The sequence below is a fragment of the Cnephaeus nilssonii genome (assembly GCF_951640355.1).
Source record: "Cnephaeus nilssonii genome assembly, chromosome: X".
In the NCBI taxonomy this organism is placed as follows: domain Eukaryota; kingdom Metazoa; phylum Chordata; class Mammalia; order Chiroptera; family Vespertilionidae; genus Cnephaeus; species Cnephaeus nilssonii.
The window spans coordinates 32287475-32359563 of record NC_137071.1 but is presented as its reverse complement, the minus strand read 5'-3'; the positions used below and the strand labels follow the sequence as shown (position 1 = coordinate 32359563).

The window sequence follows — 72089 nt, the reverse complement described above, 5'->3', positions numbered from 1 at the left end:
GCCTATACAGAGGAGAAAACCATACAGAAATAAGGTCATCGATATAAACATGTAGATGAGAAAATATTACTTATGGATTACAGTTGCAATATAACCGTTTATGATTTTTTTCTGGATTTCTGCTCAAGTAGTTGCGTGTTATTTCCTAGTAGCATGCTACATACTTCTGTGCATTAATGTGCACATGTGCACCAAGATGCAAATGCATTCACAAGACATAAGTTTACACAAATGATAATCAATTTCATCTTTTTGTGTATATTTTATCTCCTAAGAAACAAACATTTTAAATTTTAATATCCACCTGCTGTAGCCAGTGTTAAAACCAAAAAATTGTGGGGGCGGGCAGAATGAAGACGAAGCTTCATGCAATTTCCCTGTTTTGCCTTATGTTTGAGATGCAATTGTACTTATCTGAACCTCTCTAAAGGCTGGATTATCCTCCCTTCCAAGTTCTGCATACAAGAACTACAACCCCCACAATGCTTTGGAGAGGGGGGGGCTCTTTGTTACAATGTCAATGCGTTATACTGAGGAGCCAGCCGCATTTTTAAAACTTCCCGCCACTACCTGCTAGACAAGGTTGCTGTCAGCTCTGTAAAATAGCAAGACCTATTGCACAGGCCTAGAAAAGTGCAGTGGCAGAGATCTCAGAAAGGGGGATGGTGATTAAAAACCATTGCTTCCTGTGCCTGAGCAGCGCTCTAGCCTGGGAATTATGAAGCTATTGCAAGATTCATACCACAGTGCCGGAGCCCCAGGGGATTTCGATTTTATTCCTAGGTTATAGAAACAGGGAAAGCAGATGGATAAATAGAAATAATATTTTAAAAATCACAATGCCTTATGTTAGGACAGTGTTTTACAATTTTACCAAGCATGAAACTGCGTTCGATTTCACTTCTAAGGGACCCCTCCTCCTAAAACGAACAAACACCACGCATAAATTTTTTCCTGTCGAAGAGAGGAGCCACGAATTTTGAAGTGAGGGTTTTCAGGAGACCTGTAGCCCTTGAGTAGCTCAGATCAATCCTGCATGACTTAAGTGAACAAATCGATGCTATCCCAACATCTACAGCTGTTTATCTGACACAGTTCTCTTATCTTTCCACCTTTAGAGAGAGAACTTGGAGAGCTCCAGATCTCTCAGCCCTGAAGTTGCTAATTACAGTGGTGAATCTCTCCCTTCTCTCGGACAGTTTGAAGTCTGCGCCGCCTAATGGCACAGGATTAACATTGCATAGTCATCTGGCATGACAAGAAGTGGAGGAGGGAAGGGGAAAAATGAAAAAAGAAAACGGGAAGAACAAAGGCAAATATGGGAGAAAGCCTTGGCTTTCTTACTCCCACACAGGAAGGTTCCCTGAGAAAAACTGGAGGCTGAGGAGGACACTGGTGCCTGGAAGCATGGTTGGGAGAAGCGTTCTCCAATAGGGTAAGCGGAGGAAGGGGGGTGGGGTAGGAAGCGACAGCACAGCGCTATGGCTGTTTGTAATTCAGCATGGAGACACTTCTTAAGCAATTCTTTCCCTTAAACAAAACAAGTCAAAAGTGAACTACTAGTTGCATGCGAGACGAGCCTAAACGTTACACCGACCATTCTTTGCCCTTCCCTCCCCTTCCATTCAGTACATCACAAAATTGAACTAGAAGCCGAAATGTGTTTGTTTTTTTAAATTTCTGCCAATTAGGAAATATGTATTTCAGTAGCTAATCCACCTTATATCTTTCTTTTTAACTTACCTTTCTTTTGGGCATTGTTGCAGCTCTCTACAGGAGATTTTAACAGTCAGCAGAAAAAAGCTGAAAGCAGTCTCCGCTCGACCGCTCCGAGAGCAACTGAGTTTTCAATGAACTAATTGCAGCACGACCTGTACTCGCCTCGCCTCCTTCCCCCCTCACCCCCCCACAAAAAAAAATCACTCGTTATTGGCAACATTAAACACACCAAGACGAAACCGAACTACGTGAATGGTTAGCTGGAGTGGGAGCCAGTTGGAGTGACAGGCTGTCAGGCCAATAAGAGGAGGTGACCAGCCCAGGAGGCATGGTCCACGGACTTGCCCTGAGCCCTCCTGTGCTACCAGCTAGGACCGCTGGTGGGGTAGAGGAGCGCATGGACTTGGAAGACGCAAAGTGCTCAAGCATAAAACCAGTGGGAAAGCCGGAGCTGTCTTGATCATTTTTTCCCCTTTTATGTTGTAATGACAGGCGAAAGTCACTGCAGTTGTTTTCTCCACAGTCTCCAAAACCTCCACTTTTACTTCTTCCCGGGGCGGGGTTTGGGAGGTGCTTTTGACAACTGGTTGAGTGTAGGCTCCAGTCTTTCCATTCTACCTTTGCTGAGATGAACTGAGCGCTCATTCAGAAAGTAGAAAAGAGTGAAGTTGTTTCTCTGGTTGTAAGTACTTTCCGCCAAAGCAGAATTATGGCCCTGACTCAAGGAAAGTGCCAAAATGGCCTGTCTCCTGCCAGTGGAGAGTAGCAACAAAACTGGGAGCTGGAAGAGTAGGAGGTGCCTGAAGGCAGGGACACCTGAAAAGTACTATTATCCCACTTGGTGGGGGTCCACCAAGAATTCAACAGGATCCCGCGTGAGGTTTGTAATAACAGAGGTCTATCCAGAGGAAAGGTGCTGATGCAATGTATTTTGAATCCAAAGGGAGGTCCACATATGAAAGTGTTTAGGACTCAATTCTGGACTAGGATTAAGTGCTTAAGGCACTCACCTCTGGCGCAAAATTACGGATGCGCCCCAAACTCAGGAGATTAAAGTGAAGTGATTGAGGTAAGCCATGCAAGTGCAGGGTAGGATCCTGTCATTATTTAAATTTTGATATTTTGTCCATCATGGACTCTACATTAATTTACATCTTTAAACTAGTGTATTAAAATTTATCTTCATTATTGAGTTTTGGGGAACCCCCTTATATTTTGTGCCTAAGGAGAGGGCTTCCTTAGCCTCATCTGCCTAGTCCTAGCCATTTTAAGTGGATTTCTACTGTAAAAGAGGCTTCTATCTGCCTTTCAAAGTTATTTCCTGAGACCTAAAGGTTGTTGGAGTTGGGGAGGGAATTGGCAAATAAGGTACTTGAATATAATTATGGGTAAAACATAGAATACAAGTCCCTGAAGCTCTTTGTCACAGCGCCTTGCTTTGGTTGTTGTAACAATTAATTGGACTTAAAAGTGCTCCAACAACAGCTCAAATCCCTATTCTGGAAGGTTGTTTTTTGTTTAAAAAAGGAAATAAACCTTTTGAACATTTTTAAGAGGAGAATTCCATTGTATTCAGGTGGATTAAATAAAATTGGAATTGTGAGTTTAAAAACAAATATTCATAGCTGTTACAGAATACCAAACCATCTCTTCAAATTAAAATACAGTCTAACTGCCCAGCCGGTGTGGCTCAGTGGTTGAGCGTTGACCTATGAACCAGGAGGTCATGTTTTGATTCCCAGTCAGGGCATATGCCCAGGTTGTGGGCTTGATCCCCAGTGTGGGGAGTGCAGGAGTCAGCCAATCAATGATTCTCTCTCATCATTGATGTTTCTATCTCTCTCTCTCCCTCTCCCTTCCTCTCTTAAATCAATAAAAATATTTTAAAAAAATAAAATAAAATACAGCCTACCAAAAAAAAAAACACACAACACCATTATTTTTATTTTTATCCATTCTTCTGCAGCACCTACAGTGTGCAATTAAACAGATCAGGTAGTATAACACTATTTGAGTGCAGCTCAATTTCCCTCCTCCAACTTCATATTGCATTCTAATTCAAGCAGGTAAATAAGAAAGGCATTTGAATTCTTTCCTTTGCCCATCATTATTAGGCTCATATCTAGATACCCTAGATGCTTCTTTTTACCTTTATGGTGAAAGCATTAATGGATGAGACTAGCTATGTTTTAATCATTTTATTTTCTAAGAGCTAGAAGGTAAGCATGAATGTTGGGTTCAATATAAGGATTGCCTCATAAGGATAAAGAGAAATATGAAGAACATGAAGGGAGTGAAAAAAAAGTATCAATATTAAAACACATTTATTCAACAAATATGTATTTAGCATTATTTTGTGAGTTGGATTTTGTTTTTGTAGGCTAGTCTAAGAAAACATAAAACCCTGTGGCATGAAAACTTGCATTGCGTGGTTTCTGACTTCAATGATTTTTATGTTTGTAGGATAGAGCAAACAGATGCATACATATTTATAAATTGAGGTTGCTTGTAAGTTGTGCAATCTAAGTACAATTTGCTCTGAATTGTTGGGTAGATTGTTATATTATATCAAATGCAGAGGTAGGAAAAGTTTGTTCTTATTCCGAGAACAGAATGCCTTGCCCAAAGTGAATTGAAACAAATGATTATGAGGAGCCTTGGGAGGTAAGACAGTTTGGAGGCAAAGCAAAATGTTGCAGGTCAGTGAGCTCTAAGATTCCTCTTAAGTTTGTCAGCAATTTTCTTTTTTAGTCAGTTTTTCTTCCACGCAGTCTACCTGTTGCAACTGTGATTTATGTCTTATCAGAATGCAAAAATAGTCATGCATGCATAAGAATTTTTTTCCGTGTGAAGCATTTCTTTAATTCTTGACCTCCACCCTCCATGTTCTTCTTTTCTACCATTAACCAGGTGGTCTTTTGTACAACTCAACCTGCCCTAGGCTCTTTGCTTTTGCTATATTATTACTATCCACTGAAGTCCCATTCTCTTATATCAAATATCTACCAAACTGTTCAGGCCCCAGTCAAATATCACCTCTTTGAAAAAAAAAAAAAGCCTTCTCCAATAATTTTAGCCCTAAAAGATCCTACCTTATTGTTATACTATAGAATTTAGATTGTACCACTCATATGACACAAGAAAACTTGATATTTTCCACTACCTCCCCTACAACTCAGTCCTACTTCACATTTAATTGAATTTTTATATACTTACTTTCTCTTGTTTGAATATTTTCTCAGCACACCACACTATATACATCCTATAGAACTTACTAACTATAAAAACTACTTTTCTAAAATTTCTAAATTATTTCTTAGTAAAATTGTTTACTTTTGTACAATTGTCGAAGTGAGCCTTTTTATTGGTTCATTTTTTCCCCTAAAATTACATTGGCTTGTTTATCTTTTTAGAATATTTTTTAATGACTATGAAGGTTGATTGCCAGACACTTCTCTGCAGGACCCTCTAATTTTCACTGGGTATTAAGTATGCCTACTGCCACACTGAAAACTTATAAGGAGCATGTCTATTTTAGTAACCATTGAGAAATGACATGGGATGATTTAAAATATTATAGAGGAAAGACACCATTAACATTAACATGCTTGAGAAAGAAAATCCAAAAGAAAATATGTGTTTATTAAGAGATGCTAGATAGTTAAGATAAATGAGATCTTCAAATTTTCTGTGTAATCATAGTTTAAAAATATATTAATGATGCATCATTAAAAGTTTTTCTATATAAACTGCTTTGCATGCAATGGGATCTCAAAAATACTGATTGATTAATAATAAATATTTTCTTTTCCTTATTAAATTAGCTTTAATTTTGGCCTCATTCATTACCATTATTATCCTTATTATATTAACAAAAAATGGAAAATATAAAAAAACTACCTACTATTGTTAGGAAATAATAATGTAAGACTTCTAGCATATAATTAAAATACTGTATTTTAAATATGTAGAGTGTCCCAAAAAATGTTGTATACTCTAACAGCTGATTCTATTACATTTTGAAAATGAAATGTATTTTAATGAACACTATTTTTATAATTATTCAAACTGTGCATACCCTGTATTGTTAGTTGTTGGTTTTAGAGGGCAAAATAAATGTATCAATACTGGCTCAATACAGTGAGCCAAATACATCAATGTACTTATTTTTGAGCTTTGTTTAAGATTGATTTGAGGAATTTGCTTAGATTGATGACAGCATTTAGCTGAAAATCTGGAAAAACTATAACCCTGGGACTCAAAGCCTCCCATATTCTATCTTTATTCACAGCAGGCCTGAGACTAATAAAATATTGAATTAATGAGTGGCCCCTGATATGAAGGATCTGGAAAGTATGTTTCCAATGGCAGAAAGTAAATGGGACTGCTTTCTAGGGGGAAAAGGAATATAATACAATTTTACGTTTTTAACTGGAAAATGTTTACTTACTCTTAAAGTGATCATTGAATATAATCCTATTTTAGGCTTTCAGACCTTATAGCTTAGAGGAGACTATTAGGACTTGACAAGTACTTGTCCATGTTTTCTTCTTTCTTTTGCCAGAAGAGTTTTCAAAGATTTTCAACTTCTAGTAGGTCTCTTCATTTACTTGAAGAGTTTCAAAGTTTCTCACTTTAATTATAGATTTCTGGTTCTCTTACCTTCACTAAAATCTTTTTAACTTAATTTGTGTTTTTGTTATGGTTAATATCTATGTTTTGAATGGAATATAAGACTTCTGAAATCTTAAATTTTTTGTAATATTTTATGATCAGCCTTATCATATAGAAGAAGCATAGATATTAGTCCATAGTATATAAACTACTAAGATTTAGATTGGGACACTTCTACAAGTTATGCGCATATTATGGTATACTCATAAAACAATAGCATATTGGGTTTAAAAGTATATATATATATTTACTTTAATGCTCCAGGCTTCTTCTCTCGCCTGAGAAAGCTCATTAATGCTGGTTTCCCTTTTAGAAAGATTTATTTAAAATAATTTAAAAGTTGATAAATGCTGCATGCTTTGCATATGAGACTAGAGCTTATGTTCAAGAACAGATTTTTGGTATAGTCCAACTGCCCATCAGTGAGAGTTGATTAGAAACAATCACAGTTCACTGTGGTGACCTGTCAAATAGGTTGTGTATCACAAACCAGTAACTTCATTAATAAAAATATTCAACTTAAATAAATTGATACCATTTTAACCACAGGCTAAAGGTAAACATTGGATTTTTAACATGCCTAGTATGGAGGAATGATTCTCTTTGCATCATGCTAGGTGTTTTTTGTTTGTTTGTTTGTTTTACCATTTTTCTGTTTTTGGCTTTCATCTACTCACTTAGAGCCTTATGTATCAGAATGTTTTATAATAAGCACCCTCCAAATTGTTTTATTTTATTGTAAATTACTTGAAACATGTGGACCTTCTACTGAAGCTTTGTGTAAATTTAGAAATATCTACAGTGTGACAACAAAGTTAAAACTAGTTTTCTTCAATCATCAAACTATAGAGGTAAATGCTCTGATGAAGTCATAGAAATGAAGTGAATTTTGTTTTGCTAAATTGCCAATCTGTGCTATCATTATTACTGAATATTCCTTAAAGAGGATAAATGAATAACCAGCTGTAAAAAAGGTGCTCATTCTAAAAATGTTTCAGAGTGTATAACAAAGGAAAAGTGCAGGAAGGAAGAGAAAAAAGAAGAGCCACTGAAGAATCATTAATAAATTATCACTTAAGGGTCATTTTTAGGAGATAGTTGAGTAGGTAAATGTTATGCTCATCTCCTCCTATGACCACATCAAAATTACAACTGAATTATAGAAAAATCATTCTTGAGAGCCACCTGAGGACTAGCTGAACAAGAAGACCTATAACTATGCCCTAACCGGTTTGGCTCAGTGGATAGAGCATTGGCCTGCTGACTGAAAGGTCCCAGGTTCAATTCTGGTCAAGGGCATGTACCTTGGTTGCAGGCACATCCCCAGTAGGAGGTGTGCAGGAGGCAGCTGATTGATGTTTCTCTCTCATTGATGTTTCTAACTTTCTATTCCTTTCCCTTCCTCTCTGAAAAAATCAATAAAATATATTTTAAAAAAAGAAGACCTATAACTAAGGATATAAAGAAGAAGCCACATTGAAACTAGTAGAAGGAGCAGAGATACAGAATTGTCTGGTCCTTCACCCACGCGTGGCAGTTAAGAAACAGGAGGAATATACTGGCTGTGGAGGTCCCCCCTGAGGAGTGAGAGGTCCCAGTCACACACCTGGCTCCTCAGCCCAGAGCATAAGTCTGGAATCCCAGGTGTCATCTTATAGGGCTCTCAAAAACACTCGCTCCAAGTTCCAGTAAAGAGACATCAGCTTAAAATCACCAAGGACATACAGGGAGAAACTGCATTGTCTGGCTTCAGGGCAAGGGCTGTGGGCAGTGGGGCAGCTCTCTTCAGGAGGTGCCATTGTTTCTTTGCTGCACCCTCCTCCTGTAGGCACAGGTGGGCACTGTATCTGAGTCTCCATCAACCTAACACCTTTCACCTAGCCCTGGTGATTCTCTGAATCCTGCCACACACAACCCATACAAGACCAAACCTCTTTCAGGAGCTAATCTTCCCAAGTGGCCAGGCAGCTCCACCCCATGCTGCAGACTTTCCTAAAATTTCTCAAAGGTTCACATGTATCTATACTAATAAAAGTCTAGGTGGCCCTTGCGCCCTCGCACAATGCCCTCATGTCATCACAACATGGCCACCCCCATGTCGTCACAAGATGGCTGACACAAGATGGCCACCACAAGATGGCCATCACAAGATGGCCACCACAAGATGGCCGGCAGGGGAGGGCAGTTGGGGGTGAGATCAGGTCGGCAGGGGAGGGCAGTTGGGGGAAATCAGGCTGGCAAGGGAAGGCAGTTGGCGGTGATTGGGCCAGCAGGGGAGCAGTTAGGCGTCAATCAGGCCAGCAGGAGAGCAGTTAGGGGGAAATCAGGCTGGCAGGAAGAAGCAGTTAGGGGCAATCAGGCAGGCAGGCAAGCGAGTGGTTAGAAGCCAGTGGTCCCGGATTGTGAGAGGGATGTCCGACTGCCGGTTTAGGCCCGATCCCCAGAGGGGTCCCAGATTGGAGAGGGTGCAGGCTTGGCTGAGGGACACCCCCCCCCCCCCAGTGCACAGATTTCATGCACCGGGCCTCTAGTATTTATATAAAAGCCCAGCAACCAAATGGTAGAATGACCAGAACGACCAGTTGACCAGTCACTATGATGTGCACTGACCACCAGGGGGCAGATGCTTAATGCAGGAGCTGGCCTCTGGTGTTCAGTGTGTTTCCACAGTTGGAGTGCTGCTGGGCTGACTGGGATGAGTGGCTTCTCCCACAGAGGGAGAAGCCACTAGCAGGCCCAGGGTGAGGTCAAGTCTCTGCACCTATCTAAACCTAAGATAATCCACACTCTGGTCTGACCCCACCAGCTGATGCAGGCACTTTAAGGTGTGTTCTAGAAAGAGTGTGGGAAGCTGGCATAGGTGGATGGCAAGAGGTGACGTGACTGTGGATCCCCTGGGGAGGCTGTCCTGATGGCTGAGGATCTTGGAGCACAGCTGCTCTGAACATCCCTGATGGTGTCACCAACCTGGCATCACACATCAAGGGCATTCACTGAGCAGCTTTGGGGTGCAAAGCTCTCCACCAGATTCCTCCAGGACACAGAACATGCCTTTACCCAAGACATTACCCTGAAATATCAGCTCAGACTAATTTCTTCATTCAACAGCCACTCAGAAGGCTGGTCCACAGCCGCTCGGCTGATTGGGATGAGCAGTGCTCATAGAGCAGGTCAATCCCCATAGGCCACGCCCCCCACCAGTGCAAGAATCTGTGCACCGGGCCTCTAGTGTATATATAATTAGTCCAGTTTCATTCTTTTGCATGTGGTTTTCCAATTTTTCCAACACTATGTATTAAAGAGGCTTCCTTTTCTCCATTGTATGCTTTTGGCTCCTTTATAAAAAATTATTTGCCCATATACATGTGGTTTTATTTCTGGACTCTCATTTCTCTTATATTGGTCTGTGTGTCTGTTTTTCTGCCAACACCATGCTATTTTGATTGTTATAACTTTGTAGTATAACTTGAACTTTGTAGATGTGATGCCTCTGTCTTCGTTCATGCATTCAGTATTGCTTTGTCCATTGGGGGTCTCTTAGATTCCATGCAGATCTGATGATTTTTTTGTTCTGTTTCTTTAATGTCATTGGGATTTTGAACAACAACTCTGACAGGGGGTTAATATCCAAAATATATAAAGAACTCCTCCAACTCAACACCAAACAAATGATCCAATTAAAAAATGAACAGAGGACCTGAACAGACACTTCTCTCAAGAATGGCCAACAGATCTATGAAAAAATCCTCAACTTCACTAGCTATTAGGGAAATCCAAATCAAACTATAATAACATATCACTTTACACCTGTTAAAATGACTATCTATATATATAAAAAGCCAGAGACCAGAACGCTGTAACGACCAGAATGACCGATCGCTATGATGCTCACTGTGGCCAGCAAACTGGCCTGATCTGGGGGTGGGGCCGGCCAGCCAACCTCCCACAGCCCCTCCCCTCAGATGCTCCACCTGTGATGGCCCCCATCCCAATTGTCCCACAACCCCTACTCCCAGCCGGCCCACTCCTGATCATCCCCCCTACCCCAATAGTGGTCAGGGCTGGCAGGCCAACCTCCTGCAGCCCCTCCCCCACCCGGCCCCACCCCAGATCATCCCCCCAACCCTGATCAGGGGCAGGGCTGCCCAGCCAACTGCCTGAAGCCCCTCTCCCTGGCCAGCCCTGCCTCCATGGGCCCCCACCATCCTGATCAGCCCACAGGCCCTCCTTCCAGCCTTACCCCTAATCACACCCCTACTCCAATAGGGGGCAGGTCTTGCCAGCCAACCTCCTGCAGCTCCTCCCCCCAGCTGGCCCCATCCCCGATGGGCCCCCAACACCCTGATCAGCCCACAGCCCCCCCAGCCAGCTCTGCCCCCGATTACCCCCCCACCCCAATCAGGGGTGGGGCTGGCCGGCAAGCCTCCCATGGCCCATATCCCTGCCGCTGATCCCTGATCGGACCCCCCACCCCAATCGGGGGTGGGGCCCGCTGGCCAATAGCCCACAGCCCCTCCCCCCAGCTGGCCCAGCCCTGATCCGTCCCAATTGGGGCAGGCCAGCCAGCCAACCTCCCGCTGTCTCCTCCTCCTGACAGGCCCAGCCTTAATCTGCCCCTATTGGAGCCGGGCTGGCCGGACTCCACCCATGCACAAATTTGTGCACTGGGCCTCTAGTTATCAATAAGACAAATAATAACGAGTGTTGGAGAGGTTGTGGAGAAAAAGGAGCCCTCATTCACTGCTGGTGGGAATGTACACTGGTACAGCCACTATGGAAAAATGTTTGGAGAGGCCTCAAAAAATTAAGAATAGCGTTACCATATGACCCAGCAACCACTCTCCAGGGGATCTACCCAAAAATTTTGAAAATGTATATTGGCAAATATATATACACCTCAATGTTCATAGCCACATTATTCATGGTGGGCAAGACATGGAAACAACCAAAGTGTGCTTTGATAGATGACTGGATAAAGAATATGTGGTACACCCCTTCCAGTTGGGTGTGTCTCAGTGGTTAGACATCTACCTATGAACCAGGAGGTCAAGGTTCAATTCCCGGTCAGGGCACATGCCCAGGTTGCGGGCTCAGTCTCCAGTTGCGGGTGTGCAGGAGGCAGCCCATCAATGAGACTCTCTATTGATGTTTCTATCTCTCTACCCTTCTTTCCTTTCTGAAATCAATAAAAACATATTCAAAAAAAGATGTGGTACATATATGCAATGGAATACTACTCAGCCATAGAAAAAGAAAAAATACTGACATTTGCTACAACATGGATGGCCTTGAGAATATTATGCTAAGCAAAAAAGTCAGACAGGAAAGGTTAAGAACCATAATATATGATTTCACTCATATCCTTATATAATAAATGTATAATATTCAAATAGACCTAACGATGGACAACCAGTTGCTATGATGCACACTGACCACCCAGGGGGCAGATGCTCAATGCAGGAGCTGCCCCCTGGTGGTCAGTTCGCTCCCACAGGGGGAGCGCCTCTGTGCCAGAAGCTGGGCTCACATCTGGCAAGTGCAGCAGTGGTGGCAGAAGGAGATTTGACTTTGAGTGGTGGGCACACAATGCAATAGACAGATGTCTCATATAATTGTACACTTGAAACCTATATAATCTTATTAACCATTGTCACCCCAAAAATTTTAATTAAAAAATAAAAAAATAGAAAAAAAATGAATCAGCACTGGAGTGCAGCATCACTTTAAACTCACGCCAACACATAAGTATGCCCACTGCCTTACCTTGGCCAGCATTAATATATGACAAAATTTTAAATTTTACTTACTGGATAGGTTAAAACATCTCCTTTTGATTTGCTTGTCTTTAATTATGAGTGAAGGTGAATATCCTATCTAATAAAAGAGTAATATGCAAATTGACCATCACTCCAACACACAAGATGGCTGCCCCCATGTGGAACAAGATGGCCACCACAAGATGGCCAGCAGGGGAGGGCATTTGGGAAGGACCAGGCCTGCAGGGGAGGGCAGTTAGGGGTGACCAGGCTGACAGAGGAGGGAAGTTGGGGGGGACCAGACCTGCAGGGGAGGGCAGTTAGGGGCAAACAGGCTGGCAGGGGAGCAGTTAGGCATCAATCAGGCTGGCAGGGGAGTGGTTAGGGGTGATCAGGCTGGCAGGCAGAAGTGGTTAGGGGCAATCAGGAAGGCAGGCAGGTGAGCAGTTGGGAGCCAGCAGTCCTGGACTGAGAGAGGGATGTCCGACTGCCCGTTTAGGCCCGATCCTGGTAGGGCAGTCGGACATCCCTCGAGGGGTCCCAGATTAGAAAGGGTGCAGGCTGGGCTGAGGGACACACACCCCCATGCACAAATTTCGTGTACCGGGCCTCTAGTCTTTTTATAATGATGGCCATTTGTTTTTGTTTTGCTTTTATTTCCTGTTAGTTATTTGACTGTATTTTTTACTTTCCTACTTGATTTTCTCTTTCATCTTTTGAGTTTTTTATACTGGTATGTTTTTCCAGACAGAAGATTTAAGTTTTAAGTAATCTCATCACTTTTTCTTTATGACATCTTTTTTAAAAAAACATTTTAAAGTATTATTTTATTGATTAAAGTATTGTATATGTGTCCTTATCCCCCGATTACCCCTCACTGCTCTCCCATTAATGCCCTTAACCCCCTAGTGTCTATGTCCATTGGTTATGCTTACATGCATGCATACAAGTCTTTTGGTTGACCTTTACCCCTTACCCCTCCCCTCCCCTACCTTCCTTCTGAGGTTTGAAAATCTGATCGATGCTTCTCTGTCTCTGGATCTGTTTTTGTTCATCAGTTTATGTTGTTCATTATAATCCACAAATGAGTGAAATCATGTGATATTTATCTTTCTCAGACTGACTTATTTCACTTAGCATAATGCTCTCCAGCTCTATCATGCTGTTGCAAATGGTAGGAGTTCCCTCCTTTTTATAGCAGCATAGTATTCCATTGTATAGATGTACCACAGTTTTCTAATCCACTCATCTGCTGATGGGTACTTAGGCTGTTTGCAAATATTAGCTATGGTAAATTGTGCCACTATGAACATAAGGGTGCATATATCCTTTCTGATTGGTATTTTTAGTTTCTTGGGTTATATTCCTAGAAGTGGAATCACTGGGTCAAATGGGAGTTCCATTTTTAGTTTTTTGAGGAAACTCCATATAGTTCTCCACAGTGTTTGCACCAGTCTGCATTCTCGCCAGCAGTGTACGAGGGTTCCATTTTCTCCACATCCTCTCCAGCACTTGTCATTTGTTGATGTGTTGATGATAGCTATTCTGACAGGTGTGAGATGGTACCTCATTGTTGTTTTGATTTGCATCTCTCAGATGATTAGCGACTCTGAGCATGTTTTCATCTGTCTCATGGTCTTCCTTATGTCCTCTTTCAAAAAGTATCTATTTAGGTCCTTTCCCATTTTTTTGATTGGGTTGTTTACCTTCTTTTTGTTAAGTTGTATGAGTTCCCTGTAAATGTTGGAGATTAAACCCTTATCGGAGATAACATTGGCAAATATGTTCTCCCATGCAATGGGCTTTCTTATTGTTTTGTGGATGGTTTATTTTGCTGTGCAGAAGCTTTTTATTTTGATGTAATCCCATTTGTTTATTTTCTCTTTAGTTTGCATTGCCCTAGGAGCTGTATCGGTGAAGATATTGTTTCGACATATGCCTGAGATTTTGCTGTCTTTGGATTCCTCTAATATTTTTATGGTTTCCTGTCTTACATTTAAGTCCTTTTTCCATTTTGAAATTGTTTTTTTGTGTATGGTGTAAGTTGGTGGTCTAGTTTCATTTTTTTGCATGTATCTGTCCAATTTTCCCAACACCATTTATTGAAGAGACTGTCTTGACTCCATTGTATGCTGTTGCCTTTTTTGTCAAATAATATTTGTGCATAGTGGTTTGGGTTGATTTCTGGATTCTCTATTCTATTCCATTGGTCTATGTCTGTTCTTGTGCCAGCACCAGGCAGTTTTGAGAATAGTGGCTTTGTAATACAGCTTGATATCTGGGATTGAGATCCCTCCTACTTTGTTCTTCTTTCTCAGTATCGCTGCAGCTATTCGGGGTCTTTTTTTATTCCAGATGAATTTTTGGAGAGTTCATTCTAGGTCTGTGAAATATGCTATTGGTATTTTAATGGGGAGTGCATTGAATCTATAGATTGCTTTGGGTGGTATGGACATTTTAATTATGTTGATTCTACCAATCCATGAACACGGTATGTTCTTCCATTTGTTTATGTTTTCTTCTATCTCTTTTTTCAGTGTCCTGTAGTTTTGTGAGTACAGGTCTTTTACATCATTAGTTAAGTTTATTCCTAAGTATCTTAATTTTTTTGGTGCAATGGTAAATGGGATCGTTTCTTTAATCTTTCTTTCTGTAAGTTCACTATTGGTGTATAAACATGCCATAAATTTCTTGGCATTAATTTTGTATCCTGCTACATTGCCTAATTCATTTATTAAGTCTAATAATTTTTATGGAGTCTTTAGGGTTTTCTATGTACAATATCATGTCATCTGTGAATAATGACAATTTTACTTTTTCTTTTCCAATTTGGATGCCTTTTAATTTTTCTTCTTGTCTGATAGGTGTGCCTAGCACATCCAGTGTTGTGTTGAACAGGAGTGGTAAAAGCAGGCATCCCTGTCTTGTTCCTGTTCTTAGGGAAAATAGTTTTAGTTTTTGCCCATTGAGTATGATGTTGGCTGTAGGTTTGCTATATAAGGCTTTTATTATGTTGATGTATGATCCCTCCATTCCCACTTTGCTAAACGTTTTTATCAGAAAAGGGTGTTGGATTTTGTCAAATGCTTTTTCTGCATCAATTGATACGATTGTGTGATTTTTGTCTCTCAATTTGTTTATGTGATGTATCACATTTATTGATTTGCAGATATTGTACCAGCCTTTTTATTCCTGGAATAAATCCCACTTGGTCATGGTGTATGATCTTTCTAATGTAATGCTGGATCCAATTTGCTAGAATTTTGTTGAGGATTTTAGCATCTATGTTCATCAGGGATATTGGCCTATAATTCTATGTTTGTGGTGTCTTTATCTGGTTTTGTGATTAGGGTTATGCTGGCTTCATAGAAAGAGTTTGGAAGTGTGCCTTCCTCTTGAATTTTTTGGAAAAGTCTGAGAAGGATTTGTTTTAGTTCCTCTTTTTCTTTCCTTTGGGGATTTTTTTTTCTCCCATTCTTTGCTGTAAAGTTTTAATTGTTTTTGTTTCTTATATCCAACTGCTTTGTTACCCAAGGTCTTTTGTGGAGTGGGGTGCTAGAGGTGGGGTATCTCAGGTCTCTTGGGCTTGGTGATCCAGCAGAGTTCCTTACTTGAGCTATTTGGGTTCTCTTAATGTAGTGGATCTTGAATGTTAGTTTCTTATTCACAGATGAATTCTCATCTCGGTTGGCAATGTGACTCACCCCCGGCTTCATTGTGCAAGCTGTTTTGGATTTGATTGTGGTTCTGGTTCTTATGGCAAAGGTTGTTTGAGGTCTTGCTGGTATGTTATCACTGTGGGTTCCCAGAATCTACAGTCTGGGGGGAAGGAGTCTCGGGGCTTGAGGCTCAGGTACTGTGACTTTGGCCAGTGTAGTGTGACTCCTGCTGGATTAGTGTCGCTCTGCAACTCACTATGAGGTGCCCAGAGCCCGTGACAGTGGGGGGGGGGGGGGGCGCGGGTGTCTCATAGTCTCTGGTTGAGGCAGTGAGACTTTGGCCAAGTGATTTTCCTCTCTGAATCATGAGGGGGTTCAGGATCCAGCAGCTGGGATGTGGGAATCTCGGAGTCTGTGGCTGAAACAATGTGACCTTGTCCAGGGAGGCAAGTCCTCAGTAACTCACCAGGCTGTCCAGAGGTAGACAGCCGGGAGAAGGATGCTGTAGATCCTGCCGAGGGAGCCATGAGCCCTTGGTTGGAGAGGCACACACCCAGTGGCAGCACACAGAGGGGCCCAGGAGCTGTCTACAAGGGGTGTGTGCTCGTGGGGCCCACAGGCTGGATCAAAGCAATTGTGGTGTGCCACCGGCCCTGTGGAGGGAGAAGTCCCAGTTTCTGCTTCAGAGGATGTGCACCCTTGGTTGGATATGCATGCCCAATGGCTGCTTACAGAGGCGCCCTGGAACCCTCTGCTGGGGCAGTGGGCTTAGAGGGCTCTTGTGCCAGAGCGGTACTACCGCGGGGACTGGATGCCAGTGGCCGGGGTTGTACCTTGCGGTAGTTCAGAGAAGCACCCAGGGGCCACCTGCTGGGGCAGCGGGCTCAGGGGGCTTGCGCACTAGATCAGTGCGACTGCAGTGACCATAGTTCAGCAGCTGAGGACTGGGAAGTCCGAGTTTTTGCTGCCAGGGCCTTGTGCCCTTGGTTGGAAACGAGTGCGCCTAGTGGCAGCTGACAGAGGCACCCGGGAGTCACCTGCTGGGGCGATGTCCTCTGGGGGCCTGCGTGCTCAAACCATGGGACTGTGGTGTCTGTGGGTAGGCAGCTGCGAGGGTGGAAGTCCAGATTTCTACTGCCTGGGCCGTGTGCCCTTGTTTTGATACGAGCATGCCCAGCGAGGGCTCAAGGAGGCACCCAGGAGCCATCTCTCAGGGTGGTGGGGCTCAGGAGGTCTACGCTCCAGAAAGGTGTGACTATGGTGTCTGGAGGTTGGCAGCTGTGGAGTGGGAAAACTCCGTTTTTGCTGCTGGGGCCTTGTGACAGGTAAGGCACCAGGGAGCCGTTTGCCAGAGTGGCGCACTCAGCATGGCCCTTGCATTTTGAAGTTGCATGACTGAGGTGTCTGTGGGCAGGTAACCAGGAGGTGGGAAAGTCCTAATTTCTACTGCCTGGGGCCTTGTGCCCTTGATTGGGTTCTCTCGAGCCCTGAAGCCGAGTGACCCAGGTGTCTATGGGCAGGTATCCAGGAAGGGGGAATTTAGAATTTCTACTGCAAGGGCAGTGATCCCTTGTTTGGATAGGAGCGTGCCCAATGGCCGCACCCAAAGTGGCCTGTGGGGTGGTGAGCTCAGGAGGCCTGTGTGTTTGAAAAGCAAGACTGTGGCACTGGAAAAGCACGACTGTGGTGTCCAGAGGTCAGCTGCTGGGGAGGGGGGAAGTCGCACTTACTGCTGCAGGAGTGTGCACCCTTGGAGGTAGAGGTCCTAGGGTCTGCAGGTCTGTGGGTGGGACAGCAGGATTTTGGATGGAGTGGCTGCAGGGTTACAGGCAGTGTCCAAGGCCTGTCTGGATGGTGGTGTTGATGAGTTCCTAGAAGAGGCCGCTCTCCCCTTCAAGATGGCGTGGGCTCTGTGCCAGAGCCCCGCAGCCCAGGGAGTCCCCGCAGTGGTGGTAGATGCTCCCTGTCCAGGAGAGCCTGGTCTCACAGCTCCTGCTACTCCTGCCAGATTTAACAGTCCCTCACTCACTCTCACACACACTACACACATCCACACACTCTCCTTTCACCCCCTCATTCACTCACACCCTGTACCTCACCTCTGTCCTGCCCGCCGTCATCTTTCTTTATGACATCTTGATTCTGTTTCTTTTAGAAGAACTTGCCCATTTCAAAATTATAAAAATAACCATCCATACTTCTGTTTAGAAATTATATAGTTTACTTTTTATAGTTAAATAGTTTTAAGTCCTCTGGGCTTTATTTCTTTAAGGCACAAGTGAATATGTAGCTTTAATTTTTTTCCTAAGAATGAGTCAGTTGTCTCTGATAAATCTAATCATATATAAGTAGTGAAGTTGAGGCCTAGAGAAATGAAACAACTCACCTAATATTAGTATTTCTAAGTAAGTTATTAGTAAAGTTGAGAATAGAAATCAGATTTCCTACTTCAACCTTTTCCAGCAAATTGCACTGATTCATTGTGACCTTCTCTGTTTAATTAAGTACTTTCCTGGCTTGACAATACTGTGATTTAGTGTAACACAGTAGAAATGGAATGAAAAAGCTTTTTAATTATAAATAATTATCTGCTTGCTACCAGGAAAGTGTGAATTAAAAAAATGATTTATTTCCTTATATAGGAACATCTATACCAGAAACTTCGGGGAGAGAGACCTGCTGTGTTTTAGACTGGTGCTTGACATAATTTGGAAAAGTAATGATCACAATGTTATCATGAAAGGGATTGAGGTGAGAATGGGAGCAAGATAAGAAGGACAACTGGACTTTATATTTTTCACTTGGATCAGACCTTCAAAGAGTCATTACTTAGAGATTATTGGTAAGATATCCCCTACTTTTCTACAGATTAAATTAATAATAACAACTACCATTTATTGGAAGCTTACTATGTATCAGGTACTATTTAGACTCTATACGAATTATCTTTGGTCTTCAGTTTATAGATGATAATTACAGCTATTAATTGTCGAGCAAGAATTCAAACTCATAAGAGCTAACTGTAATGTCAGTGCTGACATGTACACATAAGGAACTGTTGGACATTGAAATTGGGTCTCAAAAGAACTGTTGGCCCAGAAAGAAACTCACTACAGACTGATTCATTTACCTGTCACCATAACCATTATTGCTTGTCTCATTTTCGGTTCTTATAAGTGTATTTCTAATAGCACATGATCTCACTCATCTAGGGGAAATTATGAACAACATAGACGGATGAACAAGAACAGACCCAGAAACAAGGAGGCATGGATCAGACTGTCGGACCTCAGAGGGAGGGTAAGGGAAGGTGGGGGTAAAGGGGAGAGATCAACCAAAGGACTTGTGTGCAAGCATATGAGCCTAACCAGCGGTTAAGGACAACAGGGGGGTGGGGGCATGTGTGGGGAGGGGTATGGGATGGGAATGGGGGGATGAGGACAAATATGTGATACCTTAATCAATAAAGAAATAAAAAAAAGAGCTTGGCTCTAGAGTATGTGCTTTTTAAATTACATTTCAGTTCTTCCAACATGTAATGAGCATAAAAATACTTTTTTATTTTATCCAGTAATTCTGCTTTTGAATTTTAGTTCAGAAATCTATTATTACAAGTAAACAAAATTAAAAGTGCTAATGTAATTAATTAGATAGAGAATTATGTTTGATTTCCTGTCTTGCAGTTTTATATTTTCAGTTCATCCTGGACAGATAAGATGTCATCTTGCCTCCAACCCTCCAACTGTGATACTAGATCTATGCTTATAAATATAATTATTGCTACCAAAATTATAATTCACATTTATTCACCCCATAAATATCCATTGAGCATTTCCCAGGGTGGCCTAGCTATTGCATTAGGCACTGAGAATTCAAAGATATGACTCTGGTTTTTAAGGAACTCATAATCTAGTACAGAGGTAGGAGTGCCTAATAAAATTACAATGAAATCTAAGATGTGATGTAATCAATATATGTGCAAAATAGTATGGGAATCAGAGTAAGAAGCAACTAACACTGTCTGAAAGTGAGGAGGTCAGGAAAGATTTTACTGAAGATAAAAAAACAAAAGAAGAGAAATGGGCATTTCAAGTAAAGAATTACGAATAATTATAGACACTTTGATTCATTCTAAAGAAGTAATAGTTGTTAAAATACCAACTTATGCTACTTATTTTTGTAATAGACATAATAACAAATACATATGTATTAGAACACTTGCCAATTTATGCATTTATCCCCCCTCCTCAAATTATCTTGTGGAGCACCTGTGGTTGTATGTTAACACTTTGAGAAGCATCCTTTTATTAGAGGCACTGGCAATGTTCCCAGGGCTCAGTACAACTGCCTGATTTTTTTAATGTAATTGGACAATTCAATGAGCATCTGGTATTGTGTATTTCTCAGGCAGTGCTGAATAGGTAACATTTCTTTTTTCTTGCTTCACTAGATAAAAGTAGAACTCTGCCTTGAATAGAGCCAGGTAAACCCTCACAAAGAACTGTGCTGGAATTGAGGAGGAATATGATAGTGCACAGCCAAAACAAAAAATTTGATATTGAACAGCTGCCACTCTAGGAAACAAGGGCTGGTATGAAACAGCCCGCTGATTTGTGGAAAAGGTCAGCCTCCTTGCATAAGATGTGAACTTGACAAGACTAGCAAACATATGACATGTATACCATATACTTGGACTGACATATGAAAAATTAAAACTATTATCTTTTTTTTATTTTTTCAGTTTATAATGTTCTTTATTATCCATAAATGAGTGAGATCATGTGGTATTTTTCTTTCATTGACTGGCTTATTTCACTTAGCATAATGTTCTCCAATTCCATCCAGTTTGCTGCAAATGATGAGAATTCCTTCTTTTTATGGCAGCATAGTATTACATTGTGTAGATGTACCAAAGTTTTCTGATCCAGTCATCTGCTGACGGGCACCTAGGTTGTTTCCAAATCTTAGCTGTGGTAAATTGTGCTGCTATGAACATAGGGGTGCATATATCCTTTCTGATTGGTGTTTCTAGTTTCTTCGGATATATTCCCCGGATTGGGATTACTGGGTCAAATGGGAGTTCCATTTTCAGTTTTTTGAGGAAACTCCATACTGTCCTCCACAGTGGCTGCACCAGTCTGCATTCCCACAAAACTATTATCTTTTTAATTTAATAAATTTGATTTTGTTGTGAATTCCCTTCAATATTTAAATTAAAAAATAAAAATAAAAAATGAGATACCATCTCACAACTGTCAGAATGGCTATCATCAATAAATCAACAAAGGACAAGTGCTGGCAAGGATGTGGGGAAAAGGGAACCCTCATATACTGCTGGTGGGAATGCAAACTGGTGCAACCTCTGTGGAAAACAGTATGGAGTTTCCTCAAAAAACTAAAAATGGAACTCCCATTTGACCCAGTATCCCACTCCTAGGAATATATCCCAAGAAATCAGAACCACCAATCAGAAAAAACATATGCATTCCTATGTTCATAGCAGCACAATTTACAATTTCTAAGATTTGCAGGCATATTCACTCCATAAATATCAATTGAGCAAAATACCCAGTAGCTGATGGGTTAAAAAACTGTGGTACATCTACAGGGTGGAATGCTATGCTACTGTAAAAAAAAAAAAAAAGAACTTTTACCGTTTGCAACAACATGGATGGACCTGGAGAGTGTTATGCTAAGCAAAATAAGCCACTCAGAGAAGGATAAATATCACATGATCTCACTCATTTGTGGATTATAATGAACAACATAAACTGATGAACAAGAGCAGAGCCAGAGGCGCAGAATCATCAAACAGACCATCAAACCTCAGAGGGAAGGCAGGGGAGGATGGAAGGCGGGGGATAAGACATCAACCAAAGAATTTGTGTGTGTATGGGCATGATCAATGGACACAGACAATGGTGGGAGGGGGATGAAGGCCAGGGCTTGGGGGTGGGGACAGGCTGGGAGAGGACAGTGGGGAGAAAAGAGACATATGTAATACTTTCAACAATAAAGAATTTAAAAAAAAATAAAAAGTGAAAAAAGAAAAAAAAATGTTGCGATTTAAGTAAGTTCAATTGCCATTGAAATTGTTTTATTGTATATGATGAAAATGTAAATACCTGTTTGCTTTCGATGAGTACCAAAAAAAATGAATCTATTGATGATGAATCTATGAATAGATTTACCTCTGGCAAATAAGAATGACACTAAAAAATAAAAATAAGCAGTGTTGCCTGGCCAGAGTGGCTCAGTTGATTTAGCATCATTCCACGCACTGAAAAGTTGCTGGTTCAATTCCTGTTCAGGGTACATACCTGGGTGTTGCGGGTTTAATCCCCAGTTGGAGAGCATAAGGAAGGCAACAAATCAATGTTTCTCTCTCACATCGATGTTTCTCTCCCTATCTCTCTCCTTTCCTTTCTCTAAGCATGTCTTCAGGTGAGGACTAAAAACAACAACAAAACAAAACAAAAAAACAAGCACGATGTTTATACATATTATAAAACTTGACTAATACAAACATAGCACTTGACTAAATATTGAACTTTAGCCTGTCAGAAATCATGTTATATGCTGTACTGCCATTTCTAAATTGTGTTGTGTTCTTTGGTTACAAGGACTTAGTACAACCCACTTAGGACCTTCACAATTGTTTGAATACTATCATTTGATATCATATTGAATTTGAATGTTGCAATGAGTTTTGGATTTACTATTTGTCTTCATTAATAGTTTACATTTGTTATGACCATCCTCCACATTTCATCATTAAGTTTATTTTGTTTTTTAATTAAAAATTTTTATTGTTGATGCTATTATAGACATCCCTCATTTCCCACCCCTTTGCTCACCCCCACCCAAATCCCTTACCCTCTCTCTTGGTCCTTTTTACATTGGGTTGTCTGTGTTAATTAAGCAATGTTATTGAGATATAATTCACATACTATAAAATTTACCCATTTAAAGTGTACAATTCAATGAATTTTGTATATTCAGAGTTGTGAAACCATCATCACAATCAATTTAGAATATTTGAATCACTCCAAAAAGAACACCTTTACCCATTAGAAATCACTCCCCATTTTCTCCTAACCACCACCCCAATTGATATTCACATTTAACACAATGCCTAAATTCATGTGAAAATTAAAGGGACCTAGAACAACTAAAGCAATCTTAGAAAAGAAGAATAACGTTGGAGAACTCAGAGTTTCCAATTTCAAAACGTATTACAGAACAATATTAATTAAGACCATGGCATAAGGATAAACACAAATTATTGGAATTGAATTGAGAGTCCAGAAAGTAACTATTACATATGTTGAATAACTGATTTTCGAGAAGGGTGCAAAGAAGATTCAATAAGGAAAATAAGTATTTTCAAATGACACTGAAAAAAGTGGATGTCCACATGCAAACAAATTTGGACTCCCTCTTTATACCATTCAAAAATTCACTCAAAATTCATCACACACCTGATTGTAAGAGATAAAATGATAATACACTTAGACTAAGATGTAGAAGTAAATATTTGTGATCTTGGGTTAGGCAATGTTTTCTTAGTTATGACACCAAGAGAACAAGCAAAAAAAATAAAAACAGATAAATTGGAATTCATCAAAATTACAATATTATGATTAAAGCAATATATCTACTGATACATCTCTTAGGGCAAAGGAAACTAATGAGAAAATAAACAAATAGGACTACATCAAAATAAAAAGCTTCTGCATAGCAAAAGAAACCATCAACAAAATGAAAAGAGAGCTCACTGCATGGGAGAACATACTTGCCCATGACACATTAGATAAAGGGTTAAATTCCAAAATATATAGGGAACTCATACAACTTAACAAAATGAAGACAAACAATCCAATTAAAAAATGGGAAAAGGACCTAAATATATACTTCTCCAAAGTGTACATACAGAAGGCCAGAGACATATGAAAAAATGATCAAAGTCACTAATCATCTGAGAGGTTCAAATTAAAACAACAATGAGGTATCACCTCATACCTGTCAGAATGGCTATCATCAACAAATGACAAGTGTTGGAAAGGATGTAGAGAAAAGGGAACCCTAGTGCTGATGGGAACGCAGACTGGTGCAGCCATTGTGGAAAACTGTATGGAGTTGCCTCCAAAAATTAAAAATGGAACTGCCATTTGACCCAGTGATCCCACTTCTAGAATATATCATAAGAAACCTGAAACACTAATAATAAAGAATATATGCACCCCAATGTTCATAGCAGCACAATTTACAACAGCTTAAGTGCCCATCAGCAGATGAGTGGATAAAAAATCTGTGGTACATTTACACAATGGAATACTACACAGCTGTAAAAAAGAAAGAACTCTTACCATTTGTAACATCATGAATGGACCTAGAATGTATTATACTTAGCAAAATAAGCCAGTCAGAGAAAGATAAGTATCACATGAGCTCACTCATATGTGGAATCTAATGAACAAAATAAACTGATGAACAAAATACATCCAGAGACATAGAAGCATGGAAAAGACTGTCGAATTTCAGAGGGAAGGTAGGGAAGGGTGTGTGAGTGGAAAGAAATAAATCAAAGGACTGATATGCATATATGCATAACCCATGGATACAGACAATAGGATGGTGAAAGCCTGGGGTGGGATGGAGTGGGAGGATGGGTTAGAAGAGGTCAATGGCGGGGGCGGTGGGGAAGGAAGGGAACATATGTAATACTTTCAATAATAAAGATTTAAAAAACCAAACCAAAACAAACAAACAAATAACTAAATGAATAGTAAAAGGAAAAAAAGAATGAGTAGTTCTGTATAATTCCCTGTCTTAAAATGTTCTAACAGATGGTGGGTTTCACCTAGCAGTAGATGCTCATTACATGTATACACTAAGTCTGGCAGAGGCTTGAAATGTGTCCAGGCCTGCTGGACAATGAATAAGTTCTGTTCCCAAATTCCTTGAAATCTGTCATTATGTGGGTCTAAAGGAAGTTTACATAGGTATCCAGGATTCCCCTGACTTAAGATAAAGCTAGATGGAGAGAACCTGGTTAATTTTTTTATTGTTGCATAGCTACAGCATTTCTTGCTAGTGGGCCCAGCATATATATACACACAAAGTGACTGACTTTTCTACAAGAAAATATTTCATGTTGCAATCATGACTGGTGATAGACTGAACATGGATGGTTAGATGTGTCCAAGTGTCCAGGTAGCCTTTCAGCTGTACACACAGGTCCAGGTTGCTAACTTTGGCTATCTAAATCAGTTGTTCGCATAAAAATGTGGAAATCCTTTCTTGGGTGTCATTTTTCAGAGCAGCATCATTCCATAGTACATCTTTTAAAAAACTGGAACTCATACACAGGGTCTGCCTCCTACTCTGAAAGTTTTGACATCTCCTCATTAGCATAAAATCACATAACATCCAGAGTGCTTATACTAATCCAACATAGATCTGGCATAGGGAATGACTTTTTGAATGTACAGAATGACATTCACCTATCTCCTCCATCATCAGGATTATCTAAAATGTTCTTCTGCCTTGCTCATAAGTGTGAGGCCTGACTGTCCATGGAGTTATGTAAGAAATTTCATCAACTGAGCCAGATAAAGGAAACTGTTCGTAAAAGATATGAAATTCCTAGAATTATGCAGATGTGTCCTGATATATAGGAGAACGACTTAATTACAGAGGCAATAGTTTTGTAAATTATTTTGAAAAAAAAAATAGTGAGAGGACTACAGGATTGCTGTCAGCCCTTCTATGTCCATATGTGTAGTGCTTCTGGAGCTATGGATTTTATAATATTACTAGAGGCCTGGTGCACGAAATTCGTGCACAGGGGTGTGTGTCCCTCAGCCCAGCCTGCACCCTCTCCAATCTGGGACCCCTTGAAGGATGTCCAACTGCCCGTTTAGGCCAGGTAGGATCGGGCCTAAACGGGCAGTCAGACATCCCTCTGACAATCCAGGTCTGCTGGCTCCCAACTGCTCGCCTGCCTGCCTTCCTGATTGCCCCTAACGCTTCTGCCTGACAGCCTGATCACCCCATAACCACTCCCCTGCCAGCCTGATTGATGCCTAACTGCTCCCCTGCCAGCCTGTTTGCCCCTAACTGCCCTCCCCTGCAGGCCTGGTCACCCCTAACTGCCCTCTTCTGCTGGCCTGGTCACCCCTAACTGTCCTCCCTTGCAGGCCTCATCCCTCCCAACTGCCCTCCCCTGCTGGCCTGATCACCCACAACTGCCCTCCCTTGCAAACCTGGTCCCTCCCAACTGCCCTCCCCTGCTGGCCATCTTGTGGTGGCCATCTTGTGTCCATATGGGGGCAGTCTTCTTTGACCACATGGGGGCAGCCATCTTGTGTGTTGGAGTGAGGGTCAATTTGCATATTATTCTTTTATTAGATAGGATTAGATAGGATAGAGGCCTGGTGCAAGGGTGGGGGGTCGGCTGGTTTGTCCTGAAAGGTGTCCTGGATCAGGGTGGGGGTTCCCTTGGGGCATGGGGTGGCCTGGGCAAGGGGCCTGTGGTGGTTTGAAGGCCAGCCACGCCCCCCAGAGACCCAAGCGGAAGCCCTGGTATCTGGGATTTATTTATCTTCTATAATTGAAACTTTGTAGCCTTGAGCAGAGCCAAGCCTCCTGCTCATTCCATGGCCGCAGCCATTTTTGTTGGGATTTATTTATCTTCTATAATTGAAACTTTGTAGCCTTGAGCAGAGGCCTGGGCCGGCCAGGGCAGGCGGAAAGCTTGGCTTCCTCCATTGCTGGGGAAACCCAAGCCTCCTGCTCTCTGTGGCTGCAGCCATCTTGGTTGGGTTAATTTGCATACTCACTCTTGATTGGCTGGAGGGTGTGGCTTGTGGGTGTAGTGGCAGTATGGTCAATTTGCATATTACTCTTTTATTAGATAGGATGGTCATTTACTACACTTTAGGCTCTGGAGAATCCAGTAAGAATACTACTCAGGGGATCTTAGATGATAGGATGAACCATGGGTGACCTGAATTAGAGGAAGAATTCAAATAGCAATCAAAGTTATAATGGTTTTTAACTCACTTGTGAAATTCTATCAGTATTTTTAGTAGTTTAAAAAGTGTATTTATGATAAAGGTGCAAATCTTAATGTATAAATTAAAAAGTGGCACTTTCACCCTAACTGGTTTGGCTCAGTGGATAGAGCATCGGCCTATGGACTGAAAGGTCCCAGGTTTGATTCTGGTCAAGGACATGTTCTTTGGTTGCGGGCACATCCCCAGTAGGAGGTGTGCAGAAGGCAGCTGATCGATGTTTCTCTCTCATTGATGTTTCTAGCTCTCTATCCCTCTCCCTTCCTCTCTGTAAAAAATCAGTAAAATATATTTTAAAAAAGTGGCACTTTCCCTTTGCTTTAAAACATGCCCCACAATAATGGTCATTTCTGAAATATGAAATGGATATATAATTTATTGGTGTACTTTAGTGCTGTTGTTTGCCATTCAAATATATTTTATGCATGCTACACCTCGGGGGAATGTGTGAAATTAATATTCATACATTCATACATTGAAATGAATATTCCCAGTTATGAAGAAAATGCAATTACCAGAAAAATTATTTTGATATAATTGTAGATGAAGAGGGCCTATCCACTTAGCAAAATAATCTTCAGGTCCATTCATGCTGTCACAAATGGGTAAGAGTTTCTTCTGTTTCATAGCCATGTAGTATTCCATTGTGTAGATGTACCATAGCTTTTTTTTATACATTCATCTACTGAAGTTTCCAGATATTAGCTATTGTAAATAATGCTGCTATGAGCATAGGGGTGCATATATTCTTTTGAATTGGTATTTTGGGATTCTTATGATATATTCCCTAAAGTGGGATCACCAGACAACAGTGTGGTGAAGGCCAGAGGGAAGGTGGGGGTGTGGGCTGAGTGGAGGTGGGAAAAGGTGGGGGGAAATGGGGACATCTGTTATAGTATAAACAAATACAAATAAAGTTAAAAAAGAGGACCAATTCAAAATTATATTTACAATAGGATCTCAATATTATATCAATATTGATATCAATATTATATAAATTTTGATAAGGCTATCTTAGCAGCTTTAGGACTTGTTGTGTGTTCCTAGGTTCAGGAATGTTTGCGGGTTGTTGAATGGCATCATTCCATGTAAAGATCAATAGAAATCCAATAAAATTCACTATAATTTTCTCAGGAAGACTATGCGGTAATTTTCAGAAGCATATAACTGTGTGCAGAGTTTCTGAGCTGACAACTTCAAACAATCATCTGTATAATAGACTTCCAGTTCTGTCTACAACTTTGGTGTCTTTCACAAAGTGCTTCACATAAGACTATTTGTAATGATCTGATGAATTATTTCCAACTAACATGGTTGTAACATTTTCATGGTGGATGATCTTCTGAGGTTAAGTGGTCTCTGTTACACCAAATCATCCAGGCTTACATGACAATGTGTCCAACCAATCATTAAAAATGGCAGTAGAGTAGGTGGATGCTGCAAAGACATGCTCCCAGGAACAAGCTGGAATTACAACTGAAATACAGAAAAGCTTCCTGAATAATCAACGGAAAACTCACAGTAGAGAACCCTGATACCCCAGTACCGAAGGTGGAAACCACATAGAGACTGGTAGGAGGGGTGGAGGTGCGAAAGGGCTGGCCAGGCAGCAACTGAAGTCATGGAGAGATATATCAGCTGGGGGGTGGGGGCAGGGGGCACTGAGAACTCTGGGATCTAATCCCCAAACTGGGCTCCCGAGCAGAGAGCACCAAATCTGAGGAGAGTACCCACATAACATCTAGCTGTGAAAAGCAGCAGGGTGCTGTCTGCCGGGGAGTGGCAGATGAAAGTTCAGGCACCCTCTTGAAGGGCCAATGCACAAAAATTCCCTGTGGAGCCACCCACCTTGTGCCCTGGCAGAGGGGGGGGGGTGAAGTGAACTGGAACTGTGAGAGCAGAAGCCAGGACTGGGGACTCGAGGGATAGAGCTCAGAAGGCAGACACCCTAAGTTTCCTGGGCTGAGTCATTCCCTCATCCAGCAGAGGACATCTTTCCCACATAGCCATTTGCCTTGCCTTGGAGGAAGACACACTATTGGAAAACACCTTGCCCTGAGGCCACTTAAGAGAGTAAAAGTAACAATTAGCCTCCAGACAGAAGCAACTGCCCCACACTGTTGAAAACACTCTCGATACACCTAAGGACAATTGCCTGAGGGCAATTCAAGTCGGAATCCTATTAGTCTGTAGACAGAGGCAGTCTCTGGAGACTTTGAGTCTTTGCCTGATCCAATTAGTCAGAAACGGCCTTTAATACTGTCCTGCACTAGAGATTGAGAGGTGTAGAGGATCTACCTAATACAAACCCAAACAGACAACCAAAATGAGGAGACAAGGAAACAACCCCCAAATGAAAGAACTAGAGAATTCTCCAGAAGAAGAGATAAATGAAGCAGAAATAAGAAATGTATCTGAAACAGAGTTCAGAGTAATGATGGTAAAGATGCTCAACAGTATGAACAAAGATGTATTAATTATGAAAAAAGAACAGTCTAAGATAAAGAATGACATAACACAAATAAAGAACACATTAGCCAAAACCGGTTTGGCTCAGTGGATAGAGCATCGGTCTGTGGACTGAAAGGTCCCAGGTTCGATTCCGGTCAAGGGCATGTACCGTGGTTGTGGGCACATCCCCGGTAGGGGGTGTGCAGGAGGCAGCTGGTCGATGTTCCTCTCTCATCGATGTTTCTAGCTCTCTATCCCTCTTCCTTCCTCTCTGTAAAAAATCAATAAAATATATATATATTTTTTTTAAAAAAGAACACATTAGAAGGAATACACAGCAGATTAGGGGAAGCTGAGGATTGAATCAGTGGATTAGAAGACAGAGAGTTGAAATATCACTCAATCAGAGAACCAAAAAAAAAAAACAGCAGAAAAACTTAAGGGTGCTGTGGGACAATGTGAAACATAACAATGTGTCCAACCAGACATTCTGGTTACTTATCACATTCATATTTTTACTTGAATTGCTGCCAGAACAGTGCCTAAATGCATTAGAGATGGGTTGTTCTTTCTGATTGGTTCAAATATTCCAAGCTGTAATGATTAACCCCTGGGACACATGATGATGTATGTCCTCAAGATAATCTCTCTAAAAAAGAAGTCTCCAAGTAGCCACATGAAGAAGACACATGTAGAAGTTCTCACCAACAACCTCAGCTAAGGCCCCAGCCAATGGACTGCATCAAATTCCAGATATATGAATAAATAAGTCTTCGAGTGGTCCCAACCCCCAGTCTTTGAGCATCTTCAGCTGAGGCCCTAGATATTTTTGAACAAAAACAAGAAATCCTTGTTTTGTCCTGTCCAAATTCCTAACCCAAAGGACTTGTCATCATAATAAAATGGTTGTTTATTTCTGCCTCTAAGTTTGGAATGATTTATATTATTCAGCAAGAGTTAACTGGAATATAAGTTTGTACCTGTAGGTGGAGTGCTGTTATAACAAAACCTAAAAATTTGTGTCATTGGCTTTAGGGCCAGGTAGCACATGGAAAATGGAAAAGTCTTGAAAAGAGTAGTAGAAAAATCATACAGACCTGGAAGGGGCAGTTGGTAAGGGCTTAAAGAAAATTGGAAGCTGAAAAAAAAATGGAGTCCTTATTACACAGCAGCAGAAAGCAGCAATGTCATACTATAGTAATATGGAAAATAGGAAATATACCTAATAAACTTGATTATCTGTCTATATAGAGAGATATACAGGCAAAACATTGAAAGTGACTCTTGACTTCTTTTCACTGAATATTATAACACTAGAGGCCCAGTCCACGAATTTGTGCACAGGTGGGGTCCCTTGACCTGGCCAGGCCAATTGAGGCTGTGGGAGGTGGGCCAGGGGGAGGGGCCAAGGGAGGTTGGCTGGCAGGGGGAGGGGCCAGAGGAGGTTGGCCAGCTGGCCAGATCAGGACTATCGGGGCCAGCCAGCTGAGGGTAGGGGCCGGGAGAGGTTGGTTGTAGGAGCACACTGACCACCAGGGGGTAGCTCCTGCATTGAGCGTCCACCCCCTGGTGGTCAGTGCACATCATAGCGACTGGTTGACAGGTTGTTCAGTCATTCAGTTGCTTAGGCTTTTATATGTGTAGATGTGGGGGGAGAGATGTGAGCTAAAGAATTAACTTAAAGAATCCAGAACTTACTGGGTTTGAAAAATAAGTTTGTTTCTCTCTGCTAGCCTGTCTAGACTGTGATTCTCAAATTAGAAAGGGCTTTAGGCCAAATATCAAAACCAGATTGGGATTGTAAAATATTTTATTAAAACCTCAAAAATATGTCAGATAGTTCCTCCTAGAATATTTCAGATAGACAAAGGTCTTCTAAGGATATTAAGGACATACCTTACAGATCCTTTTTGCTAAACAATAGAGCTTTTAAAAACTTTAAACTACCTACTATAGTCTCGCATGGCTTTTCCCCCCTAATGGAATGAATTATAAATTAGCACACAGAAAGCCCACAAAGTTTTTCAAGAAATTGTATCAGCTTGGACTAATAAGGATAGAAATGTTACAAAATGGAGTGCTTTGGATGTCCATACTACTACAGGAGGAAGCAAATTGAGAGAACTATTCAGCTTCAAACATAAACTATTGTTTTTATGCAACAAGAAAAGATGGCTTAGAGTTGGAACCAAGTGACCAGAAGGTAGAGTGAGAAATAATAGAAAGCAATTTCCAAGCAATAGAACACAAGGAGGAATTGGCAACATATTCATACTTAGATTTCAGAATTGCTATGAACTAGTGATTGTAACATTTGTTCTATTTTTCCCTCCTCTCATTTCCATCAGTGTCTATAGTGGCTATGTTAGGCCTGCCCCCACAACTGTATGTTGGGTATGTCTATCAGATAACTTGTAACTTTAGTTTTCCTATCTTCAAGTCAAGATATACTCAACAAACTGTATGTTAAGAACCAAATCTGAGCATCTTCATCTATACCTACACTTTATTTAGAGAATGTTATCTGGTAGTTAAACTTATGTCATATGGGATTAGACTTGGAGGAGGGGATCAGTGTATTTTGCTTGTGAGAAAGATGATAATTGTTATAGCCAGTGGGCAAGTTGTGACAAATTACATTTTCCAAAGTTAACTATAACAATATCTTCCATATCATATGCTCTTATTAAAATGTGACTTTGACATTTTTTTCATCAAGAGTTGGGGTTTATGTTCTCTCCCATCCCATTCAATTTAAGTGGGCTTGTAACTATGGAACAACTGATTCTATGTGAGTTCCAAGGCTAGAACATAAAAGGTGATAGAGTTTCTACTTTGTGACTACTGGGACACTTGCTCTTGGAAAAAAGCCACGAGGCTGTGATGAAGTCTAAGAAGTTATGTGAAGAGGTCACAGGTTCCAGCAGACTGTCCCAGCTGAGATCAGAGATGACAGCACCAATTGCCAAACATGGGAGTGAGTGGGGCTTCGGATGATGTTAGCTCTCAGTCTTTGATTCTTCCAAGCTGAGGCCATAGACACTGTGGAGCAGAAACAATCCATCTCTGATGTGTCCTTTCCCAATTCCTAACCTGTAAAACATATGTGCATAATAAATCAGTTGGTACATGCCATTAAGTTTGAATGGTTAGTTATATTGCAATGGTAACTGAAACAGGACTTAATAGCCAGTAAACTTCATTCATAAGTCAGGTACTAGCCAGATAGGTAGAGTGTTCTATGATATTTCTGTCTGAAGCATTTCATTTTTAGACTTTTGAACCTGTATGTATGTATATCCTATCTAATTAAAGAGTGATATGCAAATTGACTATCACTCCAACACACAAGATGGCTGCCCTCATGTGGTCAAAGATGGCTGTCCCTATGTGGACACAAGATGGCAGCCACAAGATGGCCAGCAGGGGAGGGCAGTTGGGAGAGACCAGGCCTGAAAGGGAGGGCAGTTGGGGGCTATCAAGCCTGCAGGGGAAGGCAGTTAGGGGTGACCAGGCTGGCAGAGGAGGGAAGTTGGGGGTGATCAGGCCTGCAGGGAAGAGCAGTTGGGGGGGACCTAGGCCTGCAGGGGAGGGCAGTTAGGGGCAATCAGGCTGGCAGGGGAGCAGTTAGGCATCAATCAGGCTGGCAGGGGAGTGGTTATGGGGTGATCAGGCTGGCAGGCAGAAGCATTTAGGGGCAATCAGGAAGGCAGGCAGGCGAGCAGTTGGGAGCCAGCAGTCCAGGATTGTGAGAGGGTGGTCCGGGGATCGGGCTTAAACCAGCAGTTGGATATCCTCCAAGGGGTCCCGGATTGGAGAGGGTGCACGCTGGGCTGAGGGGACCCCCCTCTCCCATGCACAGATTTCGTGCACCTGGCCTCTAGTATATCCTCATCTGAGGATATTTTTCCATTGATTTTTAGAGAGAATGGAAGAGAGAGGGAAAGACAGAGAGAAATATTGATGTGAGAGAGACACATCAATTGGTTGCCTCCTGCACGTGCCCAGACCAGGGCCCAGGCTTGGGAAGAGTCTGCAACCTACATGCCCTTGACTGGAATCAAACCTGGGACCCTTCAGTCCTCAGGCCTACACTTTATCCACTGAGCCAAACTGGCTAGGGCTGAACCTGCATTTTTTGAAATTTAACCTGGATAGTACAGAAAACTCATTGTTGCTTGGATTAGGAGTTTGTATGAGAGATATATCTGTGGCATATATTAAATATATCAAACTGGTCAGTCCACTTCAACCTTTCTAACCTCCTAATACACATAAGGAATGAATCCCATTCTCATAAGTAACAGTGTCTCACTAAAACAGTGGTATTTAAGTATAAGGATAGGAGGTATATATTATAATCTATAAGGAGTAATAAGAGGGAATATGTAGTGCAAAAAAAAAAAACACCCTAACCCCTAGAAATTCTTATGTTTTCTCCACTTGAGCTTCTATGATTGATACAAGATAATGGATAGGTCTCAGGGAAATATTAGCAATTATCAATTTCTCAGCAGCCAGAGGCATTGAAAAAGACAAAGGGAATCATTAGGAACTGAAATTATTTTATAAGTGTCCTTGAGTTGCCCTGGCCAGGTAACTCTGTTGGTTAAAGTGTTGTCCTATTACACCAAGGTTTTGGTTTTGATACCCAGTTAAGGCACATACAAGAAGCAACCAATGAACGCATAAATGGGTGAACAACAAATCAGTGTTTCTCTCTCTCTCTCTCTCTCTCTCTCTCTCTCTCTCTCTCTCTCTCTCTCTTTCTCTCTCTCTCTCTCTCTGAAATCAATAAAATTTTTTAAGTATCTTTGAGTTGCAACATAAGGCTCTGAAGTTTAATATTTCTCTAAACATGGTCCTTTCATTGATATATAATTTCAGGGGTACACAAAAATAGATAGAGGCCTCACAGTAGTAATAAGGTTATTTAAAGGTGAAGTAGAAAAGCTGTCATTAAGTACTGGGCTCTGAGTGTCCATCAGTAGATAAATGGATAAAATAGATATAGTATTAATGGAATACACTTGGTTGAAAAAGGAAGAAAATTTTACCCTTTGCAACAGCAATGGATGGACCTGGAGAACAGTATGCTAAGTGAAATAAGCCAGTCAGAGAAATACAAGTACCATATGATCTAACTCATATGTAGAATTTAATGAACAAATGGAAATAACAAGCAAAATAGAGACAGATTCATAGAGAGCAGGAAGACAGTTCTGGCGATGGGGGGGGCAGTTATTGGGGAGGATGGAAGGATTGATCAAAAATGAAAAAAAGAGGAAGAACTCATGGACAAGGACAACAAGTGTGGTGATTGTGGGAGGGGTGAGAGGGTGGATGTGAAAGATGGTATAGGGGCGATGAATGGTGATAATAAAATAAAATAAAATGAATGTGCTTCTAAACTATAATTTCACAGTTAAATAAACATACAAGCCTTAAATGAAAATATATATATATATAACTGGGTTCTTTCTATCAGTGATTCATCTCCCTTACAATAACAGGACTATTTCAAAAGTGCTGAGAAAGTCTAAAGTATTATCATAAAATTGTAGTTCAATGCATTCATTATGTGGTCTGACTCATCCATTTGTTGCCTGATGGGAGTAAAACTCAAGTCTGAGATAAAGAAGAGCAAAGATACAAAATCAGAAAGATGATTGTTTGAGTTTACCTCTGTTTTCTCTAAATATTCTTTTCCTAATGCATTTTCAAACCAGGCCCACCCTTTTACCCTAACTCCCTCCAATACTGTGTAGCTATGTTGTCCCATCTTTGTTATATTTTGTCAGTCTTGGAATTGAGATTTCTTTGTCTACTTTTCTTAACTTGTATTTATAATGTAATTTATTTCATTATGAAGGCCTCTCATTCTTTTTATGTAACTTTTTTTCTCTTTCCTTTTGTCCAAGGCCAAAGTCTCTCTAATTTCTGGATCGCTGTATTATCTATGTAACTTATTTAAAGCAACCAGCAAATTTGTAAGAAACCTATAAATCACATGCAATATTGAACAAAGATACTGAAGTGGGGAGAAGGGGTGAATAGAATTGCATCAAAATTTCTCTCTAATATTGAAGGTGGGAATTTAGGTTTTCAGAGAACCAGAGGATTTAGAACAGGGAATACCTCTGAAACCCCTGTTTCATTATAAAGAAACTTGCTATGCATAAGCTTACCTAAGGTCTGGTATTTTTGTCAGTTTCGTTTACTAATATATCCAAGTACTTACAATAGTTTCTGGCATATAATAGGTGTTTAATATAAAATTTTATTGAATGATTAAATGCAATTCCCCTTCTGTCTAGGAGACAGACTGATATAGTAGAAAGATATTGAATCTGAATTGATCCTTTATTCAATATCAAATGTTGGAGTTACCTAAGAGTTCAGTTGTGGACTACTTTCTCTTCTAAATCTATATTTTTTCCTCAGCTGCTATCATCCACTCCCAATACTTCATTTGCCATATATAGGCTGATGATGCCCACATTTTTATTATTATCAACAATTTAATATGTTCAATTACCTGCTTTACAATTCCACTTGAATTACTTACAGGCATCTCAATCTCATCATATTTCAAATTGAATTCATTATCTTCCCCCACTAAGATGAGTGAAATCAATCCTTCTGTAGTGTAAATGACATTGATTGAGCCTAATTTTAGCCTTTTTAAGTCCTAAAATATTATTTCCAGCGGCAGATGATATATCCATAACAAACTCCCTTTACTTACCTTATATACACTAGTTCACCAGAATTATAGATAAATGGAAACAAAACCAACTTTCAATCTCTATTTATTCCTCCTAGTTAAAATCCTAGAACATTCATTGTTTAAGATCTGAGCTAATTTAATTTCGAGTTTGAGATTTAGTCAAGCTTTGAGAAGTAGAATAAGGGGTTGAGAAGAAATAGCAGGGTTAGGGACATGGTATAGCCTCTGTATAAATGATAGGTGCTTAAGGGAATAGGTCAACTTAACTTTGAATGACTCAAGGAAATATTAGGGTTAAATGTCAGGGTCAGGACAGGACTTTTCAATATCAGCATCAACACTATTGACGTTTTGGACCAAATAATTCTGTGTGTGCATTGGGGTGAGAGGGCTGCCCTGTGCACTGTGTTATGTTTAGCAGTATCCCTAGGTTTTACCCACTAAATACCAGTAGCACACTTCCCCCAAAGTTTTGACAACCAATATGTCTTCAGGTGTTGCAAAATAACCCAAATAGCAAAAATTTCCCCAGTTTTATAGCCATTGATCTAAGAAGATTGCTTTACCAGAGGTTAATAACCTAAGAAATCATAATATAGAACTATAAACTAGTGATATTATTACCAATTCATTCTGTACATACACCTTACCTGTTGCGGTAATGAGACAAAATCAGAACATTTTTGAATGGGCATGATTATCATATTCACAGGCAATATGACCAGATACAAGATGTATAGAATGGCTTATTAGGAAGCTAATAAAATTACTCAATTTTATTTGTATGAAAGATAAAATTATAATAATTGATGCAGGGAAAATATATCTTTACTAGAGGCCTGATGCATGAAGATTCATGCAAGAATGGGCCTTCCTTCCCCTGGCTGCTGGCACTTCCTTTGCTCCAGCCAGAGCTGCCTTTTCACTACGGCCCGGAGCCGCCTTTCCTCCTTCCCACACTGCCTAGAGCTGCCTAGAGGCCCTGCCTCCAGCCGCTCAGCGCTTGCGTATGCAATTAACCCGCCATCTTTGTTGGGTTAATTTGCATACTCACTCCTGATTGGCTGGTGGGCGTAGCAAAGGTACGGTCAATTTGCATCTTACTCTTTTATTAGTGTAGATCAGTTTAAGAGGCTACTTTAGAGAAAAACAATAGTTTTTGCCACCTCACAACACAAAATTGAAAGATAATGGATTACATAAACTATCTAGAAGTATTGGGAGTTCTAAATGACAGCATTGCCATTAGCAGGACACTAAAAGGACATGGATGTCGGCTATTTAACGTCCCAAGCCCCCCGACTACAGCCAATTTGAATAGACCTATAGAAAATATTAGTTCTGTCAAGATGCTATTAAAGAGAGAATCACACAAAGAACCTCAGATAAGTCGAAGCAAAGGCTCATACATTTTTGGCCTCAGCCAACCAGTTGCATGAGCGACAAGACCCCAATAATCATTTCTGTATTATTGCTGGAACGAATTCCTAGGATGCCATATTATGCCTTGGTCTCCATTGTCCCTAACATCTTGCTTGTATTGCAGAAGGTATTGAATAACACTTTTAAATTAGATGTTATGGGGAGGCACTGGAACACCTAAGGGGTGGGGCGCACGCTGGATCCTAAGTGGGGTGGGAGCGCGAAGATGGCCGTGGCAGAGGAGGAGCCGAAGCCCAAAAAGCTGAAGGTGGAGGCATTGTGAGCGCTGAGTGAAAATATTATCTTTGGAATGGGAAATCCTCTTCTCGACATCACTGTTGTAGTGGATAAGGATTTCCTTGATAAGTATTCTCTTAAAGCAAATGACCAAATCTTGGCTGAAGACAAGCACAAGGAACTCTTTAATGAACTTGTAAAAAAATTCAAAGTCGAATATCATGCTGGCGGTTCTACCCAGAATTCAATTAAAGTGGCCCAGTGGATGATTCAGAAGCCACACAAAGCAGCAACATTTTTTGGATGCATTGGGATAGATAAATTTGGGGAGATCCTGAAGAGAAAAGCTGCCGAAGCGCATGTGGATGCTCATTACTATGAGCAGAATGAGCAGCCAACAGGAACTGGTGCTGCATGCATCACTGGGGCAACAGGTCCCTTGTAGTTAATCTTGCTGCTGCCAGTTGTTATAAAAAAGAAAAACATCTTGATATGGAGAAAAATTGGATGTTAGTAGAAAAGGCAAAAGTTTATTATATAGCAGGCTTTTTTCTTACCATTTCACCAGAGTCGGTGTTAAAAGTGGCTCAGCATGCTTCTGCGGACAACAGAATTTTCACTTTGAACCTGTCTGCACCATTTATTAGTCAATTCTACAAGGAATCATTGATGAAAGTTATGCCGTATGTTGACATACTTTTTGGAAATGAGACAGAAGTTGCCACTTTTGCTAGAGAGCAAGGCTTTGAGACTGAAGATATTAAAGAGATAGCCAGAAAGACCCAAGCTCTGCCAAAGGTGAACTTGAAGAGGCAGCGAGTTGCGATTTTCACCCAAGGGAGTGATGACACTATAATGGCTACAGGTACATGTGCAAACTGTGTGAGAAAATCATTATTATGGAGATTAATCATTCATAACAAAAGTCTATATCCTTTCTAACATAATTAATTCAAAACATGCAAACTGTGTGAGAAAACCAGTATTATGGAGCTTAATCATTTATAACAAAATTTACATTCTTTCTATTATATTTAATTCAAAACACCGTACTTTTTTTTAACCACCTTAACTCATTTTGCTTACACATACACACACACACACACACACACACACACACACACACACACACTTCTGGCAATCATCAATATGTTCTCTGTATCTATGAGTTCGGGTGTTTGTAGATTTCACATGCAAGTGAGATCATACCTTATTTGTCTTTCTCTGACTGATTTCACTTAGCATAATGCCTTCAAGGTTCATCCATATCATTGCAAATGGAAGGATTGCCTTCTTTTTTATGGCTGAATGTTATTTTAATGTATAAATGTATAAAAAATGTATAAGTATACATACATTTTCTTTATCCCTACATCCATCATACGGACCACTTAGGTTGCTTCTATGTCTTGGCTATTGTAAAAAATGCTGCAATGAACATGAGGGTACAGATATCATTCCGAGTTAGTGTTTTCATTTTCTTCAAATAAATACCCAGAAGTGTAATTGCTGGATCATATGGTAGTTCTATTTTTAATTTTTTGAGAAAATTCCACACTATTTTTCATAGTTGCTACATCAATTTACATTTCCATCAACAGTGCACAAGGGTTCCTTTTTCTTCATGTATGTCCTTGCCAACACATATTTCTTGTCTTTTTTGTAATAGACACTCCAGCAGGTGTGAGGTGATCTCATTTTGGTTTTGATTTACATTTCCCTGATGATTAATGATGTTGAGCACCTTTTCATATACCTGTTGGCCATGTGTATGTATGTCTTTTATGGGAAAATACTCAGATCTTTCAGATTGTTTTTGATTTTTTTGTTTTGTTTTATGTTTGTTTTTTGTTGAGTTGTATAAGGTATATATATTGGATATTAGCTCCTTACCAGATAAGTGATTTGCAAATATTTTCTCCATTCCATAGGTTGCCTTTTCATTTTGTTCATGGTTTCTTTTGTTGTGTAGAAGTATTCTTTGTTTGATTGTTTGTTTGATTGTGATTTTAGTTTGATCTAGTCCCAATTGTTTATTTTGCTTTTGCGGACTTTGCTTTTGGTGTCAAATCCAAAAAATTGTCACCAAACCAGTGTTAAGGAACTTATCCTCTTTTCTTCTAAGAGTTTAATGGTTTCAGGTCTTACTTTCAAGTCTTTAATCTTTTGAGGTGATTTTTGTGTATGTTGTAAGGTAATGGTGCACTTTCATTCTTTTGCATGTGGCTGTCCAATTTTCCACCATTTATTGAAGAGATTATTGTTTCCTCATTGTATGTTCATGGTTCCTTTGTCATAAATATATCCGGGTTTATTTCTGGGCTTTCTATTCTGTTCCCTTGACCTGTGTGTCTCTGTTTTTATACTAGTATCATACTGTTTTGATTACTGTATCTTTGTAATATAGTTTGAAATCAAGAAGTGTGATGCCTCCAGCCTTGTTCTTCTTTCTCAAGGTTTCTTTGGCTGTTCTTGGTCTTTTGTGGTTCCATATGAAATTTAGGATTTTTTGTTCTATTTCTGTGAAAATGTACCTTGTATAGTTTTTTTTAATAATTTTAATAAATATATATGTACCTTCAAAAAAAATTAGATGTTACAAGGCATATGTGAGTGGTGGATTTTCCAGCTTAAAGTTTAAAGGCTTTAACCTACGCTACAGGGATAGGATTAGCAGAAAAGATATGCCATTTTAGATACTCAACCTATAGGAAATAGAAACTATTCCCAAGAAGAAAATTGGGTCTATTTGGAATTCCCAAAGTATATGGTACTCTGTTTTAGCAAACATGTCTGATAATTTATGTCTGCCTCGAGACAATATCTGTAGTAGCTGTCTCAATTTATGTGGTAAAGGATAGATACAGAGCATTAAGAGCTAAGAGAAAAAACCCTTCTAAACCAAGAAGACTGGTGATTAACTATGAAAATACATTTCAATTTTTTCCAACTACTATCCACAATATTAAATTTTATATCTCTATCTATAAACATATATGCATATCATACCTAATAAAATGGTAATATGCAAATTACCATCACTCCGCTACACCCACGATTGGGCCAGCTGGAGGCGCGGGGGGCGGGACTCAGGGTGGTCGATTGGCTGGCGGTAGGAGCGGGGGGCGGGGACTCGCGAGTCCCCGCCCCCCGCTCCTCCCGCTGGCTTAAACGGTCGGCGCTGCTTAGGCCAGCGCTGCAAAAGACGCTGGTGGTGGAACTCGGGGTGGCCGATTGCGTGGCTGCCGGCTCCAGTTTTCCTCCAGCAGCAGTTTTCCTCTGGCCACCCTCCCGATCTGAGCGCCTCCCGATCGGAGTTCCTCTCGGGGTGGCCAATCGCGCTGGCGGGAGGCGCTCTGATCAGCGGGTGGCCAGAGGAAAACTGCTGCTGGCGGATAACTGGTGCCGGCAGCCAGGTGAAGGAAGGTCTATTGCACGAAACTTCGTGCAACGGGCTCCTAGTATTCACATAAATATTTAACAGAAATAAAAGTTTCACAAAATATTTTTTGAAATGCCATGCATTCTTGTAGTTCTTACTCTGTCCTATTATAATTCACTTTATAAAAATGTTGTTAGCAACCCACTGACTTGACTTCACTACTTAATGGGCTATGATCTGCAGTTTGAAAAATATTTTTCTAGGGTGACTAATATTTTACTTTAAGAATTACATAATTTGGAAGTAGTCAATCAGGTATTATACCAACTTTTGCACTGGTATGTGCAAGGGAAATAGAAACGTTTGATTAATTTTACACATTTGGTTTTCCTCAAAGGATATCAGCATATATTTATAATAGCATTATCAATTACTGTGCCTATTAAAAAGACCCTAAAACTGTTTGGAACTGAATTTTCATTTGTTTTGTTTGCCAAGAGTGACTGAAGACATTAAGTACATACACTATGAAACTTCTGCACATGACAAAATATGTCCAAATTTGGCAGCCTCTCTTGAAACAATCCATAATGACAAACTCATAGTGTTAATGAATAAAGATGTCTTGTTTTTAAACCAGATAGCAAAACTGTGGGAGCAGCAAACTCTTGGAAAATATATATTTTTTTTATCCATCATGCCCAAAAATAAAGGGATCTAATTATAGTTGCTTAGGTTTTGTGGAAGAAATGCTTTTCTCTCTCTCTAGGCTATTATGCAAAGTAGTCCAGATGATGGGCACATAAAAATCCAGAACCACACCATCATGATTCTCAAGGAAATTCACAAACTAAAATATTTTATTGGACTTTGTTGAACTTGCCAGGAAACGGGGAGTGGACAGAGCAAAAAGGGTTGATATATGACATTCTTAGATATTGACTATAAAGACTCTTTAAAAAGCCACTTTCTTTTTTTTTTTATTTATAGAGAATCCTGCCTGTTCCCAAACCCCTAACTTGTAGTGGGTGTTCAGAATGGTAATTGAATAAGCCTGACCTATTATGTGGCTAGATAAAAAGAAAAACAACTGGACATTCCCAGATGAAAAATCACTGTGGCTCATAGCAGTGGTGTTAATGCTCAAGTTTGGTGCCAGAGATACCAAGTTAGGCGATGAGTACTGTTATAGACTTTGGGTACCCCTGTCCAGTATAAATTGAATAACAGGTGAACATTATACCCAATCTAGTGGGATTAAATTTTGAGGCCTGTGTAAAAAGAGCTGGCATAAAATGGGGTGGATCTAATAAGGGGGATCTATAAACATTATCGATCGCCTGAAGATGAATTAGGGAAATATACTTTTCCTACATTGGTATGCCCAGCACTTGGGAACCAAGGCAGGAAGATGAATCATCTGTCCTTGGCTTAAGAAAAGTTTATAGTTCACTGTGTTTTATTTCCATGAGAAAGAGAGGTAAAAAGTGAATGAGAAGTTGAGTCTGGAGTGGTTGTCATCATAAGCTAAAGAGTCTGACTATCCATACCCATAGACTTTCTAATGGACGGTGGTTTTTTTGTTTGTTTGTTTGGTTTTTTAACATAAGGCTCCTTCAGAGAGGCCTCATGAAGTTACAGAAAACACAAAGGGCCTGGAGGCTTACTTCTCTAGGGGAAAAAGGATCAGAGTCAGAAAAGAAAATGCTCATCTTGTAAAAGAGTACTAATTCACAGCGGAGGTAATTTGAAATCTGGATTATAGGCCAGCTTTATTCTATCACCCTGGTTGTGCCAAGGGAGGATGTTACAAAAAAAGCCCAAGGTTGTTTGGTATGTGAAAGCCTGGGCCTGTGAACCAATCTTAGAGTGTCAAGATAAAAGATTGCTTATTTTCCCATTTTTTTGCAAGATTTGATAATTAATTCTTGCATAAAGATTCATACTGTAGCTTGTACTATAAAGTTTTGACTAGGAAGAGGAAGTTGTAGGGCAAGCATGTCAAACTCGCGTCCCGCGGGCCACATGCAGCCCACAACAAGTATTTTTTGTGGCCCAGCCAATATAATGGCATGTAAGAAATGTTTTAATAAAAATTTTGTAACTTAATTTTTACAATATCCTGTTATACATATTATTAACAATGAACTACAAAGTTCGCTAATGGCTGATTACTATAATCGTTGCATTCATTTCCCTTACGTGCCTTACGTGCAGGTGCACCATTTCTGTCCACTAATACTAGCAGTGAATATTTTAGCAGCTGATTGCCACGTCTGACTTGTTTGGTGTGTGCAGTAGGAAATATTTCGCTTTCAGAGAACAAGAAAAATAGGTTTATTTGGGTTAAGCTTATTAATTTGTGCAATTATTCAGTGTCTGGTAAGTTAATGTTCAAGAAAAATTATTAATTTTTATTAAAATGTTCTATTATTTTATGTTAACAATTACTCATTTATTTCAGCCCTTTGTATTCAGCATGTCTCTATCAAAATAAGCCTGCATTTCTATGAAAAGTGAAGCTTTTGTTTTTTTGTGGCTCACATAAACTTAAACCTTGTTTATTTGGCCCGTGTTAGCCTTTGAGTTTGGCATGCTTATTGTAGGGAGTCTCAGTATGCACCCAAGTTTTGTTCCATTTAGGTTTTTGGCATGTCTATACATACTTGGAGAACTTGTGGAAAAACAGTCCAAGAACCTAGTTACCTGAGGGCCCAAAGAACCTCTTGGAAAATAACTTATCCTCAGGGAACAAAAAGTGACAGAATTCAAGATGAGTTCAATGTGCTAGCCCTATTAGAAACATTGATTTTAATTATAGCACAGTATATGTCACTCAGTTGGATTAGTCACTGACCTAGCTCACTCACAGGCATTCACATTTCAGTTCTAGAGTGGTACCCAAACAGGAAAAGAATGAAAAATGTCACAAGCTGTTTTGCCTATTATACAGAATTACACAACTGTTTTACTATAGCCATGCCATTTTTCATTATACATTTTTTAATCCTTACATTGAGGTATCAGGAGCATTAATGTGAGCAACATTAGATGAGAGATGGCAATCTCAGTCCACATATCCCTCTCAGGCAAAGGCAGTAGGTATCAGCAACCTTAGTGCAAAAATTTCCAAGAGTACCATCAGCAGCAAGTACCTTCAAAAGCCATTCATAATGAGTGGTATCTTAAGAGGCAATGGATTCCATAGCTTTTTTTTAATGGACAAGGATGAGGCATTACCACAGCAAAGAGTAAGAAAATGGGAGGCATTAAGTAGCAGCCAAAGTACTGACTGATTCACACAGCATCTGAAAGATGTACCCTAAGGACTCTCAAAACTATTTGTGTTTCACTAAGACCATGAGTAAGGTGAGATAGAGAAGGCACTACATTTTTTAAAGTAAGTAAATCCAGAGTCGTAGAAACTATTTGTTGGAATAAATATATTTTACATCCATGATAATGTGGCCTGAGAAACGAAAGTCATTTATGATTATATTACATTTCTAGTAAGAAAATAAATGTATAACAGAAAAACTGAGTACAGGGTGGGACAAAAGTAGGTTCACAGTTGTGATTATGTCAAACAGAGTTTATTCTTGTATTATTATTTATTAATTATTGTATTATTTTCCACACGAACAATTATAAACCTACTTTTGCCCAACCCTGTACTAGTATATTAAGAAAATAAAGCAAAATTAGGTAAAATCAGTTTGTCTGGTAATGTTAATGGCCTAATTTATACATGGATGCACTACAAGCATAAATAATGAATTAAATATTTCAAAAATTAATAAGAAGTGATTATCAATGAGATATCAGTGATGAAATGCATTAATTATGAATGAGAGACTATCAGCTGATAATATATACTGAGAAAAGCTAATAAATCTCAAATAGCCAAAATTTATCATTAAGAGTGTATTACATATTATTTTTTTATTCTTTCCCTTGTCCTAAGAGATATATCAGCAAGCACATTGCTACGAGAGATGTCTAAAATTTTGTAGCCTATGGTTTCTTCTAGGTTTTTTATAGTGTCACTAGAGGCCTGGTGCATGAAAATTCATGCACTTCGGGTGGGGTGGGGGGAATCCCTCAGCCCAACCTGCACCCTCTTGCAGTTCGGGACCCCTCGGGGGATATCCGACTGATGACTTAGGGATTGGACCTAAGCTGGCAGTCAGACATCCTTCTGGCAGCCTGGGAGCCCTCAGGGGATGTCCAACTAATGGGAGCAGGCCTAAGCCATCTGTCGGACATCCTTAGCACTGTCATGGAGGCAGGAGAGGCTCCCACCACCGCCACTGCACTGGCCATCCATGAGCCAGCCTCTGGCTGAGTGGTGCTCCCCCTGTGGAAGCACCCTGACCACCAGGGGGCAGCTCCTGTGTTGAGCGTCTGCCCCCTGGTGATCAGTGCACATCATAGCAACTGGTTGTTCTGCCATTAGGGTCAATTTGCATATTACCCTTTTATTATATAGGATGGCTTACATTTAAGTCTTTTATCCATTTTGAGTTTGTGCTTATGTATCGTGTAAGTTGGTGATCTAGTTTCATTTTTTTTGCAAGTACCTGTCCAAATTTCCCAACACCATTTATTGAAGAGACTGTCTTGACTCCATTGTATGCTCTTGCCTCCTTTATCAAATATTAATTGAGTGTAATGGCTTGGGGCAATTTCTGGGTTCTCTGTTCTATTCCATTGGTCTATATGCTTGTTCTTGTGACAATACGAGGCTGTTTTGATTACAGTGACTTTGTAGTATAACTTCATATCCGGTATTGTGATCCCTCCAACTTTGTTCTTCTTTCTCAAGATTGCTGCAGCTATTCAGGGTATTTTTGGTTCCATATAAGTTTTTGGAATATTTGTTTTAGATCTGTGAAATATGCTGTTAGTATTTCAATAGAGATTGCATTGAATCTATAGATTGCTTTGGGCAGTATGGACATTTTAATGATGTTAAAAAAGAAAATAAACAAATGGGACTATATAAAAATGAAAAGCTTTTGCACAACAACAGAAACCATCACCAGGGGAAGTAAATGTCAGCCAAATAGGCAGACCTGTCGTGCACCTCATCTCAGGGCCAGATTGGAAATACAAATAAATTGAAGAATATTCACCTGGAATTAACAACTGAAGTCCAGCTGAGGAGGAAACTTATATAAAGGAAAGAGAAAACACCTGGATATTTGTCAGAAGGGGGAGGTCTCGAGAGGAGCTGACCCAACTTCTAGGGCCGAGGGGCAGCAGGCTGGCAGGCTGAGAAATGAGGGCCTGTTCCATCAGAAAATAGAGGCCCAGAACCCAGGCTGGTACCCAGAGCCTGGAGCACCAGAGCCAAGACCAATGGCCTATGTAACATCCAGCAGTGAAAGGCAGCAGGGCTGTTGGCTGCAGTGGAGGCTGGATCCTATAGACCATAGCTGATTGGAAAGAAATTGGCAGTTGGTTTTTTTTTAATTCTAAAACCAGAATGCAGGAGTTTTCATTTGCAGCTATTCACTTGAGGCTTTGGGGCAAGGAGGCCTGGACTTGAGGTGCTTAAGGAGAAGCTGGGGTGGGAAACATTGCAGGGAGACATGGAAAAGCAACAGCTAGGAGTATTTGGTTTTTCATAAGTGCCCAAACCAAAATGGCTATTTTTCTTGAGAGGAGCTAGCTTCTCCCAGTAGCCATAGGACAGGTAAGTTTACCGATGTATCTCCTAGGACAATGGAAACTAAGGATAAAATAAACAAATGGGACTACATCAAGCTGAAAAGCTTCGGCACAGCAAAAGAATCCATCAACAAAAAATGAAAAAGAAAATAGGATTTTATATATGGCAAACCAATAGTGATGAAATTGCAGCTTTCATTACAGAGAAAAAACAACCTACCCATACATTTAGGCAAATGGAAAGGAAAATCAATGGCAATAAAGTAATATCTGAAAAGGTAATTTTTTTTACACAAATATAATTTATTTTCTTTACACAAATCTAATTTATTTTCTTTACAAGTATAAACTTTTGAACCTTAAATTCTTATATGTCAGATAGAAGGTCAGTTCTAGTTCTGCATAAACTTCAGGAGTTGGTGGAAATGTTAACTGAAACATAATGGCATGTTTCCAAGCTTGACAAAATAATTTACTCAGTTTTAACTTTCATGTTGGTAGATGAAAACCAAACAGCTTGCATTTCCTCGTGTATTTTTATGTGAGATAATTAATCAACATAGAAGTATTCAGAACATTCCTGAGTTGAAGGTATAAAACTTTAAAACTTTTCAATGATTTTCTATTGTTCTCAGGATAAAAACCAAAATCCTTATGGCCCTAGAAAGCCCTGCATTGTTTGGCATCAGCCTCTTTCTCTGCACCTCATCTCAAGTCACTCAAACCCTTGCTCATTACAGTCTTGTCACACTGCTTCAAGGCCATTGTACATTCTGTACCCAAATTATGATACATTTCTGAAATTATTTCAAATATTACAATAAGTATATAAAATGACAACTGATAAGTATGCTCACAGGAACTATTTGAAGAATTCTACATTAATTTAGTAAAGTTTGGATTTATCAAGAGCAAGTTACTTTTTATGAATCACATGTCTTGATAAAACTAAATATGCTGGGCAAAACTAAATGTTATTTGCAGGAGCCAGGGACGGAGTTTGTGGTCTCTTTTTTCCCTCCCTCCATCCCTCAGTCCGGAGCAGTGCCTGGGGAGCAACGAAATTTGGGCCAATGGCCCAGCTTCCCAATGCGAACTGCAGCTCAGCCCCACCTGCATGCGATCTTTCATAGACTCAGTTGCCTGTTTCTTTTTTCATCTGTCCAAGTTCAGTGCACATCATAGTGACCGGTCGACTGGTTGTTTGGTTGTTCAGTTGCTTAGGCTTTTATATATATAGACTAAAGGCCTGGTGCACAAAATTTGTGCATGGAGGGGGGTGGGTCCCTCAGCCCAGCCTGCACCTTCTCGCAATCTGGGACCCCTGTGGGATCAGGCCTAAACCGGCAGTCCAACATCCCTCTTGCAATCTGGGACTGCTGGCTCCTAACCACTGGCCTGCCTGCCTGATCTCCCCTAACCACTCTGCTGCCTGCCTGATCCACCCTAAATGCTCACCTGTCTGCCTGACTGCCCCTAACCACTTGCCTGCCTGATGCCCTAACTGCTTGCCTGCCTTCCTGATTGCCCCTAACCAATCTGCCTGCCTTCCTGATTGCCCCAACCACACATCTGCCTGCCTGATCACCCCTAACTGCCTCTGCCTGCCTGCCTGATAGCCCCTAACTGCCTCTGCCTGCCTGCCTGATGTGTTTCTCTCACATTGATGTTTCTCTCTGTCTTTCCCTCTCTCTTCCACTAGACTAGAGGCCCGGTGCACAAAATGTGTGCCCAGGGGGTGGGAGGGGGGGGCGTTACTCAGCTCAGCCTGCACCCTCTCGCAAAAATCAATGGAAAAATATTTTCAGGTGAGGATTAATAACAACAACAACAAAATAATAATAAAAAACAATGGGGATCCTCTCTGTATATACCGATATGGGAATATCTCTGGGATATATAAATAAGTGAAAGAGAGTTAGAAAAAGAAGAATATCTATAGTGTAATACCTTTTGAATAAAGGATGGAAGTGATAATGGCATATATCATCATTTTCTTTATTTACATATAAAAACACTGGAAGTATTCACAAAAATTAATAAAAGCACTAGTTGCAGGATATAGGGGAGAGAGGTGCAGATGGAGAAGGGATATAAATGGAACTTCTGATTATAAACCTTGGTTATTGCTTTAATTTTGAAGCACTTGAATATATTATGTTATCTAAAACAATATAAATAAGAAGTATTTTAAAAGAAAAAAAGTAATTGCTCCACAAGTCTTGCACATTTCATCCAAGCAGATTTAGTTAGTTTTTTTTTTTTTTTACTGTTCTCCCACACTATTTTAAATGCAGTTTTCTATAATACTCCTTAGTCACTTCCATAATTTTTCTTTCTTGTCAGTCATTCCTACAAATCTATGAACTTCTTAAGTGTAGGAGTCTTGTGTTAATGCATTTCTGTCTCTTTCATAATGTGCACCATGCCTCACATGTGGTATTTGCCCATTAAATCTTTTCAGGTCCACCTTGTCTTAATATTTTCCTGTAGCATCTTACTTTTGTCCTCTTTGTTGCATTTTGTCACTATCTCACATTAGAATTATTTACTTAGTTTTGTTTGTTTTTATCAGATGGTGAATCCCTAGTGATTTATTAGGTATTCAATTAAAACAATGAACTGAGAGGCCTTGAAAATTTATAAATAATTGCTATATAATTTATAAGTTAAATTATGCAAACACTATCACAAAACTTAATAATATGTAAAGTGATCACTCTTTAGTAAAATAATAGAGTCTCAGTAGTGGAAAATAAGAAACAAACCTTTAAGAAATCTTTGTTCATTACACTGATGCACTTGTTTATGAAGACCCCACACATAAGGATATGCAAACATCTATTAAGCTGTTTTTAAAATCTCCTTTTGGCTTAGTTTCTATAATTTTAATAATTAATTTTTAAAGTCATTAATGATATTTAGACAGACTGCTATAGACCAGTGGGGTAGAACAACATTAATAAATGAGACTTGAAGTTCCAAGACTGATGGAAATATTTTCCTAGACCAGGCAGATTCTTTGAATGCATGAAAGTTCCTAGCAGAAATTTATGTATTTATTTATTTATTCATTAATTCATTCAGCAAATATTTTTTGAGCAACTGCTATGCTAGGCATTCTGAAGTATTAAGATATAAGTGAAATACGGTCTTTGTCCTCAGGGCGGCAGTATAGCATAGTGGTTAAGAATATAATTAAATAAACTTACTTTTGAAATATCGCTTCTCTGCATGACCATGAGCAAATTACTTAAACACTGTGCCTTAATTTTGTCTTCTGACAAATAGGGCAATGAAAGCTATTTCACAGGCTTGTTATGAATATTTAGATGAAATAATGTGCATATAGATTGTACACATGCTTGGCATATAATAACCACTCCAAAAGTATTTATTTGCATTCTTATTGTCTAAAAATAGAATTGTTCTTTTATGCAGTCTGCTTTTTTATAAAAGTAGCATTCATATGCTTTATTGTAGAAAGTGACCTTACTTGTTACCACACATGGTACTTTTATCCTAATTCTCAGGCTCTATGAGGCATGAGAGAACAACTTCTTAGAGTAGTGAGGATATTATTAAATTAAATTGATAATTATTGGTACTCTTAATAAGAAGAATAAAAGAAAACTGATGATGGGAGAACACATGTTATTTATTTGAATGATACAAGGGAATTCTAACGAAGATTCTAAATGTATTTAAAAGTATTTTGAAATGAAAATGGAGACTACTAAATGTCAGTATGGGTTCACTAATAATATACTATGCTAGACCAGTAGACTAGTGTTACCTAAACTGGTGTCCCTCAGAACAATGAATGCTAATACGATACTGCTGCCAAAATTATATATATTTTCTATGACCAAATAAGTCTAAGACACAGGAGATTAAGCAAAGTTAAAAAATATGTCTCCACATGTATTCACTTAAAGTCACTGTAGGACTTTTCAGAGTTTTAATACACTACCATATTTTCCGGTGTATAAGACGACTGGGTGTATAAGATTTTCCTGGGTTAAAAAGTCGTCTCATATGCCGGAAAATATGGTAGTCCAATATATCTAATCCATTATATCTAATCCCATCAATATAGTCCAATATACCGTATTTTCCGGCGTATAAAACAACTTTTTAACCCAGGAAAATCTTATATGCCCAGTTGTCTTATACGCCGGAAAGTACGGTATATTGTATTACATATTTCCAATAGATAAACATGGTATATAGTCTTTCCAAATGTCAGCATAACTACAAGGTCAGGCAAAAGTATGTTTATGGTTGTTCATATGGAAAATACAATGATTAATAAATAATAACACAAGAATAAACTCTGTTTTGCAGACTTGCAACTGCAAATGTACTTTTGCTCTACCCTATATTGTGGAAGTTGTGTATATTTGCATGTGTGCCTGTGCATTACTTATCAACAGTACTCCAAACAAACTAATGTTTTAAAATACTAGAGGCCTGGTGCACAAAATTCGTGCACGGGGGTGTGTGTCCCTCAGCCCAGCCTGCACCCTCTCCAACCTGGGACCCCTCGAGGGATGTCCGACTGCCCATTTAAGCCCGATCCTGGTAGGGCCTAAACGGGCAGCCAGACATCCCTCTCACAATCCAGGACTGCTGGCTCCCAAATGCTTGCCTTCCTGCCTGCCTGATTGCCCCTAACCGCCTCTGTCTGCCAGCCTGATCAACCCCTAACCACTCCCCTGCCAGCCTGATTGATGCCTAACTGCTCCCCTGCCAGCCTGATTGCCCCTAACTGCCCACCCCTGCAGGCCTGGTCACCCCTAACTGCCCTCGCCTGCAGGCCTGGGTCCCCCCCAACTGCCCTTCCCTGCAGGCCCGGTCGCCCCCAACTTTCCTCCTCCTATAGGCCTGGTCACCCCTAACTGCCCTCCCCTGCAGGCTTGATTGCCCCCAACTGCCCTCCCTTGCAGGCCTGGTCCCTCCCAACTGCCCTCCCCTGCTAGCCTGATTGCCTACAACTGCCCTCCCCTGCAGGCCTGATCCCTCCCAACTGCCCTCCCCTGCTGGCCATCCTGTGGTGGCCATATTGTGTCCCCATGAGGGCAGCCATCTTGTGTGTTGGAGTGATGGTCAGTTTGCATATTATTCTCTTATTAGATTAGATAGGATAGTTTTGAAAATATGGTTCTAGTTTAGGTTTCTTTTTTTGTTTTGTTTATTTGAAGAATAATTTTTATTACTTTTATGTACAGAAAACTCAACAATGTACACTTAGCCCAGTTTTCTGGCCAGTTGTTTAACCTTTGACTTTTCCAACTTGGCAATATGAGCCACTGACTTTTGATCCAGGACATTGCCTCCCCAGTGGCAGCAGATCTCATCATATTTGTTGTTGTAATTGGTCCATATAGCTTCCACCAGCTTAGCCAGAGCTCTTTTGTCTTCCAAGTAGCCTGTGTGAAGGTGACAGTGATGCAGGTCTTCCTGTGGACTAGATGTACCAAGCTGGCCTTCCCCTTGATAATGCAATAAGGAACCCCCATCTTATAGCACAGGGCAGGCAGGAGGACAGCCAGCTCAGTGGAATCCACATTATGTGAATCATTACCAGATAGGCCTTCTTGTCCTCCACGAAGGCGGTTACAGTGTTAACACTTACTCAAAGGACTGGTGGCCTCTTGGTGGGTACATCACTCTTGCTAGCAGCTTTCTTCTCAGCCCAGGCCAACAATCTCTGCTTCTTTTCTTGCTCTGTCTCTGATCTGTACTTGTGTGCCAGCTTAACCAGTTGAGTAGCTGTTTGGTGGTCCAAGGACTGGGTGAACTGGTTAATGGAAGGAGACACTTGCAGATGTTTATATAGAATTGCTGCCAAATGTAGTAGGGTCATTTGACAAAGCAGGTGAGGTACTTTTTGGGCTGAACATCCTGCTCAATGCCAAAATTCTTGGGCCTTTTCTCAAACAAGAGATTTACTACCTTCTTGACCTCCTGCTTCTTTATGACAGCAGGGCACCTCTTTCCCCTTATTCTTCCTTCTTTTCAGATTCTTGGGTGGCAGGAGGAGAGCTAGTTTAAGTTTCTTTATAGATTAATAGATTAGTAGAAATGAGAATAAGCAGACATATTATATTTTAACTAGAAGCCCAGCATGCAAAATCATGTGGCCCTGCCCACCCACATGCACAACCCCACCCACCCGCACTGGTCTTTGGTCGTTATGGCATTAGGGCCACTGGGTTTTTATAATATAGATTTTATGTCATTTAAAACAATTCATTTTATTAATCTACTAGAGGCTCTGTGCACAAAATTTGTGCACGGGGGGGGGGGGGTGTCCCTCAGCCCAGCCTGTACTCTCTCCAATCTGGGACCCCTCAATGGATGTCTGACTGCCCGTTTAAGCCAATCACAATCCAGAATTGCTGGCTTCCAACTGCTCACCTGCCTGCCTTCCTGATTGCCCCTAACCGCTTCTGCCTGCCAGCCTGATCACCCCCTAACCACTCTCCTGCCAGCCTGATTGCCCCTAATTGCCCTCCCCTGCAGGCCTGGTCACCCTTAACTGCCTTCCCCTGCAGGCCTTGTCACCCCTAACTGCCCTCCCCTGCAGGCATGGTACCCCACAACTGCTCTCCCCTGCATGCCTGGGTCCCCCCCTGAACTGCCCTTTCCTGCAGGCCCGGTCACCCCCAACTTCCCTCCTCTGCCAGCCTGGTCACCCCTAATTGCCCTCCCCTGCAGGCTTGATTGCCCCCAACTGCCCTCCCTTGCAGGCCTGGACCCTCCCAACTGCCCTCCCCTGCTGGCCATCTTGTGGCAGCCATCTTGTGTCCACATGGGGGCAGCCATCTTTGACCACATGGGGGCAGCCATCTTGTGTGTTGGAGTGATGGTCAATTTGCATATTACTCTTTTATTAGATAGGAAGGTGGAAAAATGTTTTCTAGATCAGTCATCTTTAAACATTTTGCTTGTATAACATTTAAAAGAATTTTGTATACCCTCATACATTTTTAAGTGAACACCAAACAGTTTTTCACCCTGATTTCTAAATTATTTTTAAAAATTTTGGATCTCAGCAGCACACAATTGGCTTCATCATAAACATTTTCTATGACCTATTTTTTTCCATTGGTCTCATACATGGACTACTTTGAGCCATTTATTTAGTAAATCATCCTATATAATAAAAGCCTAATATGCTAAGTGTCTGGTCATCTGGTCGGCCGTTCAACCAATCAAAACGTAATATGCTAATGATATGCTAAGGTTGTTCAACTGCTCACTATGATGTGCACTGACCACCAGGGAGCAGACACTCTGACCAGTAGGTTAGCTTGCTGCTGGGGTCTGGCCGAATGAGACAGGTTGGACATGCCCTAGAACCCTCCCATAGTCCCTCCCTGGCAGGCCAACCTCCTGCATCCCTTCCTGGCCCTGATTGTGCACCAGTGGGGTCCCTCAGCCTGGCCTGTGCCCTCTTGCAATCTGGGACCCCTTGGGAGATGTTGGAGAGCCGGTTTCAGCCCGATGGCAGAACAACCGGTTGCTATGATGTTCACTGACCACCAGGGACAGATGCTCAACACAGGAGTTGCCCCCTGGTAGTAAGTGCACTCCCACAGGGGAAGCATAGCTCATCCAGAAGCTGGGCTCATGGATGGTGAGTGCAGCGGTGGTGGCGGGAGCCTCTCCCATCTCCGCAACAGTGCTAAGAATGTCTGACTGATGGCTTAGCAGTGGGGAGCAGGCCTAAGCCATCAGTCGGACATCCCTTGAGGGCTCCCAGACTGTGAGAGGCCACAGGCTGGGCTGAGGGACCTCCCTTGAATGCATGAATTTTGTGCACCGGGCCTCTAGTTTTATATAATGTAATAAGCATGCACAAACCCAACACACAAAAATAAAAGGTAGATCTTAAAATAAACTTGATATTTAACCATATACTTTTCTCCCACCATTCCATTACCCAGATTCAGCTACTCTTAATCCTGTGATCATTGTTTCCTGGATTTCTATTTTATTTAGCTTTATTGAATTTAAATTTATTCATATACATATGAAAAGATGTTTGACATCAATAATCATCAGATAAATGCAAATAAAAACAACAATGAGATATCACCTCACACATGTCATAATGGTTATCATCAATAAATCCATAAATCATAAGTGCTAGTAAGGATGTGGAGAAAAAGGAACTCTCGTACACTGTTGGTGGGAATGCAGATTGGTGCAGCCACTGTGGAAAGCAGTATGGAGTTAATCTCAAAAAATTAAAAATGTAATTGCCTTATGACCTAACTATTTCATTTCTGGGAATATATCCCAAGAAACCTGAAACTCCATTTTGAAAGAATATATGTACCCATATGTTCATTTCAACATAATTTACTAGTCAAGATTTGGAAGTAGCCCATGTGCCCATCAGTAGATGAGTGGATAAAAAAATGGTGGTACATTTACTAAATGAAATACTACTCCGTCAGAAAAAAAGAAAGAAATATTATCTTTGGCAACAGCATGGATGGACCTGGAGATAATTATGCTAAGTAAAACAAGCCAGTTGGAAAAAGCCAATTATCATGTGATTTCACTCATATTTGGAATCTAATGAACAAAAGAAACTAACAAACAAAATAGAAACAGACTCATAGATAGAGAACAAACTGACTACTATCGAGGGGAGGAGTTTGGAGGGAAAGGAGAAAGGGGTGAAGAGATTAAGCAAAAAAAAATCCCTTATAGACACAAACAACATTATGGTAATTACCAGAGGGAAAGAAGGGTGGGTGGATGTGGAAGAAAGCAAAGGGGGATAAATGATGGCATAAAGAGACTCTACTTTGGGTGGTGCACACACGATGCATTATGCAGAGGATGTATTATACAGTTGTACACTGCAGACCTGTATGGTTTTATTAACCAATGTCACCCCAATAAATTCAATTAAAAAAAGAAAAGAATGTATGGATGGACATGTATAGATGAAAAAAGATAGCAGAAACAAACACCCATGCATGTATGATCATTTGATCTTTAACAATAGTGCATTGTAAAGCAGTGGAAAAAGATTGTTACCCGCCCCCCCCCCCCCCAGTTTCTAGTACTAGAATACTTGAATGTCTACTTAAAAATGTAAATGTGATCCATATCTAAAACCTTACATACAATTAAATTCCTGGTGTATTGTAGCTTTAAAAATAAAAGCACCACAGAGATTTTCCTAAAATCTCTTAAACAAGCAGTATCTGGCCTGAATGTCCCCAATATCTCTTTCTAAGTGAATCCAGCCCTGGCACTGACAGCAGCTGGCCTTGGTTCGAAGCTTGGACTCACCTGGGCACTTCCAAGTCCAGCCATCTGCAGATGGCTTTCTAGCTCATGCCAGGTGGCCCCAGGCAGAACAGAGGTGGCAGATGACCTTTACCTGCACCTCTTGGGATACCCCAGAGCCAGTGAACAGCTTAATACCACATAGAAGCATCACCACTCAACCACCTCCACAAGTGACACACTCAAGGGCCAGACTCAGCAGGTACCAGAGACCCTCTGAACTAAGTCCTGCTCTATGGGGTGGGTCCGTATTCAGCTGATACTCCATGGTGGTTGGAGGTTGGTGGTCACAGTCATTCCTTGTAGGTAGTCAGCCTGGAGGTAAATCCCTCCATTGATGTGCCAACAGCAATCAAAGTTAAACTATAAAAGGAAGGTATATAGGGGACACACCTTAAGTAATTGATGAGGTTGTACCACTGGGTCCTACAGAACACTTACTATACAAGGCCTCTCCACTGAGTCTAGGAGACATAGCAGCTCTACTTAATACATAGAAACAAATAGAGGGAGGGTGCCAAAATGAGGAGACAAAGAAACATGTCACAAATGAAAGAACAGAGCAAAACTTCAGAAAAAGAACTAAACAAAATGGAAACAGCAATCTACTAGATGCAGAGTTCAAAACATTGGTTATAAGAATGCTCAATGAACTTAGTGAGAACTTCAACAGTATAAAAATGAAGGATATACTAACCGAAATGAAGAATAGTTTACAGAGAATCAACAGTAGAGTAGATGAAGCTGAGAATCAAATCAATGATTTGGAATATAGGAAGGAAAAAACACCAAATTAGAACAGCAAAGGAAAAATGAGTATATGTAAGGAGTTTCTGGAACAACTTTAACTGTACCAACATTTGCATCATGGGGTTCTGGAAGGAGAAGAGAGAGAGAAAGAAATTGAAAACCTATTTGAAAAATAATTACAGAAAGCTTTCCTAACCTGGCAAAGGAAATAAACATACAAGTCCAGGAAGCACAGAGACTCCCAAACAAGAAGAACCCAAAGAGACCCACACCAAGACACATCATACTTAAAATGCCAAAGTTTGAAGACAGAGAGAGAATCTTAAAAGCAACAAGAGAAAAGCAGTTAGTTACCTACCAAGGAACTCCCATTACACTGTTAGCTGATTTCTCAACAGAAACATTGCAGGGCAGGTGGGATTTCTCAATAGAAACATTACAGGGCAGATAGAAATAAAGCGATGAAAAGCAAAGATGTACAACTAAGATTACTTTAACCAGTAATGCTATAATTTGGAATCAAAGGACAGATAGCTTTCAGGACAAGAAAAAGCTAAAGCATTTCATCATGACCAAACCAGTGTTATATGAAATGTTAAAGGATATTCTTTAAGATGAAAAATAAAAGGATAAAAATATAAACAATAAAATGGCAATAAATAAGGGCTTAATCTCCAAAATTTACAGTGATCTCATTTCTATTAACAATCTAATATAATAAAAGGATAATATGCAAATTGTCCCCCTGGGAGTTCGACTGCTTGCTATGACATGCGCTGACTACTAGGGGATGGTGCAGAACCAAGGAAGGCCCCGGCCAGCAGCCAGGGAAGGGAAGGCCTCAGCTGGCAGTCGGCAGCCGGGGGAAGGAAGACCCCAATCGGCTGATTGTTGGCCAGGCCTTGGGACCCTACCTATGCATGAATTTTGTGCACCGGGCCTCTAGTTGAGTTTGTAAAACAAGATAAACAAACAAACAGAATAGAAACAGACTCATAGACACAGAGAACATTTTGACAGTTGCCAGTTGGGAGGGGGTTTTGGGAGATGGCTGAAAAAGGTGAAGGTATTAAGAAATACTAATTGGGAGGAGAAACCAAGATGGTGGCATAGGTAAATACCTAAACTGCTGCCTCGCACAACAATTTCAACACTACAACTAAAAGACAAAACGGACATCATCCAGAACCACAGGAAGGCTGGCTGAGTGGAAATTCTACAACTAGAAGGAAAGAGAAAAGCACACTGAGACTCAGGAGGTGCAGGAGGCAGAGGTACTGAGACGCAGGAGCGGAGAGGACTGGCAACTGAATGCCCGGCTGGCTTTCTCAAGCGGGAGGGAGACAAAAGCTCCTGACTGCACTGAACTCCAGTTCTGGGAGAGACTCTGGGGACCCAGACTCATATGGGGTGAAACTGGACTATCAGGAAAGAGAAAAGCACACTGAGACTCAGAGGAGCTGCAGGAGGCAGAGGTACTGAGGTGCGCTTGCAGAGAGGGCAGGCAACTGAGTACGCAGCTGGCTTTCTCAAGCGGGAGGGAGACAAAAGCTCCTGACTGCACTGAACTCCAGTTCTGGGCGAGACTCTGGGAACCCAGACTCATTTGGGGAGAAACTGGACTGTCTGGCAGTGGGTGGAACTTGAAGGTGGCTTTCTCTCAGAGGTGCTTACAGCGATTACCACAAGACACTGAGACACAGGGGCCTATTAGGGCAGGGCTGATGGGAAACCAATGCTGTCTGCTCCACCCTGAGACTCTGCCCCATCCAAGCTGAGCACAGAAGCTTTTGCAAGCCTTGTCTCATAAGGGTGTCTCCAGCACAAAAGTTCTCCCAGCGTAGACACAGCTGATCCTCACAACCAATTGGCCTGGAGGTCAATTCCTCCCAGTGATACCAACAACAATCAAGGCTTAACTACAGCAAGACTGTGCACACAGCCCACAAAGGGGTGCACCAAGAGTGTCAAACTCAGGTAATGGGGGAGGCTGAGCCACTGGGCCCTATAGGACACATAGCACACAAAGCCACTCTATCAACTCAGGGAAACATCCAAAATGCAGAGACAAAGAAACAGATCACAAATGAAAGAAATGGAGGAAAGCAAACAACTGGATATAGAGTTCAAAACCACAGTTATAAGGTTTTTCAAGAATTTTCTAGAAAAGGCCAATAAATTTAGCAAGACCCTCGAGGATATGAAAAAGGACCAACTAGAAATTAAGCATACACTGACTGAAATAAAAAAATATTATACAGAGATCTAACAGCAGACTAGAGGATCGCAAGAATCAAGCCAAAGATTTGAAATTACAAAGAAGCAAAAAACACTCAACTGGAAAAGCAAAAGGAAAAAAGAATCCAAAAATATGAAGATAGTGTAAGGAGCCTCTGGGACAACTTCAAGTGTACCAACATCAGAATTATGGGGGTGCCAGAAGAAGAGAGAGATCAAAATACTGAAAACTTATTTGAAGAAATAATGACAGAAAACTTCCCCCACCTGGTGAAAGAAATAGATTTACAAGTCCAGGAAGTGCAGAGAACCCCAAAGAAAAGGAATCCAAAGAGGACCACACCAAGACACATCATAATTAAAATGCCAAGGGCAAAAGACAAAGAGAGAATCTTACAAGCAGCAAGAGAAAAACAGTTAGTTACCTACAAGGGAGCATCCATATGAATGTCAGCTGATTTCTCAACAGAAACTATGTAGGCCAGACGGGAGTGGCAAGAAATATTCAAAGTGATGAATAGCAAGAACCTACAACCAAGATTACTCTACCCAGCAAAGCTATCATTCAGAATTGAAGGGCAGATAAAGAGCTTCACAGATAAGAAAAAGCTAAAGTCATCATCACCAAACCAGTATTATATGAAATACTGAAGGGTATTCTTTAAGTAGAGGAAGAAGAAGAAAAAGGTAAAGATAAAAATTATGAATAACAAATACATATCTATCAACAAGTGAATCTAAAAAGCAAGTGAATTTAAAAAAATCTGATGAACAGAATAAACTGGTGAATATAATAGAATCAGGGGCATAGAAAGGGAGTGTACTGACAATTCTCGGGGGACCGGGAGAAAGGGGTGTGGGGGATGTGGGAATAGACTGGAAAAAAAATCGTACACCTTTGGATGAGGACAGTGTGTGTGGGGGTGTAAGGGCAGAGGGTGGGGTGGGAAGCGGGTGGAGGGGAGCTATGGGGGAAAAAAGAGGAACAATTGTAATAATCTGAACAATAAAGATTTATTTAAAAAAGTAATACAAATTGGTAGTTACAGGATAGTCATGGGGATTTAAAGTACAGCATTGGGGCAGAGCGTGGGGGTGGGGGGTGGGGAGGGTGGCGGTTGGCAATGCGGCTGCGCACTCCCGGCTCTGTGAGGTGTTTGGGCACCGGCAAATCGCACCTGGGATGTAGAGGCTAGGTGCTGCCCTAGGAGTCTGATGCACAGCTGGGTGGGGTGGTGAGTGGGGGCTGTAGTCGGGGTGGTGCGAGAAGGAGGAGGAGGCAGCGGAGGTGGTGAATCCCTATAAATGGTGCTGAAGCAAGACCCAAAGCCTAAATTCCAGGAGGGTGAGTGAGTGCTGTGCTTTCACGGGCCTCTTCTCTATGAAGCAAAGTGTGTAAAGGTTGCCATAAAGGACAAACAAGTGAAATACTTTATACATTACAGTGGTTGGAATAAAAATTGGGATGAATGGGTCCCGGAGAGCAGAGTGCTCAAATACATGGACATCAATCTGCAGAAACAGCGCAAACTTCAAAAATAAGAGATCAATCAAAGGACTTGTATGCATGCATATAAGCATAACCAATGGATGCAAAACTCTGGGGCGTGGGGGCATATATGGGAGTGGGGTGTGGGGGGGCAATGGTAAGATATGTACACATATAATACCTTAATAAAAAAATTGAAAAAAAATAAAAAAAAATAAAACTTCCCGCAAATGCAAAAAAAAAAAAAAAAAAAAAGCCAATCAGGAGCAGTATGCAGAGGGGAAGATGAGAGGGGCAGCTCCAGGGAAGAAGATATCGGGACTGCAGCAGAAGAACTTGGAAGTGAAAACAAAAAAGAACAAACAGAAAACACCTGGGAATGGAGACGGTGGCAGCACCAGCTAGACCCCTCAGCAAAGAGAGCGCGAGTGGATCCGACTGTGGAAAACGAGGAAACATTCATAAACAGAGTTGAAGTCAAAGTAAAGATTCCTGCCTGAAGAGCTAAAACCATGGCTTGTTGATGACTGGGACTTAATTACCCGCCAGAAACAGCTCTTTTATCTTCCTGCCAAGAAGAATGTGGATTCTATCCTGGAGGATTATGCAAATTACAAGAAATCTCCTGGGAACACGGATAATAAGGAGTATGCTGTGAATGAAGTGGTGGCCGGGATCAAGGAGTACTTCAACGTCATGTTGGGCACTCAGCTGCTCTACAAGTTTGAGAGGCCGCAGTATGATGAAATCCTTGCAGACCACCCTGACGTGCCCATGTCCCAGGTGTACAGAGCGCCGCATCTACTGAGACTATTTGTATGCATCAGCGCCATGCTGGCCTATACGCCTCTGGACGAGAAGAGCCTGGCCTTGTTACTGAATTACCTGGACGATTTCCTCAAGTACCTGGCAAAGAACTCCGCGACTTTGTTCAATGCCAGCTACTACGAAGTGGCCCCTCCCGAGTACCACTGGAAAGCTGTGTGAGGCTCGCGCTTCCCTCGTGTTGGGATCTCGGCAACGCTTTCTGTTCTTAGTCCTCTTGTACAAATGCTGTACTTTGGAAATGTTAGTGTATAACAGAATCGATGTTTGTTTTCTGTTGGATTTTAAACAGAGAAAATAAAAGGGGTTCCAGCTCCTTTTTTCTTTTCCTTTTCTCTTTTTCATTTTGAAGTTGCTACCAGTGTATCGATGGACAATAGAGAGACATACTCTAGAGTCTTCTATGCCTAGTTGACAAAGCTGCTTTTAATGCTGGTGGTTCTCCTCCTTTGACACTAAGCACTTTTATAATATGTGTTGATGCTCTATGACAAAATGCTGACTCCTAGTGCCAAAGGTTCACTCCGTGTATATAACCGACCCCATCCATCCGTTTGTACTCCTTTTTTTTTTTTTTTAAACTGGTGCTGACAGTAAAGAGCTTCTTTGCAAGTCCACATGGTTCCTTGGGCCTGTATCTTTGCTCAGATTGCTGAGGATGGTGGTTTGTTTATGGTTTTTGTATTTGTGTCTCATGCACGTTTTCCCACGATAGACACAACGCATTGTGTAGCTGCGGTTTTCTGGAAAAGCCAATCTTTTAGAAATTGTTTTTCAGATCTTCAATAAAATTTTTCTTTAAATTTCAAAAAATAAATAACTAAAGTACAGCATTGGGAATACAGTCAATAATCTATATATACATATACTGTATATAAGCCTAAGTGATCCAACAACCAAATGACTGAACGACCAGTCACTATGATGCTTAGCAACCACCAAGGGGCAGATGCTTAACACAGGAGCTTCCCCCTGGTGGTCAGTGTGCTCCTACAGAGGAAGCACTGCTCAGCTGACAAACAGGCGCCAGAAGCGGGGCTCACAGCTGGCCAGCCTGGCTGTGGCAGTTCGAGGCTCTCCAGCTTCCATGGCAGTACTACCAAGTGGTGGTGGCTGCAGGCGCAGTGGGGCCAGAATGAGCGGGAGCAGCAAGGCATCCAGCCTGGGCTCCGGCTCCTCCCCGGTGAACTACTACATCCTTTGAAACTAGACCACCAACTTACACCATACACAAAAATAAACTCAAAATGGATAAAGTACTTAAACGTAAGATGGGAAAACATAAAAATCTTACAAGACTCCACAGGCAGCAAAACAGCGGACATTTGTCAAAGCAATATCTTTAGCGATACAACTCCTAGGGCAATGGAAACTAAGGAGAAAATAAACCAATAGGACTACATCAAAATAAGCTTCTGCACAGCAAAAGAAACCATCAACAAGACAGCCCACTGCATGGGAGAACATATTTGCCAATGTTATCCCCGATAAGGGCTTAATCTCTAAAATTTACAGTGATCTCATGCAACTTAACAAAAGGAAGGTAAACAATCCAATCAAAAAAATGGGCAAAGGACCTAAATAGACACTTCTCAACAGAGGACATACAGAAGACCAAGAGACATATGAAAACATGCTCAAAGTCACTAATCATCTGAGAGATGCAAATCAAAACAACAATGAGGTACCATTTCACACCTGTCAGAATAGCTATCACCAACAAATCAACAAACAACAAGTGTTGGTGATGATGCGGAGAAAAAGGAACCCTCATGCACTGCTGGTAGGAATGCAGACTGGTGCAGCCACTGTGGAGAACAGTATGGAGTTTCCTAAAAAAATTAAAAATGGAACTCCCATTAGACCCACTAATCCCACTTCTAGGACTATATCCCAAGAAACCAGAAACATCAATCAGAAAGGATATATGCACCCCTATGTTCATAGCAGCACAATTTAAAATAGCTAAGATTTGGAAACAGTCTAAGTGCCCATCAGCAGATGAGTAGATTAGAAAACTGGTGCATCTACACAATGGAATACTATGCTGTTGTGAAAACAAAGGAATTCTTACCATTTGCAACATCATGGATGGAACTGGAGAGCATTATGCTAATCGAAATAAGCCAGTCGGAGAAAGATAAATATCACATGCTCTCACTCCTTTGTGGAATATAAAGAACATCATAAACTAATGAACATAAATAGATACAGAGACAAAGAAGCATTGAACAGACTGTCAAACTATAGCGGGAAGGCAGGGGAGGGTTTGGGGGCAGGTAAGAGATCAACCGAACATCTTGCATGCATGCATATAAGCATAACCAATGGATACCGACACTGGGGCAGAGGGGTGAGGGCATGTGCTCAGGGTTAGGGGAGGCAGCGGGGAGGTCAACGGGAAAAAAGGAGACATATGCACTACTATTTGTAATACTTTAAACAAAAAATAAATTTAAAAAATTCCATAAATCATGGAGGGTGTGTGTGAGATATCTGAAAGTTAGCCTCTCTTTGGAAGAAATAATACTTGCACCCTAACCCCCATTACATCTCTTTCTAATTATAACTGAGTTATCTTCACAGGTTGACTCACTACTCTTCTGGAATCAGTGATACCCAATCTATAATAATAAAAGCGTAATATGCTAATTAGACTGGATGTCCTTCCAGATGAAGCCAGGGCTGCGAGGGAAGCCCAGGTCCTGTGTGCCGGAGCGAAGCCGGTGCCAGCAGCCTGGGGTAGGAAGGCCTACTCTTGCACGAATTTCATGCATCGGGCCTCTAGTGAAAGACTAAAAGGCCAGTTGCTCTTACTGTAAGTATCCAAAGATTTTAGAGATAGTTATTGCTCTTACCTGAAGTCCTATTGTTCCCTGAGAACTCTTCTTGTTACTGCTCAGGGACAGCAGATAAAATGACATTCTACCCGTGACTCTGCTGGAATTCTGTACACAGCTGATAAAAATTTTATATTTATTTTATTCAGTGGATCTTTTGGTTGTTTACTGATATTGTGAAGATTTAAAAAATTTTTATTGTTGAAAGTATTACATAATGTCCCCTTTTTTCTTCCACTGACCTCTTACAGACCATCCCTATCCCTCATCCTAGGCCTCCACCACCCTTCTGTTTTTGTCCATGGGTAATACATATATGCATAGAAGTTCTTTGGTTAATCTCTTCTCTATGCTTCCCAACTTCCCTCTGAGATTTGACAGTCTGTTACATGATTCTATGTCTCTGGATCAATTTTGTTCAACAATTTATTTTATTCATTAGATTCCACATATGAGTGAAATCATGTGATACTTGTATTTCTCTGATTGGCTTATTTCACTTAAAATAATACACTCTAGGTCCCTCCATGCTGTCTCAAAGTATAAGAGATCCTTCTTTTTGTTGCTGTATAGTATTCCATGGTGTAAATGTACCAAAGCTTTGTTATCCACTCATCTACAGATGGGCACTTGAACTGTTTCCAGATCTGAGCTATTGTAAATTGTGCTGCTATGAACATAGGGGAGCATACATTCTTTCTGATTGGTGTTCCAGGTTTCTTAGGATATATTCCTAGAAGTGGAATCACTGGATCAAATGGGAATTCCATTTTTAATTTTTTGAGGAAACTCCATATTGTTTTCCACAGTGGCTATACCAGTCTGCATTCCTACCAGCAGTATACTAGGGTCCCCTTTTCTCCACATCCTTGCCAGCACTTGTCATTTGTTGAATATAGCCATACTGATAGGTTTGAGGTGATACCTCATTGTCGTTTTAATTTACATCTCTCTGATGAGCATTTTTTCATATGTCTCTGGGCCTTCTGTATGCCCACTTTGGAGAAGTGTCTAAATAAGTCCTTTGCCCATTTTTAATTGGATTGTCTTCCTTTTGTTAAGTTGCATGAGTTCCTTATATATTTTGGATATTATCTCTTTATCAGAGACATCATTGCCAAATACGTTCTCCAGTCCAGTGGGCTCCCTTTTCATATTGTTGATGGTTTCTTTTGCTGTGCACATCCTTTTTATGTTTATGTATTCCCATTTGTTTGTTTTCTCCTTAGTTTCCTTTGACCCAAGTGATGTATCTGTAAAAATTGCTATGAGAGATGTCTGAGATTTTGCTGCCTATAGTTTCTTCTAGAATTGTTAGTTTCACAACTTACATAAGCCTTTTATCCATTTTGAGTTTATTCCTGTGTTTGGTGTAAGTTGGTGGTCTTGTTTCATTTTTTGCATGTATCTGTCCAATTTTCCCAGCACCATTTATTGAAGTGACTGTCTTGACTCCATTTTAGGTTCCATCCTCCTTTGTCAAATATTAATTGAACATAATGGCGTGGGTCAATTTTTGGGGTCTATTCTGTTCCATTGATCTATAAGTCTATTTTTGTGCTAGTACCAGGCTGTTTTGAGTACAATAGATTTGTAGTATAATTTGATATCTGGAATTGTGATCCCTACAACTATGTCCTTCTTTCTCAAAATTGCTGTAGCTATTCAGATTTTTGTTTGTTTGTTTGTTCCATATAAATTTTGGGGGTATTTGTTCTAGATATTTGGAATTTGCCCTTGGTGATTTAATAGGGATTGCATTGAATCTATAGATTGGTTTGGCTAGTATGGACATTTTAATGATATTAATTCTACCAATCATTGAACACATTATATTCTTCCACTTGTTTATATCTTTTCTATCTTTTATTTTCAATGTCCATTTTTTGTCCAATTTTCCCAACACCATTTATTGTAAGTTTTCCACATACAAGTCTTTTACCGCCTTGGTTTAGTTTATTCCTAGGTATCTTAATTTTTTGGTTGCTATAGTAAATGGGATTGTTAGTTTAGTTTCTCTTTCTGAGAATTCATTATTGGTGTATAAAAATGCCATCGATTTATGGGTGTTAATTTTGTATCCTGCTACATTGCCAAATTCCTTTATTAAATCTAGCAGAATTTTGTGGATTCTTTAGGGTTTTCTATGTATAATATCATGTCGTCTGTGAATAATGAGAGTTTCACTTCCTTCTTTCCAATTTGGATGCCTTTTATGTTTTCTTTTTGTCATATCATTATGGCTAGGACTTCCAGTACTATGTTGAATAAGAGTGGTGAAAATGGACTTCCCTGTCTTGTTTCCTGTTCTTAGAGGAAATTATTTCAGTTTTTGCCCATTGAGTATGATGTTGGCTATAGGTTTGTCATATATGATCTTTATTATGTTGAGCTCTGACACCTCTTTTCTCACTTTGCTGAAAGTATTTTTATCAAAAATAGATGTTGGGCCCTAGCTGATTTGGCTCAGTGAATAAATATTTGGCCCTCAGAATGAAGAGTCCCAGGTTTGATTCCAGTCAAGGGCACATGCCCAGGTTTCAGGATCAATCCCCAGTAAGGGGCGTGCAGGAGGCAGCTCATCAATGATTCTCTCTCATTTTTGTTGTTTCCATTTCTCTTATTTCCTCTCCCTTCTTCTCTGAAATAAATAAATATATGTTAAAAAATAGGTATTGGGTTTTTCAAATGCCTTTTTTGTGTCTATTGATATGATCATGTGATTTTTGTCTTTCAATTTGTTTATGTATATGATGTATCAGACTTATCGATTTCTGAATATTGTGCCAGCCTTGCATCCCTGAAATAAATCCCACTTGGTCTTGGTATATGATCTTTTTTAATATATTACTGGATCTGATTTGCTAATCTTTTGTCAGGTATTTTTCCTCTATGTTCATCAGGGATGTTGGCCAGTGATTCTCTTTCTTTGTATTTTCTTTATCTGATTTTAGAATTAGGATAATGCTGGCCTCATAAAAGAAGCTTGGAAGTGTTTCTTGCTCTTGGATTTTTTGGAATAGTTTTAGGAGGATAAGTGTTAGTTCTTAGTTGAATGTTTGAAAACTCCTCTCTGAAGCCATCCGGACCAGGGCTTTTGTTTGCTGGGATTTTTAAAATTAATGCTTCAATTTCATCAATTGTTATTTGTCAATTCAGGTTTTCTGATTCTTCCTAATTTGGTTTTGGGAAATTGTATTTTTCTAGGAATTTGTCTATTTCATCCACATTTTCCACCTTGTTGGCATATAGTTGTTCATAGTATTTCTTATAATCCTTTGTATTTCTGTGATGTCAATGGTTACTTCTCTGCTTTCATTTTTTATTTTAATTATTTTAAGAGAGAGGTCTTCTTTGTTTCTTTTTTTTTTGGTATTTCCAGATTGTTTAACAAGTTTCTTTCATTTTTTTCTCTTTCTTTATTGATTAAGGTATTACATATGTGTCCTTATCCCCCCATTGCCCCACCACCCTCCCCCGACTCATGCCCTCACCCCTCTGGTGTCTGTGTTCATTGGTTAGGCTTATATGCATGCATACAAGTCCTTTGGTTGATCTCTCCCCTTACCTCCACCATCCTTTACCTTCCCTCTGAGGTTAGATAGTCTGATCAATGCTTCTCTATCTCTGGATCTGTTTTTGTTAATCAGTTTATGTTGTTCATTATAATCCACAAATGAGTGAGATCATGTGATATTTGTCTTTCTCTGAATGACTTATTTCGCTTAGCATAATGCTCTCCAGGCCCATCCATGCTGTTGCAAATGGTAGGAGATCCTTCCTTTTTACAGCAACATAGTATTCCATTGTGTAGATGTACCACTGTTTTTTAATCTCCTCATCTGCTGATGGGCACTTGGGCTGTTGCCAAATCTTAGCTATTGTAAATTGTGCTGCAATGAACATAGGGGTGCATATATCCTTTCTGATTGGTGTTTCTGGTTTCTTGGGATATAGTACTAGAAGTGGGATTACTGGGTCAAATGGGAGTTCCATTTTTAATTATTTGAGGACACTCCATATGGTTCTCCACAGTGGCTGCACCAGTCTGCATTCCCACCAGCAGTGCATGAGGGTTCCTTTTTCTCCGCATCCTTGCCAACACTTGTCGTTTTTTGATTTGTTGATGATAGCCATTATGACAGGTGTGAGATGGTACCTCATTATCGTTTTGATTTGCATCTCTCAGATGATTAGTGACTTTGAGCATGGTTTCATATGTTTCTTGGTCTTCCTTATCTCCCCTTTTGAAAAGTATCTACTTAGGTCCGTTGACCATTTTTTTATTGGGTTGTTTATCTTCCTTTTGTTAAGTTGTATGAGTTCCCTGTAAATGTGGGAGATTAAACTGTTACAGAAGACTGGAGAAAAACCAAGCAATGCTTAGAGAAATGGAGTTACACTTTATTATTATTACACTGGTGGGCTCAGAGAAAAATATCTTTCAAATTCTGGGCAAAAACATGGAGGAAGCTTTCCCTATTTATACTATTTCCAGTTCCTTGTCTCCTAAATAAGGTTTTGTTTTTTTCAGTCCCAATTGCACGTTCTTAAAGAGCCCCATGTGCTGTGGCTTGAAACCACAACTAAAGGCCTGGCCTGGAACTAGCACTGATGATTCCGTCTGGGGATAGTTTATGGCCTTTCTAAAATGGGAGTAAACAGGTCCTGTAGGACCAGATAATTAAAGGAACAGAAACTAGACCATAGGCCTATAAGAATGTGCATTAGGTTAATGGCACAGGTTCAGATTGCTAGACCCCAAAAATGTATCATTTTCCCCATCAAAACCCTTATTGGAGATAATATTGGCAAATATGTTCTCCCATGCAGTGGGCTTTCTTGTTGTTTTGTTGATGGTTTCTTTTGCTGTGCAGAAGCTTTTTATTTTGATGTAGTCCCATTTGTTTATTTTCTCTTTAGTTTCCATTGCTCTAGGAGCTGAATCAGTGAAGATATTGCTTCGGCATATGTCTGAGATTTTGCTGCCTGTGGATTCCTCTAATATTTTAAAAGCTTCCTGTCTTACATTTAAGCCCTTTATCCATTTTGAGTTTATTTTTGTGCATGGTGTAAGTTGGTGGTCTAGTTTCATTTTTTGTCCAATTTTCCCAACACCATTTATTGAAGAGTCTGTCTTGACTCCATTCTATACTCTTGCCTCCTTTGTCAAATAGAGAACCCATTCCTAGGTTCTCTATTCTATTCAATTAGTTTATATGTCTGCTCTTATGCCAGTAACAGGCTGTTTTGAGAACAGTGGCTTTGTAATACAGCTTGATATCAGGTATTGAGATTTCTCCTACTTTGTTCTTCTTTCTCCGGATTGCTGCAGCTATTCTGGGTCTTTTTTTATTCCAGATGAATTTTTGGAGAGCTCGTTTTAGGTCTGTGAAATATCCCATTGGTATTTTAATGGGGAGTGCATTGATTCTGTAAATTGCTTTGGGTAGTATGGACATTTTAATAATGTGGATTCTATGAATCCATGAACACTGTATGTTTGTCCATCTGTTTATGTCCATTTATCTCATTTTTCAGTGTACTGTAGTTTTCTGAGTACAGGTTTTTACCTCCTTAGTTAAGTTTATTCCTAGGTATCTTAATTTTTTTGTTGCAATGGTAAATAGGATGGTTTTTTAAAATCTCTATTTCTGTAAGTTCACTATTGATGTATAAAAATGCCATTGATTTCTTGGCATTAATTTTGTATCCTGGTACATCTCCAAATTCATTTATTAAGTCTAATAATTTTTGATGGAGTTTTTTTTCTTTTTAAAATATTTTTTATTGTTTAAAGTATTACATGTAGTGGTACATATATCTCCTTTTTTTCACCCCTTGACCTTCCCCCAGCCTCCCCTACCCCCTGTTGCATGCCTTCATCCCACTCCACCAGTGTCTTGTGTCCATTTGTTTTGCTTATATGCATGCATACAAGTCCTTTGGTTGATTTCTTTCCTCCACACCTCCCCAACACTCCCCTGCTTTCCCACTGTAATTTGACAGTCTATTCGGTGCTTTACTGCCTCTGTAAATATCTTTTTGTTTATCAGGTTATAATGTTCTTTATTTTCCATAAATGTGTGAGATCATGTGGTATGTTTCTTTCATTCCCTGGCTTATTTCACTTAACATATAGCTCTCCAGGTCCATCCAAGCTGCTGCAAATGGTAAGAATTCCTTCTTTTTTATAGCAGCGTAGTATTCCATTCTGTAGATGTACCATAGTTTTTAAATCCACTCATCTACTGATGGGCATTTGGGCTGTTTCCAAGTCTTAGCTATGGTGAATTGTGCTGCTATGAACATAGGGGTGCATATATCCTTTCTGATTGGGTGTATCCAGTTTCTTGGGATATATTCCTAGACGTGGGATTACTGGGTCAAATGGGAGTTCCATTTTTAGTTTTTTGAGGAAACTCCATACTGTTCTCCACAGTGGCTGAACCAGTCTGCATTCCCACCAGCAGTGCACAAGGGTTCCTTTTTCTCCGCATCCTCGCCAGCACTTGTTGTTTGTTGATTTGTTGATGATTGTCATTATGACAGGTGTGAGATGGTACTGCATTGTCATTTTGATTTGTATCTCTCAGATAATTAGTGATTTTGAGCATGTTTTCACATGTCTCTTGGCAATCCTTTTCTCTTCTTTCAAAAAGATTCTATTTAGGTCAGTTGCCCACTTTTTTATTGGGTCATTTATCTTCCTTTTATTAAGTTGTATAAGTTCCCTGTAGATGTTGGAGATTAAACCTTTATCAGTGATAACATTTTTAAATATGTTCTCCCATATGGTGGGTTTTCTTGTTGTTTTGTTGATGGTTTCTTTTGCTGTACAAAAGCTTTTTATTTTGATGTAGTCCAATTTGTTTATTATCTCTTTAGTTTCCATTGCCCTAGGAGCAGTATCGGTGAAGAAATTGCTTCGGCATATGTCTGAGATTTCTCTGCCTGTGGATTCCTCTAGTATTTTTATGGTTTCCTGTCTTATGTTTAAGTCCTTGATCCATTTTGAGTTTATTTTTGTGTATGGTGTACGTTGGTGGTCTAGTTTCATTTTTTTGCATATATTTGTCCAATTTTCCCAATACCATTTATTGAAGAGACTGTCTTGACTCCATTGTATGTTCATGCCTCCTTTGTCAAATATTAATTGAGCATAGTGGTTTGGGTCGATATATGGGTTCTCTATTCTATTCCATTGGTCTATGTGTCTGTTCTTGTGCCAGTACCAGGCTTTTTTGAGAACAGTGGCTTTGTAATACAGCTTGAAATCTGGTATTGAGATCCCACCTACTTTGTTCTTCTTTCTCAGGATTGCTGTGGATATTCGGGTTCTTTTTTTATTCCAGAAGAATTTTTGGAGAGTTCTTTCTAGGACTGTGAAATATGCCATTGGTATGTTAATGGAGAGTGCATTGAATCTATAGATTGCTTTGGGTAGTATGGACATTTTAATGATGTTGATTCTACCAATCCATGAACATGGTATGTTCTTCCATCTGTTTACGTCTTCCTCTACCTCCTTCTTCAGTGTCCTGCAGTTTTCTGCGTACAGGTCTTTTACCTCCATAGTAATGCTTATTCCGAGGTATCTTGATTTTTTTTGGTGTGATAGTAAATGGGATTGCTTTTTTAGTCTTTCTGTCTGTAAGTTCACTATTGGTGTATGGAAATGACATCGATTTCTTGGCGTTAAATTTGTAGCCTGCTACATTGCCAAATTCATTTATTAAGTCTAATAGTATTTTTATGGAGTCTTTCAGCTTTTCAATGTACAGTATCATGTCACCTGCAAATAAGGACAGCTTTACTCTTTCTTTTCCAATTTGGATGCCTTTTATT

General features: G+C 40.3%; 1 protein-coding gene and 3 pseudogenes across 4 annotated transcripts in view; 2 read left to right on the top strand and 2 right to left on the bottom strand.

Annotated features, from left to right (window-relative positions):
* Nucleotides 1–1882, bottom strand: part of HMGN5 (high mobility group nucleosome binding domain 5) — a 7620-nt gene extending 5738 nt beyond the window's left edge. The window contains exons 1-2 of the mRNA XM_079765493.1: nt 1744–1882; nt 1–2 (exon numbers count right to left, since the gene is read on the bottom strand). The exon at nt 1–2 is cut by the window's left edge and continues 28 nt beyond it. Of these exons, the coding sequence (XP_079621619.1) occupies nt 1–2; nt 1744–1758 (17 nt within the window). The 5' untranslated portion in view covers nt 1759–1882. The remainder of the gene's footprint in view (nt 3–1743) is intronic.
* A 35818-nt stretch (nt 1883–37700) lies between these two features.
* On the top strand, nt 37701–38668 carry LOC307095276 (adenosine kinase-like; annotated as a pseudogene). Its single transcript has one exon. The product of its transcript is annotated as an adenosine kinase-like (transcript).
* A 13363-nt stretch (nt 38669–52031) lies between these two features.
* On the bottom strand, nt 52032–56367 carry LOC307095275 (large ribosomal subunit protein eL8-like; annotated as a pseudogene). The gene is made up of 2 exons: nt 56265–56367; nt 52032–52798 (listed from the first exon to the last, which is right to left on the bottom strand). The product of its transcript is annotated as a large ribosomal subunit protein eL8-like (transcript).
* A 4465-nt stretch (nt 56368–60832) lies between these two features.
* LOC307095947 (mortality factor 4-like protein 1) lies at nt 60833–61563 on the top strand (annotated as a pseudogene). The gene has a single exon. The product of its transcript is annotated as a mortality factor 4-like protein 1 (transcript).
* The last annotated feature ends 10526 nt before the right edge of the window (nt 61564–72089 follow it).